The 72,089-nt window shown below is 40.0% G+C and overlaps 2 long non-coding RNA genes across 5 annotated transcripts; both read left to right on the top strand.

Annotated features, from left to right (window-relative positions):
* The first annotated feature begins 23,909 nt into the window (after positions 1 to 23,909).
* On the top strand, positions 23,910 to 24,293 carry LOC141626390 (uncharacterized). The gene is made up of 3 exons (XR_012535970.1): positions 23,910 to 23,936; positions 24,062 to 24,134; positions 24,241 to 24,293. It is a non-coding gene; the product is annotated as an uncharacterized LOC141626390 (long non-coding RNA).
* Positions 24,294 to 34,947: 10,654 nt separating this feature from the next.
* On the top strand, positions 34,948 to 47,092 carry LOC141626388 (uncharacterized). 4 transcript variants are annotated; one of them, XR_012535969.1, is made up of 5 exons: positions 34,948 to 35,193; positions 35,653 to 35,692; positions 46,386 to 46,420; positions 46,572 to 46,676; positions 46,835 to 47,092. It is a non-coding gene; the product is annotated as an uncharacterized LOC141626388 (long non-coding RNA). The 4 variants fall into 4 exon arrangements; XR_012535968.1 differs by having other exon boundaries at positions 46,386 to 46,676; XR_012535967.1 differs by lacking the exon at positions 34,948 to 35,193 and having other exon boundaries at positions 35,208 to 35,692; positions 46,618 to 46,676.
* Positions 47,093 to 72,089: the final 24,997 nt, after the last annotated feature.

The following is a 72,089-nucleotide window of genomic DNA, read 5'->3' as shown; positions in this document are numbered from 1 at the left end:
ACTAATTCCAGTCATATCAAAATGAGACCAAGCAAACCAAGATGATTTATTTTTAAGGAATTTTACCAGTTCTGGCCTGACACAGTCTGGGGCGTCAGATCCTACTAGAACATACCTGTCAGGGTACTCGGGGTCTAGGATTACCTGATCTGTTTCCATTCTGGGAGGTGCTACATAAGTACTCCTGACAGGGTACGGTAATTGCTATGCGAGGGACTTACTTGCCTTGAGAGGTTTCAAGGCTGTTGTATAGCATTCTTGGGCTGTCTTCTGCTCTCTTTTGATTGTGTCTATGCCCCAATCCGCTGGTACCTTGATACACTCGTGATAGGTTGATGGCACAGCCTTGACATTATGAATCCAGGGTCTGCCCAAAATTGCGTTGTAGGATGACAAGCAATCCAGGACTCCAATTTTTTCATAGGATGAGACTCCTTCAACGTAGGTTGGAAGGTGGATTTCTCCTAATGTGCTTATGCTTTCTCCACTGAACCCTATCAAAAAGCTGGATTTCTTGGTGATTTAATCTTCACCAATATTCATGGCTTTCAGTACGTCAAGCATGATTAGGTTCACCGAGCTGCCTCCATCTACTAGGATCCTTATTACTATAGCGGTTCCAATCTGCATAGTAATTACCAGGCCATCATGATGAACATCAGGAATCCCTACCAGGTCGCAGTCACTGAAACTGATTGCCGGGACAAGATCCGGTTTGCAAGGTGAGGTGGTCCTTGGTGTCCTGGCTATCTTCTTTGCTGCTGAACTGGTCAGGCCACAAATTTTTGATCCACCATATATGAATCTCACTTCAAAGATTGGTGGTGGTGGAGGAAGGTTGCGGTCCTGCTTTTGTTCACGTTTCTCCTTGCCCTGGTGTGCATTTCTACCTTTCGCCCTGATCAGATCCTTTAGATATACAGATTTCAACAGGTAGGCCACTTCTTTCCTCAGGGTGAAGCAATCATTCGTCGATGTCCAATGTCCATGTGGAATTCGCACCATTTAGAGTTGTCCCTCCTAGGGTTGGGATTTTCCACCTTCCTTGGCCATTTGACTACTGCTCCCATATTGTCAAGTCTCTAGATCAATCCTGCAATATTAACACTGGAGTTATGTTTAGAAATAGGTGGGAAAACTTTAGCCTTACCTTGATACTCATGTGCCAGGTTGACTTCTGAATGGTCTGGCCTGGAATATGGAGTAGGTCTGTAATTGTTTCCTTTGTTGCTTTTCCTATTACTCTTTTCATAGTCCGTTGGCCCGCTGGATGGTCCGACTATATAGCTCTTGTCTTCTTCCAGCATGATATATACGAGAGTCTTAGCCTGGACATCTTCGAAGGTATGGCAGGGATACTTAGTGAGTTCATTATACAGGTCACTATGAGGTAATAACCCCTGCCTGAATGCCTCCTCTGCTGTTCCAACATCACACCTGGAAATGGACACTTTCTCTTTGTTGAACCTGGCGAGGAACACCCTGAGAGTGTCCTCTAGCTTCTGAGTAATCCTATAAAGATCACTAGACCGCTTCTCCAACTCCCTGCTGCTTGCAAACTGTTGGTTTAAGTTGTTGATCAGGTTGGCAAATGAGTGGATGCTTCTGTTGGAATATGTGTCCTCCGACAATAATGCGATCACAACTGTCGATCATGATGATCACATGTTTAAATCTCGTTTTTAAGAATACATGTGGGATGTAATATTTTACAGTCAACTGGTCCACACATATCGGTAATGATTGGCTGACTAGAGTTTGACATTACTGTTGTGCGACGGTGGTGATCCGTTGATCCCCTTAGGTCATACCTAAAGGGTAACACTCTTAATTGAATATTTAATTGATCGTATGATGATACGAGTTAATTAAATTACTTAAAATTGACGGACGATTTTGGAAGTCATATTTACGTGTCTCATTGTAATTTGATTAAATAAGATACGGTCAAAGTAATCGAATTGTTTTATTACTTAGATGAAATTATTGTTTACGGAAACAATTGAAACTGAATGAATAATTTATTATAAATACAAGATGTTGTGATTTATAAATTAGTAAACCATTTTGGTACAAGTAATTGTGAATTACTATGTTAATTTTTATAAGTGACATATTTTATTAATATGTTGATTTTTAATTGTTAAAAATACATTTCATATATAAGATGTCATGTAATGTGTCACATGTGACATATGTACAAAATCACAAATAAAAGGGACTCATCCATTTTATGTGTGTGTACCGAAATGGAGGGTGTATTACGATAAAAATTGTGTTGATTATTTATAAGTGGAAAACATAATTATAAAACCTACACCTAGCCTTGCATGCCTATATTCTTGCTTAGAGAATCAAGCCCATGCATAGGGCACCCTTCCACACCCACCGGTTTTGCCCTCTAATGAGCATCAAATGGGTTTTTTCATTATTCATTCACACAATTCTTATTTCTAGTGTAAGAAATAGAACTCTCTAAATATCTTATAAAAATTAGAGAGATAAAACTCCAAAATTCCTTCATCTATATTTCGAAATAATAGAGAACAAAATAAATATTTTGGGTCAATTTTTAGTAAGATTATTATTATTCTAGATCAAGTAATATTAATCTATTAAGGGGTTATATTGGGTATTCATCTTTGGGAGGAATTCTATCTTTGAATCTTTGTTCATCCATTAAGGAAAGCTTAAGAACAAGTAAGAAGGAGATCTTACTTATGCCCTTTGATCCAAAATTTTATAGTAAGGAAAACGATTTCTTCTCTATTCTTATTCATGTTTGCATGCATAAGATCTATATTTAATTTTATGACTAAATTAATTGTAACATATATGAATATGTTGTATAATGAGTTTATTTATTTCAAACAAGCGGTATCAGAGCCTTAGGTTGTTTGCATGCAAATCCGTTATTCTTTTTCTGAGTTATATGATTAACAAACAAAACTTATAAATTTGTGTTTATTATGAGATATCACTAAATTTATTTGCATTTTAAAGTTTCTGGTCCTAAAATGTATTTAGGATTTTTTGGTTTATTTATGGATTTTATTGTTCATTTTATATAGTAATGGCATTAAAATGTGATTTTTATGATAAAAATGTCATTTTTGGACTAAAAATAGCTAAACTTCGATTTTTTCAGTGGTTTTTGGATATGTTTTCACATATATTATCTATTGATGACCTGTAAATTTTCATAATAAAATCAGTTGTTATACTCGAAATATAGATTTTTCAAGTTAAAATCGTATTTAATTGGTTAAATAGGTTAATATGAGTTATATTTCGAATCTAGTCATAGAAATTTAGTATGATGTCACATGAAATTTTACAACATGTGTGTAAAATATTTGGATATAATGAAGTCTTTATGCATGATTTATGAATTTTTGATGAAAAATCACATAAAAAGTGACTTTAATTAGTAAAAATGCTAAAACATACTTCATGACTAAGGAAAAACGTTAAATGTTTCATTTTATCATGTATTTCAGATCTAAAAGTGAAAAGTTGATAAAAATATTTTTTCTCATATTTTTATGGCAATAATTGATAAATCCGATAAACCGCAACATTGTTTTTCTCGATAAATTTCGAAATTTTTAACCTAAGTTTTTGAACATTATGAGTGTCATGGTATTTTTCCAGAATGTTCATGAGTTTAAATTTCAAAATTTGAAATTATTTGAAATTTTTATGATTTAATTTGAAGTTTATGACATATTTTTGTATTTTAAAGTCCATTTATGAACAATATTAAGAAATCTAGGTTAATTATTGTCAAATGTTAGTGGAGACTAATTTTGAATCCTAAGTTGGTTAGGGTAATTAACTAGTACATAAATATGATTTTAAGTAATTATTGTGATTATAAAAGGGTTAAATCACGCAAATCCGTAAAAACTGATTAATATACGATATTGGCTCCTTAAAGGTGATTTAGCATAAAATTGGGCATGTTCATACATAATATAATGCTGCATTTTATTTATGATTGTCATATTTTAATTTTATGTAATTTTTGAATTATGTAATTTTACTTAGTATGGCCTTAGTTTTAATTGATATTACCCGAAATGTATGAGAATATCGATTCGGTTGTAATTTATTGTGATCTCGTATCACTGTTTTACAATTTAATAGATTTATTTTTATTTTAATTACAAATGTATAATAGGAAATTATGTAATTTTATTATTCCGGAGTTCCTTGAAGACGGTGCAGCTCGAGAAGGCGATCCATTAAAGAAAGTGTTGCCTTGAAATGCGTGCCAAGACCGAAGTTCAAGGGACCAATGGAGTTGGTTTCCGAATTTGTAATAGTTTATTAGATTTACTATTCATACTAGGATTTTTTTTATGCTTTGCATTTTATTTATATGTTGCATGCATCGCTAAATCGCCATAACTAAACATGCATTTTAAATCGAGTTTATCGACCGTGTCAATTATAATTATCGTAGTTCACCGCTTTAGTTCACTTAAAACGTGATAGATAATAAATTGACATGACCTCTCGCTAAAAAAATAAACAATTGAGACATAGCCTTACCAAAAAGTAGAAACCATGAAAACCTATTTCGTGAGGGAGTGCACTCGGCTTTACCGGGGTACAAACCTTGTTACGTAGAGGAAGTGGGTGATAAATGTCCAAGTTGATGTAAATTTGGATCATGGACACATTTATTCGAAATTTGGGTTGAACTCAACGAAAGTATTCTCGACGGTTGCCGGATGTGTTTCGGGCTAAAGATAAATATTAATGTAATTTTATCGACCAAGAATTCTAAAAGTAGAATAGATTAAAGTGTTAATCCACCGAATTATATTGATAAGGGTTGTATTCGGCTTTACCGATGCCTAAGTTAATATGAATTCGGGTCTTGGAATCATTTATAATAGTTGGGTAGAGGTCACTATATAAATGTTCATATCTTGTTAAATTTCATTTACAAGTATGATTTAAAAAGACAAATGTTAATTTTTCCTTTTCCTCCATAGTTGTAGTTCATTACAATGAATCCATCAAATGCTACCACACCGATAACTATTGAGTCTTGCCACAATGTTTTTGACGACGTTTGCTTCAACAATGATTTCGACAGTACTAGAGAAATTTCTTTTGGGATAGGTTCGGATGGAAACATAAACTTCGTCACTTCTTCTAAACCTTCTACTACTACAAGATCTCTTGTGAGCCGGTCTCAGGAAGACCACCTCATAAAATCTATAGGATCTTTGTCTTTGGAAGAGAAAGATGCCAAAACTAGTGGGAGCTCAAGCAATCAAGTTCTTGCTTCCAAGGGCAAAAAGTTTAAGAAGAAGGGAAAGAAAGGGAAAAACTTCAAGCAAGTTGAAAATGAGTGCCATTATTGCTATGGCATGGGACATTGGCTTAGGAATTGTCCCGTATATTTGCGAAATATAAGGGAAGGAATCATCGTTCCAAAAGGTAAAATTCCTAAGGAAATTTATGTTATTGATGTAAAATATACTTCCACTACGACATGGGTACTGGATACCGGTTGTGGTTCTCACCTTTGTAATCATTTACAGGGGTTAAGAGACGTGAAGAGGCTTAGCAAAGGAGATGTGGATCTACGCCTTGGAAATAGAGCTCGAGTAGCGGCCGAATCCAAGGTAACTTATGTATTAGCTTTGCCTAATGGGTTTGAGTTGTATTTACATAATTGTTTTTATGTGCCTACACTTTCTAAAAACATTATTTCAATCGTTATGTTAGACATAGATGGTTTTTGTTTTGTCATTAAGAACAATTGTTGTACTATTTCAAGGAATGACTTGGTAATAGGCCAAGCTCCTTCCATTAATGGCATTTACATTTTAGAAACCTCGAATCCAACTAATGACATCTACAACATTCAATCAAAGAAACTCAAACCAGATGAATCGTTCATTTGACATTGTCGATTAGGTCACATAAACGAGAATCGCATCAAAAGATTAATTTTAACTAATGTGATTACACCATTTGATTATCAATCATATGGAACATGCGAATATTGCCTTCTTGGTAAGATGACTCAAAATCCTTTTAATGTTAAAGGGACACGAGCAAGTGAGCTTTTGGAACTCATACATACCGATGTGTGTGGACCAATGAGTATCACCGCTCGTGGAAATTATGACTACTTCATAACCTTCACCGATGACTTGAGTAGATATGGGTATATCTATTTAATGAAGCATAAAAGTGAAGCTTTTGAGAAATTCAAGGAATTTCAAAACGAAGTAGAAAACCAATTAAACAAAAAGATAAAAGCACTACGATCCGATCGTGGTGGAGAATATCTTTGCCTTGAATTCGATTCACACTTGAAAGGTTCTGGTATTATATCACAACTTTCTCCACCCGGAACTCCACAACTCAATGGTTGATACTGTCGTTTCGTACCAAAAATAAAATACCTAAGTACAACTAACAGAAGTCAGCGGTAAGTAGGGTCGATCTCCACAGGGAGGCGGTGTACTATCTACTTGTCTATTTATCTGTCTAATGTCACAATGGTGGGGGTTTGATTAATTTGGACTAACTAATAAAGCTAAGGCAAGAGAGAAATGAATAAGAGAATTTAACAGTAGGAGAAGGGAAATATGCTAGGAGTCGGTCTACCGTGGCAGCTATACTATCGGGTATACTGAGACGATTAAACTATTGATAAGAAGAGCTATGGTCGTCACCTTTCGGTCCTTAAACCGCCCTAGAGCGTAAATAGCTTAGCTTTCGCCCTCACTACAATACCCTATTGTAATTAAGCAAGCCTTCCCTTCCAATCTTTCGATCCAGGTCGGGGTTAACTACTTTTACAAATTGGTCTCCTGCATGCATACATTCAACCTAATAACAATTATATTCCCTAATACAATTCTTATCGTAAGGCTAATCTATTCAAGTCAATTATAACATGTTGCTACCACGGCTTCCCTCACCCTAACATACTAAGGGGATTTAGCTAGACATGGAAATACGGAAAACTTGAATAAAAGAAATAAGAACAATAAACATTAAATTAAAGAGAGAAGGAAAGAAAGAATTACTGATTTAAAAGATCCGAAAATGAAGAACAAAAGTAACAGTAGCCAAAGTAACGTAATAGAAGTGTCAGATGAAAAAGGATAGGAAAAGAGAGAAATCAGAGAGTTTACAATGACATACTGACTTCCTATTTATAAGAAAATAGGATTTGCTAAACCTAATTGACGGAATTAAAGCAAAAAGCCCAGCCCGTAGCAAAATCCACTCGATCGAGTGGAATAAAACCACTCGATCGAGCAACTCAGGCTCAAAACTGGTCGATCGACTAGAATAGTTACTCGATCGACTAAAACAATAAATGCAAATGGTCGATCGACTAGATAAACTACTCGACCGCCTGATTATTCATCCTAAAACCACTCAATCGAACGGATAATAGTTCATCCTAAAGCTAATAAGATAATAGTTCAATGCAAGGCTTAAGCAAAAAGACAAATATAGTGCAATTTCATCATTGAAATCTACCGTTCCGACTCAACCTATATGCTAAAATAAACAAGAAGTTTTTTGAATTTTATAAATTTTTCAATTTTTTTATGGAATTTTTGAATTTTTTTTTTAACAAAAATAAACAACAATGCAAAAATAAATTAAACGTGATAACTGAAATGCAATGAAAACAAAATGCAGACACAGATATGGATGCATAACCTCCCCAAACCTAACTGTACAATGCCCCCATTGTACCAAAACATGGAAAGGAAATGCAAACTGAAGGAGAAAGAGAGTAAATACGGAAAAACTCACAAAATGCGCGAAAAAAGGGGCCTCCCCAAACCGACCATGAACATGGGAGGTTGCTAAAGGCCCGGAAACCGTCTCAGGAAGCTAATTCACGTCAATAACACTCGATAGCAGAAGAAAATCAGTCGATCGAGTGAATGGGCATCCAAAAACTGCTCGTTCGAGAGGTAATTAGGTCGATCGAGTGGTTTCTCTTTGTGCAGGTACTCGATCGAGTAGAAAAACTACTCGATCGAGAGGATTTTTCAGCAAAAGTGCTCGATCGAGTAGAAAAACTACTCGATCGAGTGGTTCTCAGCGTGATTCCTGCAAAACGCAAATAAAACAGCCCGTAAACTAACTACACAAGCATACTGAGATAGTCTATGGTAATAAAACCATTTATTACAACTGAAATAAACTAGATAATTAAAAATAGATCTCTGGGTTGCCTCCCGGGCAGCGCTAGCTTCAGTCAGGTCCCAGCTCGACCTTCTTTTTCTTCGAGCCTCTATAGTCAGCTACAATCAAAACAGCTTGACTCAAAGCGCGCAGCATTAGATCGTACGTGCGCATGTGCTACACAAAAGCATAAGTAGCACCAAAGTGGAATAAAGAGATAGGAAATAAAATTAATCAACCGTTTAAGTCGAACAAATTTCCTATGCGAACTCCTAAATTTATCCACAAAATAAAGGAGAGCGGGAGTAATAGATGGTAAATTAAGGTCCCGATTCAGATTAGCAATTTTGACATAACAAGTATGGTGAAAATTCGTTAATTTATACGTCCACATGGGAGGGGGTATAGCATTATAAGAATTAGCACGAGTCAAACGAGGTAGCATACTTCGAATATTAACAATAATAAAATTACCGCTAATTACCTCAGGTAGGTTGCTCTCAACGTCGGAATCACTGACAAAGGAATTTATTACCTCATCCGTGCTAGGAGCAAATACCGACTCAGCTGTCCTTTCGTCGCCCTCAGTGGAATTCGTCCCGTAAATCTCAGCCTCAAGCGCATCCAACTCGGCCTTGAAAAGGGGAGACTCACCATATCCATTATCATCATCAAAATTGTCGTCTAAAACGACCCCAAGTAACGCATCTAAGCTCCCAATGGCCAATTCAGTCGATCGAGCTGAATAATCACTCGATCGGCCAATTTCCTCCTAAATTCCACTCGATCGAGTAGAAATTTCACTCGATCGAGCACTTTCTCCTGGAAAATCACTCGATCGACTAATATTAGTCACTCGATCGAGTGATTCCTCCTATACAGGGCTGAAATCTTCGCATAAACTCTAGAAATACGATAGAAATTCGTCATCCGAGACATAGAAATCATTCTCAGCATTGGGCAACACGGGTTCTTCATGGGAAAAACCGCTCTTGGTCAAGTACACCTCTTCTGGTTGCCTACCATCCGACTCAGCTGTTAACTGAGCTATTCCAGACTTGATCTCATCGACGTACGCGAGAAATCGTCTATCATATTCTTGCACTAAAGATTTCAGCTCCGCAATCCCTTCTTTCTGTATATCAGGAGGATCTTTTTGCAGTGGCCATTGATAGGGTGGATGTGGCGGCACAACTACAGTTGCCTGACTAGCTCGACTGCGCTGCTTGAACGCGTAAACTTCGCCAATCTCTGCCAAACAAGAAACTGCATCATGCCCAGCAGCACCACATCTCCCGCAGTAAATCACCTGCCGTTCCATATAATAGAACATTGGTGACGAGTCAAAGGTACTCAAGACTTCCCTTTGACGATCTTTCACCTAGAACTGTCTAGGTAGTACCTGTAAAGCCTATCAAAACAGCACTCAAGGAAAACGATTAGAACGGCCTCAAGGGAAAAAAAATCCCCTGAGGCTAAAAACAGATAAAATGAAACAAATAAATAAATAGCTGCCTCCCCGGCAACGGCGCCAAAATTTGATACTGTCGTTTCGTACCAAAAATAAAATACCTAAGTACAACTAACATAAGTCAGCGGTAAGTAGGGTCGATCTCCACAGGGAGGCGGTGTACTATCTACTTGTCTATTTATCTGTCTAATGTCACAATGCTGGGGGTTTGATTGATTTGGACTAACTAATAAAGCTAAGGCAAGAGAGAAATTAATAAGAGAATTTAACAGTAGTAGAAGGGAAATATGCTAGGAGTCGGTCTACCGTGGCAGCTATACTATCGGGTATACTGAGACAATTAAACTATTGATAAGAAGAGCTATGGTCGTCACCTTTCGGTCCTTAAACCGCTCTAGAGCGTAAATAGCTTAGCTTTCGCCCTCTCACTACAATACCCTATTGTAATTAAGCAAGCCTTCCCTTCCAATCTTATGATCCAGGTCGGGGTTAAATACTTTTATAAATTGGTCTCCTGCATGCATACATTCAACCTAATAACAATTATATTGCCTAATACAATTCTTATCGCAAGGCTAATCTATTCAAAACAATATAACATGTTGCTACCACGGCTTCCCTCATCCTAACATACTAAGGGGATTTAGCTAGACATGGAAATACAGAAAACTTGAATAAAAGAAATAAGAACAATAAACATTAAATTAAAGAGAGAAGGAAAGAAAGAATTACTAATTTAAAAGATCCGGAAATGAAGAACAAAAGTAACAGTAGCCAAAATAACGTAATAGAAGTGTCAGATGAAAAAGGATAGGAAAAGAGAGAAATAAGAGAGTTTACAATGACATACTGACTTCCTATTTATAAGAAAATAGGATTTGCTAAACCTAATTGACGGAATTAAAGCAAAAAGCCCAGCCCGTAGCAAAATCCACTCGATCGAGTGGAATAAAACCACTCGATCGAGCAACTCAGGCTCAAAACTGGTCGATCGACCAGAATAGTTACTCGATCGACTAAAACAATAAAAGCAAATGGTCGATCGACTAGATAAACTACTCGACCGCCTTATTATTCATCCTAAAACCACTCGATCGACTAAATAATTACTCGATCGAGCGGATCTTGACTTCAGCAGCTCATGATTCTCGATAGTTTGACTTTGACTTGTCCTTTTAGCTCTCGAAAAGGCTTCACGCATCCCAAGACAGCTATAATTCCCGCTCTAAATCCACTCTTCCTCCAAATGCATGTAAAATGGACGGTAAATGGCTTGATTTCACTACTTTATGGTCCATTCCTGCAATTAAGACAAAATACACAAAAGTAGCATATTCGGGGCATTTCGTAGCATAAAACCACGATAAAGGCATAGAAATACGTGCATAAAATAGGCTAAAAAGACTATATAAAATGCACGTATCAATGGTGTTGCCGAAAGGAGAAATCGAACCCTACTTGATATGGTTCGATCCATGATGAGTCAAACCGAGTTACCGAACTCGTTTTGGGGATTTGCGATTCAAACCACAATAAGATCTTTGAATAATTGTCCCACCAAAGCCACCGAGAAAACTCCATTTGAGATATGGAAAGGAAGAGTTCCTAATCTATCCTACATGAAAATTTGGGGTTGTAATGCTTATGTCAAAACCAAAAATGACAATAAGCTAGCCCCACGATCTGAAAAATGCACCTTTGTAGGCTATTCCAACACCCGAGGTTTACTTCTATGAACCTCAATAAAACAAAGTGTTTGTGTCTTGTGAGGCTGTCTTCTTAGAAAGAGACTTTATTTCTAAGAGACAGAGTGGGAGAAATTTTGAACTTGATGAAATTCAAGAGCCACAAACCGAGGTAGAGACGCAAGAAGATGTTCCTTCGTCGTCTAGCGCGGTTGTCCCTCCTCCTCTTAGAAGAACGGGCCGAGTTATTCGCCATCCCGATCGATATGTATGACTTATCGAAGAAGATGGAACACTCGATGTGTTGCTTTTAGAAAGTGACGAGCTCGCCACCTACAAAACCGCAATCTCTAGTCCAAATTCCTCCTTATGGCTTGAAGCCATGAAGTCCGAGATGGATTCTATGCATGAAAACCAATTTTGGAACTTGGTGGATTTGCCTAAAGGGGCAAGACCTCTTCAATGCAAATGGATTTTCAAGGTCAAAAATGGCATAGAAGGACATGATGATGTCTACAAACCTAGGATAGTGGCAAAAGGATTTACCCAAGTCCAAGGTCTTCATTATGATGAAACCTTCGCCCCCGTAGCCATGCTAAGATCCATACGGATTTTGTTAGCGATTGCCGCATTTCATGATTATGAAATATGGCAAATGGATGTCAAAACCGCTTTTCTAAATGGGCATTTAGAAGAGGAGGTGTACATGATACAACCCGAAGGTTTTGTCCATTCTAAAAATCCTAACAAAGTGTGCAAACTTAAAAGATCTATTCATGGACTTAAGCAAGCATCTAGAAGTTGGAATCATCGATTCGATCATGTGATAAGAGAGAATGGTTTCACTCGAAGTGTTGAGGAACCATGTTTATACATGAAATTTAGTGGGAGCAATGTTGTGTTCCTAATCTTGTATGTCGATGACATACTACGCATTGGAAATGATATTCCGATGTTGTCTTCCATTAAGAAGTGGTAAGGTAACCACTTCCAAATAAAGGATTTAGGAGAGGCACAACGCATATTAGGTATCCGGATCCATATAGATAGATCCAAGAGGATATTGGCACTAAGTCAAGAATCTTATGTCGATAAGATTCTTCGACGTTTCAGCATGGACAAATTAAAAAGGGGATTGGTACCTATGGTAACTGAGACTATATTGAGCAAGTCTCAATCTCCCTCCGAACCCCATGATGTTGAACGCATGAAGATGATCCCTTATGCTTCCACTGTTGGATCAATCATGTACGCCATGATATGTACACGTCCTGATGTCTCATATGCCTTGAGCATGACGAGTAGATATCAAGGAAATCCAAGTCAGAGTCACTGGATAGCCGTCAAGAACATCCTTAAGTACTTGAGAAGAACTAAGGATTCCGTCTTAGTATTTGGAGGAGACACCGAGCTCCGTGTTAATGGATACACAGACTCAAGTTTTCAAACAGACAGAGATGATATGAAATCACAAGCTGGTTTTGTTTTCATGCTCAATGGTGGTGCTGTTAGCTGGAGAAGTTTCAAGGAAGCTGTAACTACGGATTCAACCACGGAGGCTGAGTACATTGCAGCATCAGAAGCCAAGGAAGCTGTATGGATCAGGCAATTCACGGAAGGTCTAAGAGTAGTACCTACCGGCAATGATCCATCACTCTTTATTGTGATAATAATGGGACGATCTTCCAAGCTAAAGAGCCAAAGTCTAGTAATAGATCTAGACATGTACTTAGAAAATATCATGTCATTAGAGATTTCATTGAAAGAAAGGAAATTGCGATTTGTAAGGTTGGGACAGATGACAATATAGCCGATCCGCTCACCAAGCCTTTATCGCAGGCTAAGCATGATGGACATGTTGCGTCCATGGGACTTAAACGTGTACCAAGTTTGTATTAGATTTTGAAATGAATTAAAAGTGTTGTTTTTTTTCATGTTCATAATCACATCCGTCTTTTATCTTTTCCTTATACATTGTTACATCCAAACGGGTTGTAGTGACAATTGAACCCCGTTAAAGTGAACACGGATTAACATTGTATTCGCCCATAGCCACTTGTATGAGGTGACGTCTCGAAGTGACTAGAGTGTGATGCGATTGATGGCAAGTTCAAGTGCCATGAAGTCATGTGATATGACTAGTCGATCACCTAGACATACTGTTAGGAACACTTTGTCGGGCTAATGACCGCTTATAGAGTTCTGGCAAATTTATATAGCCTGGTCGTGGCGAGAGCTACTATAGTATTCTAATGAGTCGATTTTTTTGACTAAAGACTATTCCACTAAGGTGGTACAGTTACAGATTAACTTTGATTTATGTTACTACGACTTTCGTAAATGGGGTCAAATGAGCATATTTTGGGTTATGACGATAGGAATTATCCACCCCTTGTCAGGGTTATAACAATATCTCAGGGCCACTCGAGGAGTAATGAACTGGAAATGCGTGGCCACGCTCGGAAGGTATCTATGGTAGATAATTCCGGTCAATCAGTTATTCTCCAGATCGAGGAAACCACTCTCGATATGATCACTTGCAAGTACGACTTGAAAGACACCTTGCATTGAGTGGGAGATAGTAATAGGACAACAGAATTGGTGACGCACACTTGTCGAGGACAAAGGGGAGATTGTTGGAATATGTGTCCTCCGACAATAATGCGATCACAACTGTTGATCATGATGATCACATGTTTAAATCTCGTTTTTAAGAATACATGTGGGATGTAATATTTTACAGTCAATTGGCCCACACATATCGGTAATGATTGGCTGACTAGAGTTTGACATTATTGTCGTACGACGGTGGTGATCAGTTGATCCCCTTAGGTCATACCTAAAGGGTAACACTATTAATTGAATATTTAATTTATCGTATGACGATACGAGTTAATTAAATTACTTAAAATTGACGGATGATTTTGGAAGTAATATTTACGTGTTTCATTGTAATTTGATTAAATAAGATACGGTCGAAGTAATCGAATTGTTTTATTACTTAGATGAAATTATTGTTTACGGAAACAATTGAAACTGAATGAATAATTTATTATAAATACAAGATGTTGTGATTTATAAATTAGTAAACCATTTTGGTACAAGTAATTGTGAATTACTATGTTAATTTTTATAAGTGACATATTTTATTAATATGTTGATTTTTAATTGTTAAAAATACATTTCATATATAAGATGTCATGTAATGTGTCACATGTGACATATTGACAAAATCACAAATAAAATGGACTCATCCATTTTATGTGTGTGTACCGAAATGGAGGGTGTATTAGGATAAAAATTGTGTTGATTATTTATAAGTGAAAAACATAATTATAAAACCTACACCTAGCCTTGCATGCCTATATTCTTGGTTAAAGAATCAAGCCCGTGCATAGGCCAGGCCACCCTTCCACACCCACCGGTTTTGCCCTCTAAAGAGCATCAAATGGGTTCTTTCATTATTCATTCACACAATTCTTATTTCTAGTGTAAGAAATACAACTCTCTTAATATCTTATAAAAATTAGAGAGATAAAACTCCAAAATTCCTTCCTCTATATTTCGAAATAATAGAGAACAAAATAAATATTTTATGTCAATTTTTAGTAAGATTATTATTATTCTTGATCAAGTAATATTAATCTATTAAGGGGTTATCTTGGGTATTCATCTTTGGGAGGGATTCTATCTTTGAATCTTTGTTCATCCATATAAGGAAAGCTCAAGAACAAGTAAGAAGGAGATCTTACTTGTGCCCTTTGATCTGAAATTTTATAGTAAGGAAAACGATTTATTCTCTATTCTTATTCATGTTTGCATGCATAAGATCTATATTTAATTTTATGACTAAATTAATTGTAACTTATATGAGTATGTTGTGAGTTTATTTATTTCTAACAGCTCCCAGTTGGCAGGTTGATGTACCACTATAAAGGAGGTCCAGTCAGGGTCGTTCTAAATCCTTTACACATGCAAACTTGCCTGAACTCGCTGGGAATGGATGCAGCTAACATTTTCTGTTTATAGAGAGCCACATGATTCTGCGGATCCATAGATCAATCATAGATCTTCATAGACGGGATCACAAACTTTTTAGGCAAGTCCACTTTTGCTATTTCGTCTATAAAAGCCGAACCAACATAGATATCAGGGGCAGCTTCTTCTAAAATGGCAGGAACTCCAGGTATCTTCTCGAATTTTTCATTTAACTTCTTTATTTCCTAGACCACTGCCATCATGATGGCTGCTGCGGATTCATCAGTTTTTTCATTGTTATCGTTTGGCTCACCATCGCCATCTACATTGATGAATTTAGAGCCACTCGGGCTCCCAAAGCTGAAGAAATCAATATTTTTGATAATTGATGCATATGGCGTTCCTGGCTGGAATCTAGAGCCTGCTCGCTGGGTTTTTTCCAATTTTTGTTTCAGAGCTGACTCAGATTCTCTTAACTGAAGGATTTCAGCCTCAGTTTGGGCTACTTTTTCTTTCAAGCATTCCAACTCAGCTATTTGTTGGAGGGCTGCATTCAGTTGTTCTTTGATGGTAGGCTGGGCCATTTTTGTAGGTTATTTGGATTTTTTTGAAATAAGGAAAAAGGATTTTAAAGAGCTAGATGCCCCCACGATGGGCGCCATTTATTTTGTATGGATTTTGCGCAAGGCGAAATCAGGTCAGGGTAGGTCTAGGCAGGGTTAAATAGCTCGAATTAATCTGCGAATAAGTATGACAGGGTATAAAATTTGAAGAATATAGTACGGTAAATGAATAACAGTAAGACAAAGAATTTTGTACGTGGAAAACCCTTAAATGCGAAAAAACCACGGGCACCAAGCCGGGAGAGGATTTCACTATAATATTGAATAAATCGCACAAATATCTGAAATTCAGCTTGTATTTCAGTATTGCTAGTATGTTGCTGTGGACATTGGCCGACCTGCAAGCCCGGTTGATCTGCGGACGTGCAGCAGTCTTTTGAAAGCCACGCTCGGCGGAGTAAAAATGCTTTCGACCGGATCGTTTTAGATCGGTCGGTTTGGTCTCGGTAAGAGTCTCAAAACGATTAGAGATGTTCGGAGTCGCCACCAAGCATTTGTGGGAAGCTTGGAACCCGTTCGAATCCACTTTATACCTCGGTCAAACGAAGCACAAAGCAGAGTTTGACATAGGTACTAAAGATAAGGAATCATTCCTCTTTAGCATCCTGTCTCTAGAATGACTCTCGTACGCCCCAGATAAGGTCGTCCACTATCCAAAGTTTCTGAGTAAGAGTTGAAGGTACGTATTGAGAAACCCTTTAATCAGATACCCAATCCCGCCTGCGGTAGCGGCCTCTACTGATCGATCTTGGTTGGTTGAATGCAAAAGTTGAAAAAACGATTTAAATGCATGAAAGCGCATCCAATAATTTAAACCTAACATGTGAGAGCTTTCTAAGTGGGTTGATTTAACCCAAGTTTCAAGTATAAGATATCGAGTTGGATTTATGGTTTATTTGCATGCAAGACGGAAATTAAACATCCATTTACCGTATTAGGTTTATGGTGCATAACGCGATCCATTTGTCTTTGTCAGGCATTTTGCAAATGTGATTTTTGAATGAGCAAATAGTCATCTGATCCGTCCTATATCTGGGTTGGCCGGAGTCGGGATCGTCCTAGACTAATGCTGGAAAGGGAACAGACCCTGCACCAGGCGACCACATGAGGCGCGAGCCTATTGGCGGTGCAAGGGGGTCTCCCCTGGTTTTGAAAATAAGAAAGAAAAGGCTTTTTTAGGCGCGGGTCAGTCAACGGTTATATGCCATGCTCTGACCATTTGAAAAACAATTATGAAACATGTTGAAAAGTGGGTATTTAAACCCGTTTTGGTTTGAAAGGGTCGCTTAGACCGTATTTGTTGATTTGAGGAACGACACTCGAATAATCATCATTATTTTGATGATATTCGGTGTCGGGTTCGACTTGACATGGATAGTTTTGAGAATGATCATGAACTAATTGTTTTAAGTTCATTTGAATATAATTAGTCGATACTCATCATCGTACATGAGTTAAAATCCAGTATGGTATGTGGAACCAAGGATGACTTTGTGTTGGTGACTAATATGTTTATTTTGGAAATATAAAGAAATGATGAAAGGCTTTAAAATACCCCCCAAAATGTAAAGAAATGAAATAAAAGGCTTTAAAATACCTTTTAAATGCTATTAACCAAATATTATCACCAGAACACGGATTAAACCGTCATGGTATTAAGAACCAAGGGTGAAAAATGTTTTATAGTTAAAATTTGTAAAAATAAATAAAAGGGTTTGAAAACATTCAAAATGGTAAAACCCGATCACCAATATGAAAATAGATTAATGAGGAAGGACGAGAACAAACATGGTTGAGTTCTGACCTGGGCACTCCATTGAGGCGCGAGCCTGTGTGCAGAACAAAGGGCTTCTGCCTCAAGCCAAAACTCAGTTTTGGCTCGTCTATCCTATGTTTTGGATCGTATTATGCATGTTTTAGCATGTTATGGTCATAAAACAAGCAAAGACATGATAAAAGAAGGATTTTTACACCCTCATACTTACATGTCTGGTTATGGCGAGAAACCGACGTAAGTGTATCAACTCGTTTGGTCGGAAAAGACTCGGTTTAAAACCGTTTTGGTAAGTAAAAAGAGTGTTTTATTAAGATTAGTGACGGTGTAGTGGTCGATATGGTCGGTCAAGTGATTTAATGCACGATGACGGTACCAAAAAATGTGTAAGGCTTGTATTTACGATCGGTAGGTCGTAAATACGCGTCTGATTGTGACTTAAGAAGTCGAGTCGAGAATTTTAAGGGAGAAAGTAGGGGGCAAACACTCGCGTAAGTGCTCAAATGGGGGCATTTGAGGGGTATTTATAGGAAAATGAGTGGTTGTGTGAGTTTTGAATGACGTGGCCACCTGGGCTGCTCAAAGAGGCGTGAGCCACGTCGCGGGTCTTCGAGCTGTCCTGTCACTTTCACACAAGTGCAATCATGATTTGTTCTATCCTAGGATTTATAGTCACAAGTTTGGTACTTGACCATTCATGAATCCGGGAACTCTTAGTATAGAAGGTTTGAAATGGTTTGTTTTTTGTGGTTGACTCGGTTTGACTCGTTGTTGGAGTCGGGATTTGAATTTTTGAGTTGGTTTTGGGTCCAGTGTCGGTTTTGACTCTAGTTAGTGTCATTGCGACCCCATCGTCGTGCATTAAACAATCTAGGTACTTTTGAAAAGTTCTGAAATGTTTTATTTTCAAAATCTTTTTAAGTTTTCCGACGTAAAGTTGTACACAAACTGTCGATCAAACGCCGCGATTCCAAAACATGTTGTAGTCCGATAATCATCGGGTGTTTGTTGGAGTCTCAGTATATACTGGGTATCTACAGAGCCCCCACTTTTACTGAGGCTTGGACAGGGTGAAAGTCAAAGTAGAGCCCCCAGGTCAATCGAAGATTACAACATAGAGACCCAAATGACGTCGAGGCGACTCGAAAGGATTCGGGACAAGGACCTGCCATCGGGAAGGGCGACTCGAGGGTACAAGCCAAGGACTTGTCGTCGGGAACAGTTTAGAGTCTGTCGATTGTCCGTGCGGGTCGTTTAAAGTCCGTTAGACTACATACAAAGGCTCGCCAGCCATAAGAAGCAGTCATACCCCAGACATCTTCAGATACGTCCTTGCGTGTTTGCGGACAAAGGCTCACCAGCTGTGGTGCGTACATGAGGAGGGCTCGCTAGCCGCGATGCGTGGTAAGGCTCGCCAGCCATAGTGCGTATATGAGGAGGGCTCGCCAGCCGCGATGCGTAGTAAGGCTCGCCAGCCATTGTGTGTATATGAGGAGGGCTCGCCAGCCGCGATGCGTAGTAAGGCTCGCCAGCCATGGTGCGTATATGAGAAGGGCTCTCCAGCCGCGATGTGTAGTAAGGCTCGCCAGCCATGGTGCGGTCGGTTTATCGACCGTGAGAATAGTCGTGCCGGATGGGCTTGTTTTGAAATTAGCGGGCTCATGATGCCGCCGTGGAAATGGTGAATTTTGAATTTCACTATCAATGTTGTTGAAATGAGCGGGTCCCGCGAGAAAGCCCCCCTGTTGACATTATCAAGGAATAGTGAATTTTGAATCTTCACAACTCGTTTTTTGAATTTGAAGTGGCGGTTTTAATCGCCGTTTGTTTGAATTTTTTGAAGGAAATAGCGAATTTTAAATTTCGCTATTACGTCTGAAGTGACGGTTTATGTGCCGCCGTTGACATGTCAAAGAAATAGTGAATTTGGAATCTTCACTATTACGTTTGAAGTGACGGTTTATGTGCCGCCGTTGACATGTGTGGTGAAAATAGTGGAATTTAATTTCCAACTATTATTTTGAAAATGACGGTTTTAATTGCCGTTGTTTGAAATTTCACGAAATAGTGAATTTGAATTTTCACTATTATTTTGAAAATTGACGGTTTTAATTTCCGTCGTTAAAATTTGAAGGAAAATAGTGAATTTGAATTTTCACTATTATTTTGAAAATTGACGGTTTTAATTGACGTCGTTGAAATTTGATGAAATAGTGAATTTGAATTTTCACTATTATTTTGAAAATTGACGGTTTTAATTGCCGTCGTTGAAATTTGAAGGAAAATAGTGAATTTGAATTTTCACTATTATTTTGAAAATTGACGGTTTTAATTGCCGTCGTTGAAATTTGACGAAATAGTGAATTTGAATTTTCACTATTATTTTGAAAATTGACGGTTTTAATTGCCGTCGTTGAAATTTGAAGGAAAATAGTGAATTTTGATTTCACTATTTTTTGTTGTATTTGAAAAATGACGGTCCTTAATGTCGTCATTGAAAATTTGAAGTTTGTTATGGGAAATTGGGCCAAAGCCCAAAATTCCGCTGAAAGAGCAGGGAGCACCTCATTAAGGCGCGAGCAACCTGGCGAGTCAAGGGAGCTTCCCTATTTTTCTGTAAAAGACGCGAGGATGGTCCGCATATCATCCTCATTTCGTCTTCAACCTTCGACACAAACAATCCAAAAAACCACCATTGTTGGTCTTTAGCTTGCTTTCATTCGTGCCATTATCAACAATGTCATCTCAAGGTATGTATTTCCTCTTGAATCTGTTTAAATTTGTTGGTCTTTTAGCTAAATTAAATTAGGGCGAGAATTTTGCTCTAGAAAATCGATTTGGACGTTTTTGATTGAGCCCATTTTGAGTGAAATTGATGATTGTATTAGGTTAGAAACCTGTTTAAGAGTATATGGGTGCTTTTAGTTTGCATTTTGGTCCTCGTTCCCGCTCCCTATGCTCGAAAAACGTGAGTGAGGTGGAGAAACCGTCTCATCTCACAATGCCAAGTTTATTTGCTCGGGTAGTGGGTCCTACTAGGTTGCATTGTAGTCGGGAAAGACCGTATTTGCCATTGTGGACATTTGGTGGGTATTGCGGGCAAAATTGGAATTTTTGCCTTTTGTGACGGTCTTATGTCTGACGGAATAAGCGCCTGTTTGAGCTTGAATTGAGTCAGTTTGCCTTGAAATGGACCTTATTGGTAGTTTAGGTCGCTTTGAGGTGTGATAAAATCACGTTGTCTCATCGTGGTCGTATTTTGAATTTTTGACCGGTTTGCGCTCAAATTATCGTAGAAATTGCCTTTTGAGCCTGTAGAAAAATACCCCATTGTATCGGGAATGTATTTTGATTTGTTGGCGGACCTTGTATGGGTCTTGGGATGCCGATTTTTTTGTTGTGGTTGTTTTGACTCGTCTTTTGCTTGAAAAGAAGGGCGACTCATTTTTTTTTTCGTTTTTTTTTGTAAATTGTTTTTCTTTGGCTGGGCCTTGGCGGGATTGCCCTTGTTTTGCTTTGCAGGTTTTTTTTTTTTTTTTTTTTTTTTTTTTTTTAGATTTGTCCATTTTACGCCGTCGTAATGCCAAAATTTCGGCTGACGTTCTTTGCTTGCAGGAGAGTACTCGGGACAGGCTGGGTCCCTTGCTGCGACCTTTGAGGAGCTGTATAGGACGGGGCCGGTTAGCACTCTGGTTAGTGCACCCGCCGCGGTAGTGGAAGATGCTTCCGAGGAGGAGGGGCCCCCTGAGGAGACACTACTACAGAATTCATCAAGGACATCAGTGGATGGACATCGTATTTTTGAAAAAACAGATGTAATAAGTTTGCACATCGGATTTTTCTAAAAGTCTGATGTAATTATATTATATGGACATCGGTTGTTATTTTCAACCCATGTCCATTATAATGGACATCGGATTAAATTACAACCCATGTCCATATAATCCTCAATTTGGGCGCAAAATGAAAACAATTCCCCGCCCCAAATTATTTTCACTAGCATGAGTCAATCTATTATACTTACTCCATATCATTCTTTTTTTAGACAAACCCAAACCCAAACCCTTAGCTTACTCATCCCTTTCTTCTCTATCTCATCGTTCATCCCTTAGCTTCTTCACTTCAAAACCCGATCAAAAACCCAAAATCCTACTCTTTGCCGCTTCATCGTTCATCCCTTCTTCTCTCATCACCGGCGACATCATCCTTCTTCTCTTCACCGGCGATATTATCAGTCTTCGTTCTCATCACCTCGCGACATCAAACCCTAGCTAGCCTGCTTTGCTTCATTCTTCGCTCTTTATTATTAGGTAATTAATCTTCCCCTATCATTTATATATTTATTCTCGATCATTTTATGGTTTATTTGAATATTTTACTGAAATGGTTTTTGATTTGTTTGTAATTTTGACTGAAGAATGAATTATTGGGTTATAATTTAATTGATAATCTAATTGGAAGAGAGTGATAAAATTTTTGGGTGTTTTTTTGGCTACCGTGGATGTAACTGAATGTGGATTTTGATATTTGATGATTGTAGAGAACTCAGTGGATTAGTTTGCGGTTGTTTTCGGGTTTCGATTAATAAGGGTTGTTTAAGATTATGGGTTTTGATATTTGATGAAGGTAACTATTTAGGAGTCTTCCACGTTACTTGAAGCAACACCTAATCTTTGTTCGGGAATTGACATTAGCAAGTAACTTCTTCAATTTCTAGGCAGCATTCTCCCTCATTTTCAGTTTTGCCAATCAATTCACTTGCATTTAGTGGTAACGATTTGTCTTTATAATTACCAGGAGAAATATATGAGCATGCTGTTGTTTAGAGCGTGAAGATGGAGGATCAAGAAGCGTTTGAGAGAGACTTCTGCCAGCTCAAACCTTATTACACTGATGCAAGGTAAAAACCAAAATTTTTTTCAAACATCCTTTCAAAGATTTCTTTGATTTCTGTGTTATGCACATCTGCTAGTAGAGTGGCCTGCGTGCACCAAGGAAATTGGAATGTGGCAGTTATTTTATCTGTTGATCTCGCGACCGAATTCTCTGAAATTATCGATCTAAGTTGTGTAGTGTAGATTTGATTTCATATTTTGGAATCAACCAAAATCTCTAGCTTATTTAGAAATTGTCTTTGTTGGTTGTAGGCTACTGTACTATTATCTTCTTTATAGTCTTTTGTTGCCTACATTCATTATTATAGCTCGTAATTTTGCATTGTTAAACAGGGACCGAATTCCTCAATCTCCACAAGAATACCAAATATTGGGGCTGAACTTGTTGAGACTTCTAGTCCGAAACGCAGGATAGCGGAATTTCATACCGAGTTGGAGTTGCTTTCATCTACTGCCCTGGAGAGCCCTTGCATTAAGCATCTTTGTGGAGTGGAACAGTCCTTTATGGAAGGAGCGTACAATCGTGTTTTAAGTGCTAGACAATTGGTCCCTCATGAAACTTATGTGTATTTCATGGATGTCTTTGCCAAGACGTCAGGAAATATCCCGAGTAGCCACTCGGTGAATTTATCGATTGTCATTGCTTTAGCGTTTGTAGGCGTTTAAAATCTTTCGTTTCTTGAAATTGCGGGGATGAAATTGCTTGGATGCGGTGAAAAAGCGTATGACTCTCTTTCACTAAATGATGCAAAGCAAATGTTGCTGTTCTCATCTGACAAGGATTTACTGGAGTACATAAACGAGGTAATTATGCTTCTTAACACCCTTGAGATCATAGTGGCAGAGGTTGTTCGTTATGTTCGTTATAATAAGCGGGTCATTCATTATATAAAAGTTATTTTAACTGGTGGATGCAGCTATATTGCAATATGTAAGTATGTAACATAGTCTGCTTCTTTTTTTCTGAGATGGAATATAATTCCGTAAGCTTATATGGAACGATTTTTTAGAATAATGTTCAAGAATAAAATATTTATCGTTTTGGGTCGGTTTTGAAAATATTTGTTAAAATGGTGTCCACGTAGGCTCGGGTTTTCCAAACCTGAAATACGGAACAAACACGCCACTATCAATGGCGTGTTTCAAGTGAGTATAAACAAAACTGTCACCATTTATTATTGATTATCATGTAAATAAGTTACAAATTATTTACAGTGATCATTGGATGCTCGTTGTGGTGACGTTCTTGATCATAATCAAGTGCATTGGTTCGACTCACTAGGAAAGTCGGTCTTAGTCAAAGTTGAGATCTTTAATTAATGCGTAAGTTCATCTTAATAGTTCATTTATTGATATGCACATAAATAAATGTTCAATCGATTAGAACATTAAAAATGGCAACTATTATTGGCTGACAATCATTTATTTGAAACCATGTTTATATTTAGATCGGTAAGAGTATACGGCTACAATGGTGGGGAAAGAATGCGTTCTCAAGCACCGCAATGGCTGCAACATAATGTAAGTTGTTGCTTATTATGACGACAAATTCAATGTCTGATCATCAATCACTTTTAATTGGCAAAGTCATGTTATTGGTTTAATTCTTGTCGAGTTGTTGTTTTAGTGTGCTCGTCAACAAGGTGTTGTAGAATGCGGGTACTACGTCATGAGGTACATCTTTGGAAATTGTCACGCGTTCTAATCCAACAAAAGCTATCAATGAGGTCAGTTTCGACATTATAGCAAAACTCGGTATTTTTTCAAGTAATTATCCTACTTTGACCTGCTTCCTATACGCATTGTGGCGAACCTACGCCAATTCAATGAGCTAGCTGCTGCACCCTCTTCCCTTAATTATTAGCTTATATGAAGCTGCCGTTGTGAGGCCATGTCGATTGCCCCATTGTCATTAATATGCATTACAGTTTTTCAAGACACCACGCCATATTCACAAGAAGAATTAGATGAGGTTCGGGACTTGTGGGCGAACTATTTTCTCAATATCTAGCCGTAGATAGCTAGCTAGCGTAGTAATGTATTAGGTAGTTGCATTTTGAAAAACTGATTACATGATCTGCAAGACCATATGTTATGTGGGCTGGGATTTGTTATGCCCTTTGTTGTTATTCGTTAGTTGTTGAATTCGGATGACGGAGACGGTTGCGTTGTATGTTGATTGGGATCGGTTTTTATTAATTGAAATCGATCATTTTGGTTGAATGGCAGTTGGCATGTTTTGTATTAATGTTTTGGCATTCAAATTGGTGTAATGCAATATGAATTGGCCTGCTCTTTTCAAATTTTTTTAAAAAAATAAAATAATATAAAGGACAGCGGATTTATAAAAGTTCGATGTAATTCTAGCTTCAAAGGACATGGGCTTTCTATAAAAATCTGATGTACATTACACATATGGACATCGGATTATTGTTAAAATCTGATGTTCATTACTCATATGGACATCGGATATATTTAAAAATCCGATGTGCATATATTAATGGACATCGGTTTAAAGTCCCATGTCCATTACACCCCATATGGACGGGACTGAACTCTACATCGGCCTATAATCCGATGTCCATGTGTCTAGAAGTCCGATGTCCTTCATGATTTCTATAGTAGTGAAACTATTGGGGTCGAGAGGGCCGTTGAGGAGCGTGAGGAGCCCGTTGTTAGGGCTACTGGTGTTGAGAGAGCTCAGACTGGGTCTGAGGCTGGTACCTTTGGGAGGAGGGTTTGTACGAGGAGGCGGACTCCTCGGCCGACCAGACGGACGTTACGGAACATCGCTAGGGTCGTTGAGATGCCTTACATCCGTCACGTTGAGTCTTGTGGTCATAAGAGACGGAGGGTGGAGACGGTTGTGGATGATGCAGACGTCACGAGTTGGGAGGCTAGACGGGTTATAGCCCCGCGGGGGCAGAACCTGCGGGCGGCGCCTGCATGGGCCGAGGGTTTTGACGGTAGCCAGTTGCTGCTTCGACTGGACAGGCACATCTCCTACCGTGCTCACGAGGGCTTGGTGAGTCGTGTCACCTGATTGAACTTTCGTCACTTTTGAAGTATCAGACCTGGATAGGTGTTCTGACGTTGTTTGTAATTTATTTCAGGAGATCGGCACCATGAGGACTTTCTCGGGCTTCACTACCAGCCTGGGCTTTTACGACGTTCTCCGAGCCGGGATGAGGGCGTTGATAGAGAGGTCGGTTTTTGGGCCGTTGGTGGCCGCTTGGCGGGATATTCACAGGTCTTCGATTAAGTCGAACTTGTGTCTGATCCATGCCATGTTGGATCGATAATGGGACACGACGTCGGCGTGACCTTAGAGGATTTTGCCATGATATCTGGCCTCCCTTGTGGCGAGACACCTGTCGAGTTCACAGAGACACCGCAGAGGGTGTCTTCTCGTGCGGTTACTCATCTGATCGGTACTGTTTTGCCTGAGCCTTCCGACATTACTCCGTACCTGATCGCGAGTTCGTATGTGAGAGACCACTTCAGAGGGAGAGTGATGGGTGCTGCTCCGGCCCCATTGGTGAGTCCGGAGGCTGAGGCTAGAGCTGACGGGCAGAAGACGCAGTTGTGGTTGTGGTTGTGGTACTTCTTGGGTGCCACGTACTTTGGCGACAAGGATGAGCGCTTATCGACCAAGGTACTTCCTCTCCTTGCTGACCATGACACTTTGGGTCAGTTTTACTGGGTTACGCCGGCCTTGGCGAGTTTCACCCGGTACTTGCACGCGGCGGTGCGTCCGGAGTCAGTGGGGGACGGTAGTGCCCCTGCTTTGGTTGCTCCCGGCCTCATCTTTGAGGTACGAGCATTTTTTTTAGTTTTGAGTTTGATTTTGATTTTGATTTTGATTTTAGCAATTTTTTGGAAAGATTGGCTGATTTGTGTTTGCTGTGTTTGATTACAGGCTTTGTTGTATGCTTACTTCGTCCTTCTGCGTCGGGAGACTACATGTGGTGTCCCTTCGACCTACCTGGCCGTGAGTAGTTGGACGGTGGCTCGGAAGAAGTCGATTAAGTCGACTTACGAGGACTGCAGGCGTCGTGTGAACGCCTTTCGAGTTGCTAAAGTAAGTTGCTGTTCCTTACTCCTTCTTCTTTATAGAGATAGATAGAGATAGGATTAGTAGGTTGCTTAGGAAGCCTCCAGTCGATTGAGTAGCTTTGTCTTGAATGCAGTTTGTCAGGTGGCTTTGGGAGCACTACACGGAGGTGTCGGCTGCAGTCAGGGAGCGTCTGCGCCCTCGCAGCTCCGAGCGCTTGTACTTGGAGACGGCGATCAAGCCGGTTTGGTACTTGGGCGAGCACTTAGCCCGTGAATGCCATACTGAGATCTTCGTGGTACCGTTCGACCCGCCTAGGGTGTTGTTCCAAGAGTCGACCCCGACGAGGTTGAGGAGCACCTTCACGGTCAGGGTGGTGAGGAGCTGTTTCTACGAGTCGTTGACTACGACACCTTCCGGTTGTCGAGGCTTGCTGGGTACCCGATCGAGGTATGTTTTCCTCTGTTCTTTTGTTTTCATTGTCTCGTTTGATAGGAGGGTTTGTTACCTTTGATGCGGACCCGAATTGCAGGGGGTCGACGCGTTGATGTGGACTCCGCCCCCAGTTTTCCCGGCTGAGACCACCTTTTAGGGACCGGGCGGTGAGGAGCTACAGTTGCGCCTGCCAGAGCCTGCGGTTGCTAAGGTGACCGATGTTGGCATGGAGTGGAGGTTGGTCGTTCTGAGGGTGAGTTCCTGACTTGAACATTTTTGCTCATTCGTGTTTTGTCTTGCATTGTATTGAAGGACCTTTTTGGCTATAGGTGACGACCGTTAGTCATGAGGCTTTGTAGGGGATGGTTAACCGCTGGAGGGCGCTTGCTGGTGACCTGGGTGCGAGAGAGGCTCGGCTTTCTCAGGTCCTTTTGTGTGTTGTTTTTGTGTATTTTGTGTTGCATTTCGCGTTCTTAGATCTTGATGATCTGTATTGTGTTTTGCAGGGTACCGCGGATCCGGCGGAGCTTGCTCCGGTCCGTGCTGAGTTGGATACAGCCAGGTCGACGATCGAGGCCCAGGGGTTGGGGATCACCCGTCGAGACTAGGAGCTGAGGCGTCGTGAGGACAAGTTACGGAGCCGAGATGTGGATATTGCTTCTCTCAGGGCTCAGCTGGCTGCAGCGGAGGAGCTTCATGTCGAGATGGAGCGCGAGATGCTAGAGAGTTCTCCGGAGAGGGAGTCTGAGCAGGTGGTAGTGTCTGCGTTGGCGGCGACTCCTCGCAAGACCGGGACTAGTCCGACGGGAGGCGCTAAGTAGTTGTAGTAGCTTGTCCGTGTGTTGGACTCTTCTTGAATGAGGCGGTTTATATATATGTGTTTTTGGATTGTGGTTCATTTTGTGATTTTTTGGCTTTTTGTGTTGTGTTTCGGAGGATCGCTGTCGGCTGTCAATTCCCCTTTTGCTTTGCATCAGTTCCTGCATCGTTAGTGTAGAAACAGGCAACAGGTAGCACGTATGCGTAAACGTAAACATGTAAAAAGCATTTGATTGAAAACAAAGATTAACCACGATGCCACGAAGTTAAAATTTGAAATTTGAAATGAATTTTGAAAATTCCGCGACAAGTCATCACGTTTGGACTCCGAAAGGAATTGTTTTGAAAATTTGAGCAATTAACTCTTGTCGTGAATTAAATTGCATCAAAATTTTTGAAATTCATTTGTGACTCTAAAAATTCAAACTCAAACCGTCAGGGAAGAATTTTAGAAAACATTTTTACGAGTATATTTGATTTGGTTTTTGTGAGGTCAAGAATCGAATTTGTAAGCGCTTGAATTTTGACGAAAACTGATGTCGTGTTATCAATTCTCGATTTTATTTTTGCTGCGAAATTGCAAAATTCTAAAAAAAACTTCGGAATTTCGACTGACATGGAAACGATCCGTCGCGGATCGGGGCGACTAGCCCTTCCCCCCTTAAAAAAAGAAAGAAAAATCCGTATGTTTAAAGCTGCATCATAGAAACCGTATCGAATTTCGTAAAACGCGAAAACAAGGAAATGTGAGTATGAGGAAACACAAAAATGTCCTGGATCATCCTGAAGAGGCGCGAGCATTCTGGCAGGAGGTTTGAGGTGTCAGGAGAAAACACAACTTGAAAGAGACAAGTCAAAGCGGGAATCCTGGGAGAAGGCCTAAAGAGGAGCGAGCGGCTTGGCGATGAGAGCCAGCTCTCCCCTTTTTCTGAAAAGCGCGCTGATTGTTTTTGTATAAATAGTGATGTTTGAGCTTCATTGTTTCATCATCCGAAACACAAAAATATCTCTATAAAACCTCTTCTTCTTCTTCCACAAAAATATTTCATGGATGCCTTTGAGAATGCGTTGCGACAATGGTGCCGGGATTTGTCGCCTTCCAAAAAGTATCAACTTATTTGCATGGGAGTTGGTCAATTGTTTGTGCTCTGTCAAGTCAAGGTGCAATCCTCATTTCTCGAAGCATGTTCTCGGTTTTGGGATTCGAAACACCATGTTTTCGTTTTCCCGAAAGGTGAAATTTTTCCTCTTGCCGAAGAAGTTGGAGCCATTGGTGGGTGGTCGGGTTGTGTTCCGGTGCTTCCTCCGACCCGGTTGTGCTACAAGGTGAAATTCCGTTCAATGTTGGGCTTGTCGACAAGTCAAGTCAACTTCCTTCTTGCTCCTCATGGTGTGGACATGTTGGCTCTTATCAACATCTTTTCAAACCGATTAGACGCCAATGTTTCGGAGGTGGCTAGATGAAGGGCTCTTGCCTTTTGCCTTATCCATGTGTACCTCTTTGTTAATGCTTTGAAGAAGGAGGGTCCGAAATGCTATGGTACCATGACACTTGTTCATGTGGTTGAGCAAATAGAGCATGGTAGTGATCCATCATGGTTGGTGCTTGCCGAGATCATCCAAGCTTTGGACAAGCAAGGCTCTTATGGAGAGGCTCCTTCATTAGGGTCCCCAAGGATCCTCCAAGTGTGGCTATTGGAGAGGCTAAGGTATGTAGAGCTTCCGGTTGATTCTTCTTCTTATTCCTTCCGTCACCTTACTATGAGGAAGAAGTTGTACCCGAATAGCTTTGCTTCCACCGAGGCTTATTGGGTCGCAAGATTGGCGGAGGAGGGTGGTTCTCACATCCGTTGGGTGGTGCCATAGTGGCACTTGAGGTCCTTCACGGGGTTGCCCGCTCCGGGTTCTAGTCCTCGTTCTTTGATGGTGGTAGGTTTGAAGATTGCTTCCTTTATCTATCCCGAAAGGCTCATGAGGCAAATGGGGCGTCAACAAAAGGTGCCCGCTCAAGATACCCTTGTCCAAGAGAATATTTTCCGGAACTCCGAGCTTATGGAGGTCTTTGAAAGATGGTGGGCCACTCTGCCACTTTGGGTGGTACCAGACCCCGTTGCCACGACATGGTTGACTCCCGCTTATGTCAAGTGGTCAAGAGCTTCGTCCTTGGAAGAGAGGTCCAAATTCCGTAAGGACGAGGCTGTCGACTTGAAGTATCGAGAGGTTGGCAAGGCCAACCGTGCCTTCTTTGATGATTATGTTGATGGAGCTAGCCCCGATGTGATGAGACCACCAAAGAGGAGAGGCTCCGGTCCAAAAAATGTGGTGGGCCGTGCATGGAAATACGTGCAATATAAGACAAAAAATGCTATATAAAATGCACGTATGAAATCTCCCCAAACCGAACCTTTACTCGTCCTCGAGTAAACTAAGTGCAAACTAATGGAACGGAAATGAAAAATCAGAGCTAGCTATAACTTGTCTACTTGAACCAATTTAATGCAAACAAAAATCAACAGTCATAGCTACAGCAGTCAATACGCAAACGAGTTATAAGATATCCGTAAATAAAGCTAACCTATCGACCTTGCAAGACCAACAAAATCGGACTCTCACGTGGTCACTCTTCTCTCATGAAGCAAAGGGTGAATTATATATGTATAAGAGAGAAAGAGAAACAGTCACTCACCTAAGCTGCGACCTACATAACATGCATGCAACAAAAATGATAGACGATTCAAGTACTATGCATACACTCCAACCAACAATGTCCGTCACAGCCGAGGGCTTACAAATAGTACAGGAAAGTGAGGTTCAGGTAAGAAAGGGCAAAAAAAAATTATGGGAATGTGAAGGTAAGCGTCAAGTTAGCTCCTAAACAAGACCATATAAGACCTTTTTGAATCTCAACTGACTACAAAACAAAGCTCAAGTGCCCTTCATGGCACAAAACTCACTAACCAAATACACTATCTCCTGAAAAATATATGAATAAGAATAGAGGAGTAGACCGTCACAAACTTCCCTTTTTTTTTAATACGGTCTCATATTTTCAAACAACTAACTTTTTCCATTTTGTTTTCTTTCTTTTTTTTTCTTCTTTTTTTCTCTCTTTCTACCCGTGTGATTTCACACATTTTTTCGTCATTTTTTCTCTTTTCTTTTTTTTAATCACATGTTTCCTTCATTTTTCTTTTATCAGGTCCTATGTAAACTGGTCATGAATGTCACCAGTTATACGGCACTAAATCTCAGAAATTATAGAGTAGGTTGCCAATTTATCAGATCAAGTCTACACAGTCAGCTAAATTTGAACAAAAACTCGTAGATATGCGCAGGACTCAGCTAATAACAGTCAATAGAGTGCAAGGCTCAAGTAAAAATGACAAGTTACAGTGCATTATCATCACGGAAATCAACCGTTCTGACTCAACCTATATGCAAAATGAAGCGTGAATATTTTATTATTATTTTTGAATTTTCTAATTTTTTTGGATTTTATGATTTTTTGAAATAAATAAATACAATGCAAGCAGAAAATAGAAATGTGAATGCAAAAAAAATGCAAATGCAGACTCAAAGGATGCATTACCCTCCCCAAACCAAAACGGACAACGCCCTGATTGTCCTCCAGCATACACCAGCAGATAAATACAGGGAAACGGGAAAATACAATCAATAAATGCATGAAAAACAATAAATAAAAAGGAGACAAAAGAAATAAGAGAGCAAGAATGTACATACAAAACACGAACTTCCCCAAACCAGCCTGAAAACTAGGGAAGTGAGTAGACCAGTAGCTACTCGTCAGCCTCGTCCTCCACATCCTCCACCATGAAGTCTGCATCCACCTTCTGCTCCCTCGTCCTCGCCTCTTCAGCCTGAGTACGCGCCTCCTCCTCAGCTGTGCCCTCCTCCTCGTCACTGGCTGGCTATGGGTACCCCTCAGCTGGATACCGGTAGAAAGACGGGTGTGGCCAACCCTCAGGAACGGGACGTCGTCGCATCATGTGAAACCCGTATAGAGGGAAAAATGTAAGAGCTATGTCCCACTCCATACGAGCCTGCCTGCTAAGAAGCTTAAGCAACAAACTGTCACAGCATCGTTGGTCAAGGACTGCGGACGCCTCAAAAGGTCGAGGACGAACAAAATTAGCGGGGTAAACCGGTCGTGTCTAGTCGGGCACAAGAGTAGGAGTAGGAGTAGGGATCGGGGTAGGAATGGCCGTGGAAGTCTGGCCACCCGTAGAAGGTGTGGATCCCTCTCCGGTCTCAGGCCTCTTCCGCTTCTTAGAAGCGGACATAGTAGGAGGTGGAGCTAGTGGGAGGTGGTACATGGGTAGTGGTGGAGGTATCCTGCCCTTAACAGTGGGCAGGGGAACGAGACGGGGCAGAGTGGTGCAAGGTAAGGGTACAGACAAGGAACCGCAAATGTTCCATGTCTGATGGTCAGAAGTAAGCCAAGTCATAGACAACATACCTGCCAGGTCAAGGTACCTATCAGTGTCTAGGTGCTGTAAGTCACGAGGAAAGGCAGGGAAGATAGAACGGGCAAGAAAAGTGGCTATGCCACCGCAAACAATGGTGCCCGTAGTTTTCTGCCCCACCGTGTGGAAGTACTGAGCAATCAAGTAAGCAATGTTAAGCACAAAGGGTCCCTCACTGTCAATGTTCAGGTACCCACCGAGAATAGACAGCTTAATGTTGTTCACATTTTTAGGTTCTTTATGGTCAAAGATGGTTCCACCAATGAGACGCAAGAAGTAGCGGGCCGGGGGAAGGTGGACATGCGCGAGCTTGCGATCCTCGTAACTAGTCTGTGCCAAGGTCCTCCACAACTGGCGGATGACCATCCTAGGAGAGGCAGTGTCACCCATAAAAGAAAGACCTAACCTAGTACCAAACTCCTCTAAGGTCCAAGAAAAAGTCCGGTTATTAACCTGAAAGAAACAGAAGCAGAGGATGGGTCAGTGGCGTAGGCACCAGAAGAGAAGGTAAAGGAGCTGAAAAACTCGAGGGTCAGCTCCTTGAAGGTCAAGGCACTCATGGTAATCAGTCCCGTCATCCCCGCACCTCTCAAAATCTCAAGTACGGGCTCGTAAATACCTAACTTATCAAGTGACTTACGACACAAAAATTTAGTAGACAGAAAATCACAGCTCGATAACGTAAATAAACGTTGGCAATGTAAAGCATTAACGAAAATTACCTCGGGGTAGTTGGGGTGCGGGTCAAGTGAGTCGTCAACTCGGATAGTGACGGGGCCATTAGTAGGTGTGGCTCGTCTACGACCCCGGCTTCTAGTACTTGAAGAAAAAGCCCGTCCTCTGACGGAACGAGGTATTAAGGCCGCCCGGTAAGCAGCTGTGACAGCTGGTGACCACGCAGCAGGGGTGGTCACCGTACCAGAAGTAATAGCAGTGGCTGCACTAGTAGAAGCAGCAGAGGTAGAGCTAGCAGTAGTGCTAGCTGAGATAGAGGCATACACAGGGGCGCAAACAGAGCTAGCTGCAACAGAGGCGGAAATAGCAACAGCAGTAGTGGTAGTACCAGTGACAACAACAGCTAAAACAGGGGAAGCAACAGTTGTACTAACAGTCAGAACGACCGTCTCACTCAAGGATGGAATAAAGGTTGAACTAGTCGAAGACAATGAACTACTTTCCATCCTAATCAAGTAAGCAAGGGGGAATAACAATCAATTAAACAAATAAACCATAAAATCCCCAATTTCAGTCGGGTTTTTCAAATTGAATGACAAACCCTAAACCCCAAATGATCTAACAATACGAAATTAACAAATAATCGACAAGAGAGCAAAGGAAATACTTACTTGATGAATAATCCCACAAAAGAAGAAATAAAATCGACAAAAAAATGATGCAAATAGGCGGAATTTTAATCGAAACCCGCAAACCTTAATTCCCTCAATTAACCGCAAAGAAGAACAAATTTGAAGGGGAAAGTAGAGGGCTTTGGTCGATTTATTAGCAATGTAAATAATGTGGGTGTTGGATTTGATATTGGGGAAAGATTAAGAGAGGAAATGGGGAAAATCGCAGGTGTTTATCGCAAATAGGGAAGAATAAAATGACGAATAAAAGTAGAATGAAAAAATAGAAGTTAAAGAGGTAACTTCCTGCGTATAATTAGCAATTTCACTCGATCGAGTGATTTTAAATTACTCGATCGAGAACTTTGGCTTCCATTCTGCTCGATCGAATGAAATTCCTCTCAATCGAGTATTTTTCATATTTGCCATTTTGATCGAGTAACTGAAAAAACTCGATTGACCTGTTCTCTTGGTCATTCCTCTCGATCGAGTACAAAAAGTACTCGATCGAGTTATTTTCTCTTGTAACTCATCCCAATGCAATATAAATTCCCCAAACCTGCATAAAAACACGCAAAAATACATCTCGACAATACCAAATCACACGATGTGCAGTCTATAGTCTTCTCTAGCTAGGCTAAGTAGTCTAATGTCTAGCAGTTCAAGAAATGCAATAAAGAAGTTCGACGGAAATTTAAAGTTTTACAATTTGTTACAACGAGGTATTCCCCGCTTAAATCCCAAAACATTTCAGTAGCCCAAAGGAGGGCTTCTAACTGGAGGAGGTCCCCTCAGCATCTCGGACCGTCCTCGTCGATCTCCATGAGCTTGAGTTTGAACTGGTAGAGGGAGAGTAATTGACGTCCACGTATGCACAAACTTTCTTCTTCCCTCTGTCTATCCCATCAGCTTTGACATTAACGTCTCCATTTTGATTGACTTTAATTGCACTTTGACCGTTGACAACTCCGACATCCATTCCACACTACTAGAAAATATAGATAAGGAATCATTAATAAGTAACCATAGTAAGTAGTTCAATGGTGTCTTAGATTATAATAATCATCTTGTAGAGAAAAATGATTTCTTATGTATGGTATGGCCCACTAACATGAAATAACAAAGAAACCATCTTAGTGAAAAAGTGGCGCCATTGATATACTTTCATTTTTTTTTAAATAAAGGGTAAGAAATAAACAAGATACACAAAACCCAATCAGCCAAATATAAATTAATAAAAGTATATTTTTTATTTCACCAACTCAGTATTTACCCTCTCATCTCTCTAGCACCTTCTACAGTTCAACCCTAAAATCCCAATTCGTCTACTTGCTCCTTCACCTGCAACCCGCCAACCCACCAATTGTCGCCGCCAAACTACCACCGGCTCTCCTTTTGCTGTTCGTTCGATCTACTCGTTAATTATTGCGTTTTCCAATCAGGTGAGTTCCTTTTTTTTTTCGATTTTGCTCTTGTTATCCCTTAATTGATTGAATGCAGTATGATTTTACATAAAGTGATAATATCACTTGTGTTAGGGTTTATATTTGATTGAGAATTTTTGGTAGATGAATTAGGGTTATTTATGGGGTAATTGGTTTAATAGGCTAATGCATTATTCATATAAATAGCTTATTATACTAGTAAATATGCATAGGAGATAATAAATTGTCAATTGAAAACTCATTGGTTGTTGTAACCCCAATTAGCTTTTATCGTGAAATCTGGACAAATGAGAGAGTTATTATTTCCTTGATTTCCAATTACAGTAGCTTTTATCGTCAACAATTTCAGTCAAATTAGCTTTAATTATGTAAAGTCTAAGTAAATCTAATATATTCTTTGAAATCTTCTAGACTATACTAAGAATAGTAGGATACTAATGTAGTTCTCAAATCCAGAAGCAACAAGGGGGCCTTTGATCCAAATATGAGCAGAATGGTAATCGTTTAATTGTTGATTATTGTATTTTTTTTGTTTGTTTGGTTAATGATGTTTCTTTAACAAATTGGTGAAATGTTTTTGTGTTTTTTTAGATAGTTTTTAGTTATAGTTTGGTGGTTGTTGATTTGTTTTATATATTTATGCTTCAGCTTAATATATGTTATGTAGGTGTCATTTGTAATTCAAGAATTGTAAAGCTTTGCGGACAATCTTTATACCTAACAAAACTTGTTCTACTAGACAATGCTGAGGTGATGGTTATTGGTATTGTATTTTACAAAGGACCTCTTTATGACTAGAAAAGGAGCTCTTAGAAGAAAATTCAACAAAGTTGTGACAAGTGTATAACATCTCATTTTTTTGCTCGTCGTTATTGTTCTTTGTTCTGGTCTTTGATGCAACTTCTCATACACTAGAAGAGTTGGGAAGCACTCTTACTATGGTTGTCACTTGTCACTTTGCGTTATTGGATTCATGGATTAGAAGTGATCAAGAATTGTTGGATGGCTAAAGAAGTCTTAATATAAAGTACGATAATTGAAGCATATGTTGTTTGAGTATGTTGGGTGGTGCTTGGTAGCTGGCTTTGTGTGAAGATGTCCTCGCCTCACCCTAATCACTGTTCTCCAACAACTAGGTGTATTATAATTTTTAATGTATTCCTTGTTCTCCAACAGTTCCCATTCTTACTGCTCTATGTTCTTAACATGTCTCCTACTAGGCAGTATTTACAATAGCATCGTATATAGTTGTGAATGACAGCAATTTTTTTAGGGCATCATTTTCTGTTAATGTAACACCCCGTATTTTATTAAGTTGGATAAAATTCTTTTAATTGCTATTTTGAATTTAATTACATCATTTAACGATTTATATATATATATGCTTAGCTAATTAATTTATTTCATCATAATTCGATACGTTAATTTTAATAATCATTAATAAGTTTATTTAAAGTTAGTTCGAGTTTATTGAAATTAGTTCGAGTTTATTTATTTAATAATTTCCGTTTCTTTACGAGTCCTTATGAAAGTTGTTTTAAGTGAACCCGAGATGGATTTTGGGAACAAAACCGTCCAATTAGCTATTTTGAGCTTATTTCACTAAATTAGCAATTTTTATTAATATCCGTTAGTTTCGTAAAAATCGCTAATAATTCCGATTCAAGCTGATATTGTATTATTTACGTTAACTAGCTGAGTTTATTTTATTTTCACTCATTAAATTTATTTATTATTGATTCCGTTTTATTACTGAAACTTTTACTTAAATCGGTTAAATTTAACTCGAAACGGTTTTAATAACTATCGAAGTTTCTTAACGACGAAGAAACGTACGTATAATAAATAGCAGGTTGGCAGGCTGCTGCCTCATTTTCATTTTCTCACGTCTACTTCCTTTCTTCTACTTCCTTCTTTGTTCTTCTTTTTCCCGTTTCATTTTTTTTTCTTTCGTAAAATCGATTTTCGGTCGTCCGTTTCTCATCCGTTTTCGACGATTTTCGTTCCATAGCATTCCTCTCGTCGTTTCCGTCAATCCGTTGTAAGTAAAATTCATTTTCGTTACGTATTTTTACAAACCCAATTTATATTTTCAGTTTTATTTATTATAAGACGGTTGTAGGTGCTGAGATAGACGGTCTGGTAGAAGATTTGTTAGTTATAAATGATTAGTTCAATCGGAAAAAGGTAACAATGATAGGTTACTCGATATTACTTATAAAATATGTTTATTTCGAATGCTGGTTAGTCTGTTTTATAGTTGAGACGGTGTATAATTATATATAGGGATCATTATGGATGTTAATTAGTCTGTTGTATAGTTGAGACGGTGTATACTGATATGTGGAGATGATTGAGACGGTGTATACTGACCTCTAGGGATCATTTGGGATGCTAGCTAGTAAGTGGTATATTTAAGACGGTGTATGCTGACATGTATGGATTGTTTTGGACTAATTTGGACTCTGTGTTGGGGCGATTTTTGTAGTCTTTAGGGACTGTTTTTGAGTTGCTTTATACTTGTGGATTTCCGCTCTAAAACCGTTTTAAATGCTGACTTAGTTGGCTCATCTAGGACTGTTTTTAGGCGCGAGAATGGAGTCTTAAGGGGACGATTGGTACTCTGTTTTGGGCAGGGACGAGAGCTGTCATCGTGGGTTTTCACTTTGCATTTCAGGACTGGAGTGGGGTCGAACTTAGGCATCTTTTGGGGTTCTGTTTTGGACTGATTTTTGGGTCAGGTTATGAAGTAGGGTGAAGGGTGGCTATGGGTAGTCGGGTGGTGGTCGTGTCGGACTCCTTATGGCTTGCTTTTAGGCGAGTTTGATGGCGTGGTGGCCAGAGCGTGGCCTAGCTAAGTCACGAGTTTGAGGCCATGTGTAGTTGGTGGTTAGGCCGAATTTGAGGTTGTCATAATAACTTTTGAGCCGTGTCTATAAATTGTTTTGACGCTAGTTTGGTTTATTTAAAATATAATTAAATTAATTTCCGTCTCATATTTTATATAAAGATAATTCGTTAATATCGTCCTTTCACATATTTTTTTAGGTGCCTCATAAGTGGTTGAAGATGAAGAGTAATTTTGGGTTTTAGAAGCTTTCTCAAGTTATTACTTGTCTCTTTGCTAGCGTAAGGTAACTATTCCGAGTTACTCGACGAATTAATGTCACATTAGTAGTTAATGTTGTGCCTGTTGTTTGTTAAGTGTTTAGGTGATTGATAATGTGTTACTTTCGTTTTTTCACATGATAGAAATTAGAAATAGCATGAGAATTATATTGTGATAAATTTTATGATTTGGGCCAAAGTAGGCAAAGACTCGAAGTGGGCGGATTGACCGAACGAGTTTGGTCAAACTAGGTTTAAACCGGTCAGCCTCGATTTGACCGATGACCCGTCGCGGGACTCGGGTCGAGGGTTTGTCTTTGAGGTAAGATTGGTTGTTATTGGAGGTTTTATGTTATGCCTTGATATTTGTAATTATCATTTCACATGTTGGTTGTTGGATGCTTTGGATGCCTTATGCTTGAGTCTTGTTTGCCTTTAGCCATTGTAGTTTATTCTCATGGACTATGATATTGATGGTTAGCTATAATTTGGTTATTGATGACATTGAGGATATGGTTGGATTGTCTGATGAATAGACATTTATATAGCCTTTCACATGATAGAATGTTAGCATTTATGTTGGTAAGTTGGACTCTTTGCCCCTCTTATGGTTAATTGGGTATCCTACTTGTCTTATGTGGTGTGGGCTAAAGTATTCAAGCTGGGACTAGCTGGGACTAGGTCCTAGGTGAGTATTTCGGCCTTCATCATAGATAGGTCATTATAGTCTTTGACGAGTGTATGTTCACTGCTTAATAGCCTCTGTGTTCCTGACTTGGTGGGTTTATATCCAAGTTGGGGCATGACCTCGTTACTTATTTTGAGAGTAAGTGGTCAGCTTAAGTACTAGCCAACCCTTTGGTGGACTCCTTAGGGTACTCATGTGGTTTTATCATGGGTCTTGGGTGCGGTGGTGTGTATCCGCATGTCTAGGTCTGCGAAGATTTTAGGCTAGGGTTGTGTTGTGTCTTGGCCATGTTTTGATAGAACCTCTGAGCCAAGATACCGGTTCGATTACCTTCCCTACCTCGTGGTATAGACTCGAGTTACAGAGTGACTATTGACCGTACTAAGAACTTATGCCTGTCTTTGATATATTGCCCTTTCTTGTTTGATGATTCTATGAATCATAGAAGGTGAGATGGAAGCCGGCTATGGTTGATAGAGTTTGGATTCCTGGATGTTATGTGATTCACATGATAGTGTAGTATGAGTCGGTCTAGTATTCACATGCTAGGACTATGTGTTGTTATATTGTTGTTCACATGATAAGCACGACTGTCTAGCATCTATATGCTAAGGCATTGTGTGATTCGTATTCATATTCTTATGTTTACATGTTATATTAATTATGACATTTCGTGGCTGGGAGAACTCGGAGTTACTCCCCACTGACTGTGGCTTTCGTATTTGTATAAAATGCGAATGACAGGTAGGTGATGCATATATGGGGTACATGGACGAGCTAGCGAGCAAAGTAACCTTGGGACCTAGATTGACTTTATTTTATTGTGACCCTTAAACATTTTTTTTGTCACATAGATTTTAGGGACATATGTCTCCCTCTTTACATTTGGTTGTATAATTTGCTATTCGCGACTTTAGTGTTGGTTATGTTGTGAAACTTCTAGTTAGACCTTGTATGTTTGACACCTTCCAATTTGGATATCTTTAAAACAGGTTCAGGTTTTAAAAATTACAGGTTTTTACCCAAATGAACCTATTACAAACATATCCATGCAGTTTTATTCTAGAATTACGTGTTTATTTTTCCGCAATAAATGAGGGTGTCACAGTTGGTATCAGAGCATATTTGCTCCCGACGCACGTTTGTGCACCCCAATATAAATAACTTGACCTTTAGATAACAAACTTGAGAGATGGGTAGGATGGGTAGACTTAGGACCTTATGTTGTAGTCTCTTTGTGTTTGCTCTTTGTTAGGTACTGACCTGTTTGTTGATTGTCATTTAATAATTGTTGTGTTCTTGGACCAATGACCGTGAGCTTATCTATAGCTAATGGAGTTATTACCCTTATTATAAAAAAAAAATTTGAACTAAAGGTTTTGAAAATATTTTAATGTTTTTCACTGGTTTTAACATCAATTAGTGTTAAAACTTGTTATTGGAGACGTCTGATAATTAGTTTTATCATTTGTTGCTGTAAAAATGTATTTTTATGTCTTTGAATTTGAATATTGATGTTCTTGAGTGATCGCCAAGAGTATCTCCGTTCCATTGAAAGGACACTTATATTTTAAGAAGATCAAGATTTAGTGCCTATTCTTTGAGGATTGAAGATTTGTTCAACCTTTGAAGAATGCTTCTACTTCCTTGAAGATGTTTCTCGTTCTTTTTGTATCTCGCCTTATTCTTAATCTCTTGGTGCTTATCCTCCTTCTAAACTCCCTTCTGTTTTACTTTAAAATCTACGCTTGTACTCCTAACTTGTCCTTTGTTCTTTGCTTATCCTCCCTTAACGCCATTGGATAGTACTCTTTCTTGTGAGGAATGTTGACCTTGGTTGGAAAATTCGACTTTTGAGGAGATTGTTTGTGTCTGACCCTTAACCCTGGTTTTGAGAGGATGTGATGTTAGAAAGACTTAGGTAATGTGATGAGACATACTTAGTGATTCTTATACCTAGTTCCTTGACAAAGTAAGTATAATCGATTGGTGGATTCTTTGTGTTAGGAATGAGTTGCCTATGTGATTAAAGTTATAGAACTTGGCTTTGTTGTTTATGTTTGGGATTTGAAAGCTTAGTAGGTTGAGCGTCGTCACCTTAGGAGTAAACAAGAGATAAGTTTAGAATATGAATTTGGAAGAAAACCCATTTTTAGATGTTAACAATCCCGTATAGATTGGGAATGTGATTTGGTGTTAGTTAATCCTTGAGAACTTTGTTGAGAAGTCTTTGTCAATTCATTCTTTGGTGTTTTTTTTTAAAAAAAAATTGAGGTTGTGTCGAGTGCTTGAGATAAAGAAATGCTTTTATACTTGAATGGTAGATTTGCTTTAGGGAAATCCTAATATGTGATAAGATAGGTGGAAGAAGTATCTAACCGATTTATTACCCCTTAAGCGAGCGTTTATTTTACCTTGACCCTTGTTTGGGATTTGGTCGTTTTGCCATGAAGGTACAATACCCTAATAGGCGTGACCTTGTTAGAGAGAACCTTAAGTTTTAGGAAGCGTATGGTTTAAGCCTTAAAATCCTCTTTCATACCTTTAATCGTTTTCCTCCCTTTCGTTCATACCTTGGTTTGATTCTTAAGTATAAAAGTTTACTCGTTATTTCCTTGTCTTGAATACCTCCCTAATTCTAATATCTCTTACTGGTTGTTAACTAGTTATCTTTATGATTCGACTCTTTTAGTCTCACATCTTGACATGTTGCTTAAGTTTCCTTGTTGTCTAATTTTCCTTTCTCCTTGATCATAAGCGTTACCGTTCATACCTCCTTTCCTCGCTTCATCTTGCTCCTCCTTTAAGTTTGACACTCGTATCTTGTGAAACTCTATCTTTGACATCCTTGTAATTTTGACTTCAATTTCTACCCTATGAAATTCATTATAGCTCTGTTAACATACTTTGTTTCTATGCTATCTAAGTTACTTTCCTTTTTGTACAACTTCTAAACTTTCAAGCTACCAGTTTCGATTCATTCTTGAAAGTTTATGTCACTTCTGCAAACCTAACCTATTTTTAAAGATTTGAAAATGAAAATTTGATTTAATTCCATATTTGTTCCTTGAGTATAGACTTCTTTATCATGATTTTAATCGCTAAACCCGAGATTTCTTTAAATTTTATCCAATTTCTGTTAACTTTGATCTATTTATGACTTCTTGTCAAAGTTTAATATTATATTTCCGGAATTTAACTCCCCTTTTAGTTTAAAGGTGAAACCTTTATTTCTATTTTGGCTTTTTGCAAAAGAAAATTTGAGTAGATTACCTTTTCTTTTGATTTTAACGTTGATCGGATGTTAGAACTCGTTATTAGAAACGTTTAATAACTTGTTCTACTCTTGTCGACGAGTGATTTTCGGTTTTAAATTTGTCTTTGACTTGGAAGGTTAGCGTTCTTGTGTGCACGACAAGAGCAATTTCGTTCCATGAATGAGACTTATACTTTTGAAAACTTTTCATTAATGTTTCTGAAAGTATTTTGATTTTCGATTTATACAAATAATTTGGTTTTTGACCTTATCTTTGATTTGGAATGTGATGTTCTTGAATGCACAACGAGAGCACTTCCGTTCCTTTGATGAGAATCAGTTTTTCGGAAAATTTTATTTGAAACTTTTGAAAGAATTTTGATTCTTACGATAAGTGACCTTTTAAATGTTTTGTTACTAGATTCCAATTTCAGTTTTATTTTTATAACCTTTCATTTATACTTTCAAGTTTCGAGGACGAAACTTTTTAAAAGATGGGGTGATTGTAACACCCCGTATTTTATTAAGTTGGATAAAATTCTTTTAATTGCTATTTTGAATTTAATTACATCATTTAACGATTTATATATATATATATGCTTAGCTAATTAATTAATTTCATCATAATTCGATACGTTAATTTTAATAATCATTAATAAGTTTATTTAAAGTTAGTTCGAGTTTATTGAAATTAGTTCGAGTTTATTTATTTAATAATTTCCGTTTCTTTACGAGTCCTTATGAAAGTTGTTTTAAGTGAACCCGAGATGGATTTTGGGAACAAAACCGTCTAATTAGCTATTTTGAGCTTATTTCACTAAATTAGCAATTTTTATTAATATCCGTTAGTTTTGTAAAAATCGCTAATAATTCCGATTCAAGCTGATATTGTATTATTTACGTTAACTAGCTGAGTTTATTTTATTTTCAGTCATTAAATTTATTTATTATTGATTCCGTTTTATTACTGAAACTTTTACTTAAATCGGTTAAATTTAACTCGAAACGGTTTTAATAACTATCGAAGTTTCTTAACGACGAAGAAACGTACGTATAATAAATAGCAGGCTGGCAGGCTGCTGCCTCATTTTCATTTTCTCACGTCTACTTCCTTTCTTCTACTTCCTTCTTTGTTCTTCTTTTTCACGTTTCATTTTTTTTTCTTTCGTAAAATCGACTTTCGGTCATCCGTTTCTCATCCGTTTTCGACGATTTTCGTTCCATAGCATTCCTCTCGTCGTTTCCGTCAATCCGTTGTAAGTAAAATTCATTTTCGTTACGTATTTTTACAAACCCAATTTATATTTTCAGCTTTATTTATTATAAGACGGTTGTAGGTGCTGAGATAGACGGTCTGGTAGAAGATTTGTTAGTCATAAATGATTAGTTCAATCGGAAAAAGGTAACAATGATAGGTTACTCGATATTACTTATAAAATATGTTTATTTCGAATCTTTGGTTAGTCTGTTTTTATAGTTGAGACGGTATAATTATATATAGGGATCATTATGGATGTTAATTAGTCCGTTGTATAGTTGAGACGGTGTATACTGATATGTGGAGATGATTGAGACGGTGTATACTGACCTCTAGGGATCATTTGGGATGCTAGCTAGTAAGTGGTATATTTAAGACGGTGTATGCTGACATGTATGGATTGTTTTGGACTGATTTGGACTCTGTGTTGGGGCGATTTTTGTAGTCTTTAGGGACTGTTTTTGAGTTGCTTTATACTTGTGGATTTCCGCTCTAAAACCGTTTTAAATGCTGACTTAGTTGGCTCAGCTAGGACTGTTTTTAGGCGCGAGAATGGAGTCTTAAGGGGACGATTGGTATTCTGTTTTGGGCAGGGACGAGAGCTGTCATCGTGGGTTTTCACTTTGCATTTGAGGACTGGAGTGGGGTCGAACTTAGGCATCTTTTGGGGTTCTGTTTTGGACTGATTTTTGGGTCAGGTTATGAAGTAGGGTGAAGGGTGGCTATGGGTAGTCGGGTGGTGGTCGTGTCGGACTCCTTATGGCTTGCTTTTAGGCGAGTTTGATGGCCGTGGCCTAGGCAGTGGCCTAGCTAAGTCACGAGTTTGAGGCCATGTGTAGTTGGTGGTTAGGCCGAATTTGAGGTTGTCATAATAACTTTTGAGCCGTGTCTATAAATTGTTTTGACGCTAGTTTGGTTTATTTAAAATATAATTAAATTAATTTCCGTCTCATATTTTATATAAAGATAATTCGTTAATATCGTCCTTTCACATATTTTTTTAGGTGCCTCATAAGTGGTTGAAGATGAAGAGTAATTTTGGGTTTTAGAAGCTTTCTCAAGTTATTACTTGTATCTTTGCTAGCGTTAGGTAACTATTCCGAGTTACTCGACGAATTAATGTCACATTAGTAGTTAATGTTGTGCCTGTTGATTGTTAAGTTTTTAGGTGATTGATAATGTGTTACTTTCGTTTTTTCACATGATAGAAATTAGAAATAGCATGAGAATTATATTGTGATAAATTTTATGATTTGGGCCAAAGTAGGCAAAGACTCTGAGCTGGGCCAGATTGACCGAACGAGTTTGGTCAAACTAGGTTTAAACCGGTCAGCCTCGATTTGACTGATGACCCGTCGCGGGACTCGGGTCGAGGGTTTGTCTTTGAGGTAAGATTGGTTGTTATTTGAGGTTTTATGTTATGCCTTGATATTTGTAATTATCATTTCACATGTTGGTTGTTGGATGCTTTGGATGCCTTATGCTTGAGTCTTGTTTGCCTTTAGCCATTGTAGTTTATTCTCATGGACTATGATATTGATGGTTAGCTATAATTTGGTTATTGATGACATTGAGGATATGGTTGGATTGTCTCTTTGAATAGACATTTATATAGCCTTTCACATGATAGAATGTTAGCATTTATGTTGGTAAGTTGGACTCTTTGCCCCTCTTATGGTTAATTGGGTATCCTACTTGTCTTGTGTGGTGTGGGCTAAAGTATTCAAGCTGGGACTAGCTGGGACTAGGTCCTAGGTGAGTATTTCGGCCTTCATCATAGATAGGTCATTATAGTCTTTGACGAGTGTATGTTCCCGGCTTAATAGCCTCGTGTTCGACTTGGTGGGTTTATATCCAAGTTGGAGCATGACCTCGTTACTTATTTTGAGAGTAAGTGGTCAGCTTAAGTACTAGCCAACCCTTTGGTGGACTCCTTAGGGTACTCATGTGGTTTTATCATGGGTCTTGGGTGCGGTGGTGTGTATCCGCATGTCCAGTGTCTCTTGTGATTTTAGGCTAGGGTTGTGTTGTGTCTTGGCCATGTTTTGATAGAACCTCTAAGCCAAGATACCGGTTCGATTACCTTCCCTACCTCGTGGTATAGACTCGAGTTACAGAGTGACTATTGACCGTACTAAGAACTTATGCCTGTCTTTGATATATTGCCCTTTCTTGTTTGATGATTCTATGAATCATAGAAGGTGAGATGCAAGCCGGCTATGGTTGATAGAGTTTGGATTCCTGGATGTTATGTGATTCACATGATAGTGTAGTATGAGTCGGTCTAGTATTCACATGCTAGGACTATGTGTTGTTATATTGTTGTTCACATGATAAGCACGACTGTCTAGCATCTATATGCTAAGGCATTGTGTGATTCGTATTCATATTCTTATGTTTACATGTTATATTAATTATGACATTTCGTGGCTGGGAGAACTCGGAGTTACTCCCCACTGACTGTGGCTTTCGTATTTGTATAAAAAATGCGAATGACAGGTAGGTGATGCATATATGGGGTACATGGACGAGCTAGCGATCAAAGTAACCTTGGGACCTAGATTGGCTTTATTTTATTGTGACCCTTAAACATTTTTTTTGTCACATACATTTTAGGGACATATGTCTCCCTCTTTACATTTGGTTGTATAATTTGCTATTCGCGACTTTAGCGATGGTTATGTTGTGAAACTTCTAGTTAGACCTTGTATGTTTGACACCTTCCAATTTGGATATCTTTAAAACAGTTCAGGTTTTAAAAATTACAGGTTTTTACCCAAATGAACCTATTACAAACATATCCATGCAGTTTTATTCTAGAATTACGTGTTTATTTTTCCGCAATAAATGAGGGTGTCACAGTTAATTTTTTTTTGCAGGACGATTGATCAATCAATTTTCTCATTCAGCTAAGGTAATTGTATGATTTTGATACACTCGCACCCCTTTGTCACTTTGAAACGTGTTTCATGTATCTTCAATGTTCTGGACCTAAGTCATATAGAATGTTCCACCCTTATAAGAAACTTTTGGTGGAATTTGAAATGCATATTTGTTTCTTGCAGTTCCTTGGTTGGTGGTTTACCTGATTCTCTTTTTGCTAACTTGCAGTTGCTCTCCAACTTGCTCTTGTTGTGTCACAATAATGTCTGCTCGAACATGCTGTTAAGGTAATGTGAATATCTTTAAATGAGAGTATATTTGCAATGTTTGAGTGATTAGTGTTGATTTTATGTAGCTGCGTTTGATGAGTTTGATTATTTAAAGCAACTTTAAATGATTTTTGATTTCTAGTTATTTGTGTGATTGGATTTTATTTTCCGTGCAGGTATTGATGTATTGGAGCCAAGACTAGTTAATAAGGTTCGGACAATGTGGATTAGATTTGTTTGTACTATTTAGAATTAGATGAGGAGGTATATAGTGTGGAAGAATGAGTTGAGATTTTCTTATCAATTTTGTAAGCTCTTGAAGAGTGAGTACCTTTAATTTTTTGGATACTCTATGCAAATAGTGTGTATTTCAAGAGATATTGTAACTCTGAGTATACTGTTAAAGTGATAATTTATAAATTTTGTACTGTTAATGGGTATTTTTGATGAGTATATATTTTGTAATTATTTATACCATTAATACAGGAAACTATGAATGCTATGCTAGTGCTAGAAAAAAAAAGGAAAAAAAAAATCAAAGAGAGCGTACCTCTTTGTTAGTCGGTTTCCTTGAAAGAAGCAAAGAAACCATCTGGTTGTCAGAAATGGTGTCTTATCCTTAGCTAAGAAACCATTTTTCCCACTTTAATGGTTTCTTTTCAAAATACTTAAGAAACCATCTAACAATCATCATTGATTTCTAACTTTTCACAAAGAAACCATTTGTATTTAGATGGTTTCTTACCCTAAGAGACCTTTGACCTTGAAACCATCTCAATGTTGGTTTCTTAGGCCAATTTCCAATGGTCTCTTAGCTTATTTTTCTAGTAGTGCCATTTGTACCTGCAGTAAGGAAAACAGAAGAATGTTCCTCCTTTTCGCTCTCAGTCTGAGGCGGAGGGGTTACAATAGCAGCAAAAAATTCAACATTCTCAGCTGGAGTGTCTATATCTGAGTTAGTAGAGGATAGAGCATTGCAAGGTTGAGCTTGCATGGGAGCCCGACGAGATTTAGACTGATGAAAAATTAATTCTTCATCTCCTACCTGAAACGTAAGTGTCTTACCCCCGAAATCGATCACTGCACGAGCAGTGAATAAAAACGGACTCCCTAAAATAATAGGGGTGTGAGTGTCCTCGGGGATGTCAAGCACAACGAAGTCTACGGGAATATAGAATCTCCAGATCTTGACAGTTATGTCCTCTATAACTCCTAACGGCCGTGATATACTACGGTCGGCCATCTGAACGGTCATGTCAGTGCAATTAAATTTGGTCAAACCAAGTCTCTCAGCGAGAGACAAAGGTAAGACGCTCACGGTAGCACCAAGATCCCATAGCGCATTGTCAATCAAATGGGTTCCTATATGACATGGAATCGAGAAACTACCCGGGTCTGACTGTTTAGGTGGCAACTTATTTTGAACTAGGGCAGTCCCTATCTCAGTTAAAGCTACCGTCTCATGATCGTGTATATGCCTCTTACGCGACAAAATTTCTTTCATAAATTTTAAGTAAGAGGGTACCTGAGTCAGCAACTCGGCGAATGGAACAGTAACATGTAAGCTTTTCAGGAGCTCAGCAAATTTCCCGAACTGTTTATTAGCTTTGGTGCTCTGTAATCGCCTTGGAATGGGCACCGTAATAGGAATCTCGAGCCCTTTGTTCCTCTCTTCCAACGTCTCAGTAGGTTCATGCTCTTTTTTGATTGATCGAGTCTTTTTACCTCTCGATCGAGTCCTTCCAGGTGATATTTCACTCAATTGAGCAATAACAGCCTCTCGATCGAGTTCCTCTATTTCCATAGTGTTCGATCGAGGTAAAATTCCACTCGATCGAACAGTTTCTTCAGCAATTTCACTCGATTGAGTGGTTTCAATCTCTTGATTATCCAAATTACTCGATCGAGCATCATAACCTTTCGATCGAGCATTTTCTTCAACATTTCTACTCGATCGACCACCAGAAATCAGTCGATCGAGTATTTTCTTCGTGCTAGGCAATTCTTCAGCAATAGGCGACTGTTCATCCGCCATAATAGCTTCCCTCGGGTCTGAAATGTCCTTATCAGCTGACAACTTTGGTCCTTCATAAGAGAGACCACTTCGCAGGTTAATCAAGTTAATCGTCTTATGTAGATTCTTCTCAGATTGAGAAGGAATATTACCCGGTTTCCTTGTGGATTGGCTTGCGGCCATCTGAGCAACGTGAGTTTCAAGTGACTTGATTGAAGCTTCCTTCTATTGGTCACTCATTCGCAATTGCTTCGTCAATGATTGAATTACTGTCTTTAACTCGGTTAACTCACTTACCCCACTAGAAGATGAAGCTCCTTGATTCGATGGAGGAAAAGAAGGAGGCTTTTGAAAGCCTAGTTGAGCTTTATGAGGAGGGACATAGGCTTATTGCTGCTGCGGTGGAGGAGTAGGATTAAGAACATTCTGACTTATCCACCTCAAATTGGGATGGACTGCCCCTTGATTATTGTAATAAGAACCCCCCCTTGCCTATATTGCTGAAAGGTAACGACTTGTTCATTCTCTGTCAGACAGTCAATAGCAATGTGACCGTCATTGCTCCCACATCTCTTACAAGTGACAGTTTCCTATCTAGCCAACAGATGAACCGTCGGTTGATCGCCAGCTTGCTGCAATTCCAACCTATAAAAACGAGCATTCATGGCTTCCAGTTGAGCCAAAACAGCATTGTCGACCGAATGCACCGTCCGAATACCGTTACCTGGGTTCCCATATTTAGCACAATGGGTCGCCATCTTCTCAATAATACCCCATCCCTTATCATCATCAATGTTTTTTTGGAATCTCCCGTTGGATGAGGCATCTAGTATAGCTCGGTGGTCATCATACACCCATTATAGAACTTGTTGCACAAAAACCACTGATCAAATCCATGGTGAGGAAGAGACCTCACTAGCTTCTTGAATCAACACAAAGCCTCACAAAAAATCTCATCAGGGGCCTGTTTGAAACTCGTAATCTTTCCCCTCAGCTGATTAGTGAGGTGTTGAGGAAAGTACCTTTTGTAAAAGGTAAGAGCAAGGGTCTCCCAGTTGGTGATACCGGCTGCAGTGCAATCAAGGCCAGTGAGCCACTCCCTGGCTCCATTAGTGAATGAAAAAGGTAATATAACTTCCTTTATCTTGTCTTGAGTTACTCCCTTAGTAGCGGGAATAGTAGAGCAGTAGTCAGTAAAGACTTCCATATGCTTTCGCGGATCTTCACCCGCCACACCTCGATAAAGATTTGTTTCTACCAAATTTATGTAAGACGGACGGATATCAAATGTGTTACCGTCCTCAGTTGAGAGCTTGAAACCTTTGGGAATCGAGGCAGCTGTGGGCTCTGAGTGACTCGTTATGTTAGGCATCTTTACTGATGCGATAGCAGAAATGAGATTGTCTTCTTCAAAAGACGGGTCTTCTGCGAATAAAAAGTGTTGTAACTCGGGCTCGAAAGTACTTAATTCTTCTTTTCGAATCTTTCTTTGCAGACGGAGTCTATCCCGAAAAGATCTCTCTGGCTCAGGATCAGCTGGGACTAAGTCCGACCTGTTTGACCTTAGCATAGACAACACTGAAAGAAATAAGTGAGAACTGTCTCAAGGAATGAAAATTCCCTGAGACGAATAAAAATAAACAAAACAAAAAACAGATAGGGCTATTGCCTCCCCGGCAACGACGCCAAATTTTGACAGGTTAATCGTATACCTATCAAAAATAACCAACTGGTCTCTAACTAATATAGCTAGGGAAGTTGGGATCGTATCCACATGGAGGCAAGATATCTGCTAAAGGTTCGTCTATTGGGTCACAATATGGGGGTTTGATTATTGATTTCTAAACTAATAAAAGATTAAGGGAAAGAGGAATTAAACAAGAGCAATAAAGATAGACGATACGATAAAGATAATCAAATAAGAGAAAGCATGCCAGGATTTTGGCTCATCATGGTAGTCTATCGACTCAGTTGCTAATAGCCTAGACAATCTACTATGAGAAGGATACAGGAAAGGTCCTTCCGGTCCACTTTCTATCCTAGAATTCCACTAATTTAACTTCCGTCCTCATTACGGTAGTCTACTGTTCATAGCAGGTCTATTTAATCCAATCTTCCGATCCAGGAGTAAAATTAACCACATTAAAGATAACTTAGAAGCGTGCACTCAACTAAGTTGATATTACTGTTAAATTGCTATGGGACAGGTTGTCACAAATAAATCGTCTAGTCTATTTGCTACATCGTCACAATCCTACCAAGGATTCCTTAATCCCGACATTAAAGGAATTAGCTACTCATAATATTAATGGTGTCAACAATAACAATGACGAGTGTACTAATCAAAGGCATGATGAAATAATGATTATTAAGCATAAACTAAATTAGGGCAGAAATAATAGAGGAAAATAAAGATTAAATTAAATAAAGTAAATAAGATTAAGATCAAGGAAGAAAGAGTGATTACAATTAAAAGCAATCCGGCGTAAAGATCAATCCACAAGCAAAGTACGAGATTAAGAGATTAAGCAGTAGGTTTAGAAGCAAAAGTAGAGAAAGAGTATATGAAAAATATATCTAATGACCTAATTAACGTATGCTTAAATAGGAAAAACAAAGCTTAAACAAAACAATAGTAACACGGGTCACTAAAGCCCGCGTAAAACTAAAATCCTCTCGATCGAGTGAATTCAGACCACTCGATCGAGGTCTTCTCCAGCTTGTCCTTTCGATCGAGCAAATAAAGCTCTCGATCGAGGAACTCCAGTATTCAACATTTCGATCGAGTACACAAAAGTACTCGATCGACCTCTCGTGTCCTCCAAACCACTCGATCGAACACTAGAACCCTTCGATCGAGTGCTTTTCTTCAGATCAGCCTCTTAAGTTGTCTTTGACCGCTTCCTTGACCATTCTTCACGCACTCCAAGGCATATCACTTGCTCTAACATTCCTGTCTCCTCATTATGCATGCTAAATAGGACGAATAAAGTTCGGTTCCACCACTTTCAGGTTCATTTCTGCAAATCAGACAAAACAAACCAAAGTAGCCAATTCGGGGCATTTTACAATACATAACAGTACAGAAATGCATAGAAATACGTGTAATATAATACTAAAAAGGCTATATAAAATGCACGTATCAGCTAACATTCCCAGGGTCAAGGAATACCTAGGTCTTGGCGATGGGGTTGAAATCCACATCTCTACCTCTGGTCAGAAGGCTGACAGTTACATGAGGGGCTGGGTGTGCATGTACCTGTACCCGTTTAAATACGGTCTTCGCTTCCGTTTTTCTGAGATAGTCTAGGAATTCCTTTTCTTGAATCACCAGCCTGTGGCTCAAGTATCTCCCAATGCATGGAGAATACTTCTTTCCTCTTTGGCCATAAATCGGTTGATAGGGGTTGACATTTGCCTAGGGGACCTTGCTTATAAGTTTGAAGTCAGGTCCCTGGGTAAGGGTCAGTATCCCTTCAGGGCTCGGCTGGGCTCTGACGAGTTCCTGAAGCCCCTGTCCAAGTCGAAGGATGATAAGTGGTTTGAGGAGTTCTTCTTCATCAAAGTAGACTCACTCAATGTCCCTGCCGGCTACATCTACGAGATCTGAACTCAGGAGAAGAGTAAGCCATTCCCCTGATACTTCCATTCCCCTTGCTTTTCTCACCCTCTTACCTCTTGCTTGTGCGCAGGTCCCAAGAATCCAGAGCTATTTGAGGACGAAGCTATCTCCCTCAGCAAATTACAATTTGTCCCTACCAACCAACGGAAGTTCGCTGACCCGCTACCTGGTTTCTCATCCACCACCTCCTCGCACACTTTCTCTTCTGGTAAGTCACTGCCCTTATATCCCCTTAACCCGGTAACGCCTGATTTCTTATGGCTGGCAACGACTACCACATTTTCTGATATAAGCCATATTGGGTATTGCAGGAAGTGCAAAGGATGATCCCTTTGAAGCCATTTTGGCAAAGAAGAGGGCTTCTGGTAGTTCTTCTGTCTCCATACCTGCTAAGAGGAGGGCTCTCCCCATACTCCCCAATTTTCTCCTGGTGCCTCCAGCTCTTGTGCCACTCGCTCCCCTATTGAGCCTATCGAGGTTACTCCCCTGTCACGCCATCTGCCCACTCCCCCCATCTAGCTCTATTGCTGGTGATGGGGGCCTTGACTTTCACTTCCCCAAAGAATTTGGCAATCCTGAGCTTGCGCCCTATTGGCCTGCTATAAACCAACTACTGTTCCATTCATTTCTTCAAGAATTTGATGAGCTTGACCCTGAGCAGATGGCTGAATTTGACGTGGTGAATGCTTTCAACGTAAGCTTCTCTTCCTAACACTTGTACATGCATATTTTTTTTTTCTCACGTACCTCCAGCACCTGCTTTATTTATCTGATCCCTTGTTATTTTTGGTTTCCAGACCCTACAATCTTCTCTCTACTCCAGGAAGGTGATGAAGAGGAGCCGGACTAAGAGCTTGGCCGCCAGCTACAAGAATTAAGAGTTGACTACCACTTGCGCAGATTTGCAACGATATCGGAATGATCTCAGGGAGAAGGTGGTTAATCTGAAGGTACAGATGGCCAGCACTAAGAAGCAGCAAAGGGAGGATGTAGATCAGTTGGCTCGTACCCAGGAGGTGTGCATGGAGCTTACTAATGGTCTAACTCGTGCTGAGGCAAAGATCAGGGACCTGGTGGAGCTTGATACCAATATTGCTACCCATGCTACCTACAGGGGAAGGTTAATGGAATGAGGGCGGCAATAGAGGGACCACTCACCATCCAGAACATGGAGGAGGAAGAGAGGCAGTTGAAGACCCTTTTCCCTGTTGCCCCTAACCTTAGTCTCCTGATGCTTGAGGTTGGTGAGGTCAAATCTCTTGTGGCGGCTGAAGCCATTGTAATGGAGAAGGCTGCCACAGTATAGGAGGCTGCTGAAATCGTTGCTGAGGAAACTGTCGGGTCAGGCGCCATTCCTGAAAAAGAGAGTCAGCGGGAGGTAGCTAGGGAGGAGGTGATTGCAACTGAGAGGATAAAATTGGTCTAAGCCTCTGTTTATTTTCTTTTATTATTGTTTTTTTAGGGACCTGGCCCTATGTGGCACAGGTTTTGTAAAAATTTTAAAACACTTGGTTGGGTGTATTCTGCCCCAGGGGAAGTTTAATCTTTTTAAATATTGTCGTACCTGCCTGGATGACAGGTTTTAGGTTTTATGAATGTCAGGTAGCCTACTCAAGGAGCAGTATTTTAACTGTTGTGTTTATTTACTGAGGTTCAAAGGTATGTCGTGTCTACCCAGGGGCAGATTTAGACTCAGGCATCTATCGTGTCTGCCTAGGTGGCAGATTTAGACTCAGGCATATGTCGTGTCTACCAAGGGGGCAGATTTAGACTTAGGCATCTGTCGTGTCTACCCAGGGGGCAGATTTGGACTCGTATGCCATTTGTATTTTGCTCAGGAAGCAGACTACTTAACCTTGTTCATGATGCAAGATGTGTTCATCATAGTTTTAAGCCAACGAGGGCGTACCTTAGGTAAGTTAATTGTCGTTCTAGGACCATTGGAGTGTTGTAGGACGCTGGTTGTTGGGCAATGCCTGCACTCCTTTTCTGTTTACATGCATGTTGTGGCCCTGGCTATGTCGAGTACTCGGTGTCGGTAGCTACCTTGGGGGTGTTATCCGGGGTAGCTGCGTGAGCTTTGAGCTACGACAAAGCTCCATTTCGTGTCCACTAGCCGCCGTGTGAGCGTGTCTGATCTAGGAATTAGGTTGGGCATGTTGGAGTGCCATGTGCCTTGTCACCATGCATTTAGGAGTAAATCCTATTTGTACCACCCCTAACGTGCCATGGAGGTCAGAGGTCAGAGTTATATTCGAAAACCAAAATCAAGTACCAAAAATAAAAAGCCAGAAGAACGACGTAGGATACCTGGTGCTATCTCATGGGGTTCCAGAGCAACCTTGGACCCAGGAAGCCACATAACTCGTAGCTCAAATAACAAATTTTAAAAGCAAGGAGTTTTTTCAAAGAAACAAAAATGCAAATGCAAAAATACTAGGAACGCAGAATTAGTAGTATGCCTACTATCGTTCCATGGTTTGCTTATTAATTGACCTTGAATGGTCATTAACTTGTACGCACCTCGGCCAACAACTCCTCCCACCTAGTATGGACCTTTCCATTTATGGGCGAATTTACCAGCTTTGTGTTTCTTGTGTTTTGGAACACCTTTTGGAGAACCAGGTCTCCTACCTCCAGGAACCTAATTTTTACGTTCTTGTTATAACTCCGGACGACTGGCTGCTTGTAGGAGGCTAAGCGTATCTGAGCACTTGTTCTCAATTCATCTATTATATCCAGGCTCCTGATCATCTCTGTCTGGTTCAATTCCTTTGCCATGCATCCATACCTGTAAGTGGGGACTAGAACCTCCGACGGTATTACTGCTTCTGCCACAAACACCAGGCTGAAGGGTGTTTGGCCTGTCGCCATCTTTTGCAGTCGTCCTGTCTAACCACTATACCAGGGGTAGCTCATATGCCCACTTTTCTCCTAATTCCTCCAATCTTTTCCTCAAATTCTCAACAATGATTTTTATAATACCTCAGATATTTGAGCTGTTCGGTACTCTATTGAGTAGGACTTACTCTGTTGAGTAGATCTTTTACGCATTCTGGCGTGCATTCTGCTTTATAGTTACTCGATCGAGTAGGCGGTACTTTATCGAGTACGTTAGTTACTCGATCGAGTAAGTCGTGTTTTACGGTTTTTCAGCCGGGTTTGATAGTAAAACGAGAGGAGGTATTTAAAGTTCTACCGACAGTTCCTTTTACTTTTACTTTTACTTTCTAAACCTTTTACAAAAGAAAACAAAGCGACGTTCAATCCTCTTCTCTCTTTCCTATCAAATCAGGGTTAGGGTTGTCGGATTTCTGAGATCGTCATACCTTTGTGATCGTCATCATGTGGGTAAAATTTCTATATTGTTTTTATGTCAAATAGTTACTGATGGTTAAACCCTAATTGAGTGCTCTGGGGGTTTTGGGAGTAATTATGTGGTAGATTTGTAATTATGTGACTAGGTGATTTCGTACAGGAAGCTTTTTGATCCCCCTGCATTTGATTTATTGTTGGTGATTCCGTCTCAGGTAGGGTTTCCCCACTCAGTTGACTGCGTAAATAAGTATAATATGGCATGATTATTTTGTCGGCATGATTACTGCTATCGTTTATTGAAATAGGTATGTTGATATTGGTATTGTAGTTCTGGTTGTAATTGTCCGTGGTTCGCGAGGTGCGCCCTCCGCTGAAGGGAGTCACTTGCGGGAGTGGATTCATGCCCTTGATTCTCCCCTTGTAGTTCCCATCACAAGGGGGATGTGGACATTAATGGACATGGGTTATTCGCTCTATGGTGTTGAGCGGGGCTTAGGTGGTACGGCTGCGGTCCCTACTAGTGGCGAGGCATATCTGTTACGATGGGTATTCTGGCAGAGCTACACACTTTAGTTTGTATTCAGGTGATTGGTAATGAGATGGAGTTGGGGAAATGTGTTTGTATAATTGGATGTTATTGTTTACTTATCTTGTTTATTCAGTAACTGACCCCGTTTAAATGTTTTAAAAACTGTGGTGATCCATTCGGAGGTGGTGAGCAATTGATTAGCAGGTATTTCCTTGGAGTACACGCGGGATCTAGCTGGGGATGGAGTCATCACTTGTCAGAGTCTTTAGTCTTCCGTTGTGTTGTCATGACAGTTTTATTTTAGTTGGATTTCAGTTTGAGACAGTTGTATTTTATATTTCAGTTTTGGCTTATGATGTACGCACATTAAACTTTACAACTTCAAGTATGTTTCTTTATGGTCTTCTTTAATTACTATACCTTGGGTAACCGACATGGTAGCATATCTATGTGCTAGGGTGGTCTTGGTAAGGCACCTTGGTGTATTGGGGTGTTACAAAGTGGTATCAGAGCGACAATTTTGGAACATGTAACCAATGAACCTAACGAATGTAAGGAGTCAAATTAAAATGAACCCAGGTAGGAGTAGTTAGGAGCTAAAGCAAAGGCTTGGGAGACGTCTTAAAGTCGAGAACTTTCCCTTGCAACTTTGAAGCGGTCACTATGGGGTGTCATGAGATCGCCACTTGTTTATTGTTGTTTCATATGCATATGGATGATGAATGAGTATTGAAATGGATGAATTGGTTGGAAAAGATGAAGTAAGTAATTGCATGAGAATATGAAATTCACGTTGAGAACATGTTTATATGATCGAAGTGGATTTTATAATATTGTTATGTTAGTAACATGTGAATAGAGGACTTGATGTTTTATATTTATGTTATTGTGTTTACGTAAAGTAATAGAATAAAAGCATGCGGGTAATATGATTCGTGAGCATGACTTGACCGAGTAGGGGAAACTCGATCGAGTAGGGTGGACTCGATCGAGTAGGCGTGGCTCGATCGAGTGGGTATGTTTTCGTGTTGGGCAGTAGCTACTGGAGTCGAGTTACTCGATCGAGTAAGGGAAGTAATCGATCGAGTGTCTTGTACTCGACCGAGTATGTAAGTGACTCGGTCGAGTATGTTTTATGTCAATTCTGGATAGCGTTTGTGGTTGGGGTACTCGATCGAGTGTGTAAGTTACTCGATCGAGTGACTCCTACTCGATCGAGTATGTGTGGGTACTCGATCGAGTTTGTCTTTGTGCGGGTCAAATTTGATTTAAGCCGTAGGCTATGTGCTTACGCTTATCTCGCTTTTATAGCTCAAAGATATGCCGCCAAAGAGATCAGCCGCATGTTCTAAGGCTCAAGAGATGAACATTAAGGATATTGCCAAAATGCTTGTTCATCAAGACGTGCTCACTGAGACCCTCAAGAAGATGGGGAAAGATAAGGAGGCCGGGGTAGATTTTACCAAGATGAGCACTAGTATATCTCACTTAAACCCCACTAACTATGTGGGTACATGTGCGCCGATTCTGCTCAACAACTGGCATCGTGAGATGGAGAATACCAATCAGGTGTCATCTGCAAAGCCTACTATATCAGCTAGTATAGTGCAAGGGGGAGGCCAGAAGAGTAGTGATAAACTTTTCATGATGGATGAGAAAGCTGCAGAGGATGATGCTCACGTGATCAACGATACTTTTCTTGATAACAACGTTCCTACTTTTGTTTTGTTTGATTCAGGGGTGTCACACTCTTGTGTATCGTCAAGTCATGCTAAGTCTGCTAAGTCTATTGGTTTGGGGAATTTTGTGTCTGTAAAAGATGAAGTTTTTATACTGTTGTTAGGCCCAGTTTAGCCTGGTCTGACTCTAACCTGGCCTGACCTTACTAGGCTGATTGAGGCAACCAGAGACCGGACAAGTCTAACTACTATTTGGCAGATAAAGATTATTAAAGGATAAGCAGGCTACTAAATCCTGGAAGAAAAGCCTGAAGGTAAGTGCAAATTATCCTGGTAAAGCCTCCAAACAGGCTGGATTAAGAAGATAAACAAGAAATGCAGTTGTATGAACTAATAATCACGTCCTATTCACAAAGAAGACCAAGTCTAACTACAAGACCTTATCACTCCCATGAATCAAGACGCATAAGGCGGAAGAGCTGAAGATTGGTTAAAGAAAAGAACGAGTCAACCGGATTAATAGGAAGTGTGCCCTATTAATCTGGTAACAACTCCGACAATGGAGGGGAACGTTAAGATTAATGCAACGTTAACATTTGTACAACTATAAATAGCAATTGTAAACAGATGATGGGGGATCAATTACTCCTTAGTTATTTCACAATTTACCTCTGATTATTTCTCGAATACTCGATTATATTCACAAAACTGTACTCAGCTTATTCAGATAATACAAAACGATATTCTTTATACTTAGTCTTTCCTTATTATTTATTTATAATATTTTTCCAAGCTTATAGAACTAGATACCCAAATTACTCTTTAATCAAGCCGGATCCATTCAGGGAAAATCCTGCTAAAACAATTGGCGCCCACCGTGGGGCATCTAGTTCTTTAATCAAAAAATCCCTTTTACCATTCTCCATTTAATATTCACATACAAAAATGGTGGAACTCACCTCAGAAAAACAATTAGCGGCTGCCCTGGCCAAAATCAAAGAATTGGAGACAATTCAAGAGAAGGCAGCCCAGGCAGAAGGTGAAATCAGTAGGCTTAAGGAATCTGAGTCTAACCTGAAAAAGAAATTGGAAAATCAGGCTTCAAGCTCCAGGACCATATTCGAGCCAGGAACCCCATTCTCATCCATTATCAAAAACATTGACTTTTCCAATTTCGGAACTCCGGAGAAGGATACCTTATCCGATACCCGGACCATTCCCAATAATGAAACAAACAAAACTGAAGCAGCAATAATGATGGCTATGCTTCAGGAAATTCAAAAACTCCACAACAAAATAGAAAATATACCTGGAGTGCCAGACCATCTGGCTGAAGTAGAAATTGACAGCTTTGCAGATTCACCCTTTGCAGATGAAATTGCAAAGATTGATCTCCCCAAGAAATTTACCGTCCCATCCATGAGAACTTATGATAGGACCTCTGATCCACAAAATCACGTTGCCATATTCAAACAAAAGATGCTGGCCGCCTCAATACCGGTGAACTCGGGCAGTCCGCATGTGTAAAGGCTTTGGTACAACCCTGACCGGGCAAAGATTGCGGTGGTTCATCAATCTCCCAAATGGAAGTATCAAGAATTTTGCAGAATTGATCAATGCCTTCAATCAACAATTCGCGCAAAGCAGAGACATGGCCAAGAGACCAAGTAACCTATTCGTAGTAAAGCAACTCCTGAAGAATCTCTCAAAGAATTCCGGCAAGATTTGTCAAAAGAGAAGGTGGCCATTCCCAGTGTGTGACGAAGAAATAGCAAAGAGAAGCCTTGAGCAAGGAGTCCCGCTGACGGTGACATCTATGCGGACTTAACCAAAAAGCCTCGCCCAACCTTTGCCACTGTTCAATCCATCGCCTTAGAACATGTCGATTGGAGGAGGATCTCAACTTCAGAACAAACTCGTCCGGAGGAAAGCAAGGCTATGGACACACTAATGAGAAAAAGCTCATACGTAGAAAAGGAAGCAACCCCGGATCAAGCACCCTATTCCAGGCCTGAACGATCTGAAGTCAACATGGCACAAGAACACAAAGGTAACCTTTCTAGCCTACCAACTATTCCTAAATATAACTTCTCTATAAATACTGCAGGATTAATTAAAAGCCTGGAAAGCTTGGGAGTTACGGTCAGATAGCCCAAAAAATCCGACAACCCCAGGAAAGATCCAACGAGATGGTGTGACTTTCATCAGGACATCGGGCAAACCACAGAAGAATGCATCCAACTCAGGAAACAAGTGGCATACCTCCTAAAGAAAGGCTATCTGAAGGACTTAATCCAGCAGCCAAAGAACAAAGATGAAGGACAAAACAAGAGAGATTCAGGGAATGGCAGAGATCCTCCTCCTCCTCCCCCCATCTATGAAGTCAAGTTCATAAATGGAGGATCAGAAATCTGTGGTCTGACCAGCTCGGCTGCCAAAAGAATTGTAATACTACGGTTTTATGAGTCTCTGGGTACTCTATCGAGTAACCTTGATACTCGATCGAGTAAGGGGGCACTCGATCGAGTACCTCAGCTACTCGATCGAGTAGCTCAGTTAGCGGGTGATAATTCGACGGGTTTTGTTAATAACACGGATTAATATATAAATATTTCCGTCACTTTCATAATACACCTTTACAAACCCAATAACGTTAAAAGGGAGATTCAAGTTACGTTCTTCGCATTCATCCGTGTTGTTGACAAATCCCGGAGCGCGAGAGGTCGGATTCCATCGTTCTTTATACCTTTGTAATCCTTGCGTCGAGGGTAAGATCTACATACCAATTTTATAGTATTTCGTTAAGTTTCGTTAAACCCTAATTTTGGGACTGGGGGTTTTTGTTATGTTTCTTGATTGGTAGCAATTGCATGATTATATGTTAGGAGGAGGATTCGTAGGAGAGGAATTTTGATACAGCTGTTGAGACCGTCTGATTGTGTTGTTGTTCCAAGTAGGGTTTCCCTACTCAGTATTACTTACATAATGTGTGGTGATTGTGCTGTGATTAGTGTAATTGGTTGATTCAGACGGTTGTTGATGTTGTGATTGTGATTGTTTGTCTGTGGTTCTCGAGATGCGTTCACCGAGTGGAGTCACTTGCGGGAGTGGCTTCACGCCCTAGTTTCGCCCTTCGTGGAACCCGCCACGGAAGGGGATGTGCACATTAATAGGACAGGGTTATCGTTCGGTATGATGAGCGGGGCTTAGGTGGGAACGGTTGCGGTCCCCCACGCGTGGTCGGGTCCAAAGTGGGTCGGTGACGGAGATGGAGTGGAGTGCCCGATTGTGTATGATTGCTTGAAATGTGTTGGTTCTTTGATCTTGTTGATATATAACTTGTGTAAATAATCGACCCCGTTTAAATGTTTTAAAATCGTTGTGATCCATTCGGGGTGGTGGCGTTATTGAGCGGTATGATATGATGCGTACGGGATAGCCGGGATGAGTCATCACGTTGCAGTTAGAAGTCTTCCGCTGTGTCAGACGATGTCTAGTAGCTTGATAGTTTTATCAGTAGACGGATTGAGTACTTTGTAATTCCCTTTGACAGTTTTGGTTTGAGATATGTAATAACTTAAATTATAGTTACTATTTAAATATGTTTCTTTATTGTCTTATGATTATCATTGCCTCGGGTAACCGAGATGGTAACATCCTTATACCTGGGTGGTCCTGGTAAGGCACTTGGAGTATGGGGGTGTTACAAATTCAGCTACTCGATCGAGTGCCCCCTTACTCGATCGAGTATCAAGGTTACTCGATCGAGTACCCAACAGGTCAGAAACTAATTTAAAACGCAACACACCCTTACTCGACAGAGTAAGGCCTACTCGATAGAGTACCCAGAGACTCATAAAACCGTAGTATTACAAGAATATCCAGGGAGTCTAGATTTCAGCCCCCTCTTAGATCCAAGTCATTGCCTGATATTACTTTTGATGACTCAGACTTGCAAGGAATATCATATCTACACCATGACAGCCTGGTAATTACCATCCAAATTGGCACAGCGAAGGTATAAAGAATCCTGATAGACGGAGGCAGTTCAATCAATTTGGTGATGCTTGACGTCCTCAAAGTTATGAAGATAGATGAAGGAAAGATCATCAAGAAATCCAGCGTCCTGGTTGGGTTCAGCGGAGAACCAAAGAACACCCTGGGAGAAATTAGCCTACCAACCTATGTGGAAGGCGTGGCTTCATACGAAAGATTCGGGGTAATGGATTGCCTATCCTCATATAACGTAATCCTGGGCAGACCATGAATCCACAACGTCAAAGCAATCCCATCAACATACCATCAGTGTGTGAAAATACCAACTGAATGGGAGATAACCACCATCAGGGGAGAACAAAGGACGGCTCAGGAATGCTACACCCAGGCTTTGAAACCCTCAAAGTCGTAAGTCCTTGCATAGCAATTAAAGTGACTGTCAGGAAGAATATATTGCATAATCACGATGGAAACAGGAGAGGTCATTTTGGACCCACAATTCCCCGACAGAAGGTACTTGTAGGGTCGATGCACTGCACTCGGTCGACCCAATCGGTCGACTTTCTCAAAACTAAAATGTCCTGTTTTGCTTGGTCACATTTTGATATGACTGGTATAGATGCTGATATTATAACCCATAAGTTAAGTTTTGACAAATCATTTAAGCTTGTACAGCAAAAGAGAAGAAAATTTGCTGCAGAAAGGCATGAAATCATCAACCAAGAAGTTGACAAGCTATTGGACATGGGAATGAACAGGGAAGTAATGTACCCTGACTGGCTTGCAAATGTAGTAGTCGTCCAAAAGAAAAACGGCAAATGGAGAGTCTGTGTAGACTACACCGACCTAAACAAGGCCTGCTCCAAAGATCCATTTGCCCTGCCACACATCGATGCAATGGTGGATGCTACTGCAGGCCACGAGATGTTAACATTCATGGATGCCTCCAGTGGATTCAACCAAATAAAGATGCACCCTGCAGATCGGGAAAGTACAAACTTTCATCACCGAAAGAGGAATATATTGTTATACTGCTATGCCTTTTGGATTAAAAAATGCAGGTGCAACCTATCAAAGATTAGTCAACATGATGTTCAAAGATCAAATAGGTGACACCATGGAAGTTTACATAGATGACATGGTAGTCAAGTCAAAAAAAGCAGAGGATCACATTAAAGAACTCGAGACAGCCTTCAAGATACTGGAGAAATTCAATATGAAGCTCAATCCACAAAAATGCCATTTTGGAGTCTCAGCAGGAAAATTCTTGGGCTATATGGTGACAAAAAGAGGAATAGAAGCCAGCCCTTAACAGATCAAAGCCATCCTGGAGCTAGAACCACCAAAGTCAGTCAAAGACATACAAAAGCTGACGGGAAGAATAGCAGCCCTGAACAAGTTCATTTCAAGATCGTCAGAAAAGTGCAAATCATTCTATAACCTGCTAAGGAAAAACAAGGACTTTCAATGGACCCCCGATCATCAGTCGCTTTGAAGATCTCGAAAACATATCTATCCTCTCCTCCCTTATGGCGAAACCAGTCAAAAACGAACCCCGACAAGATATTGCATCGATCCACAGAATCTTTGTCGGTGCGGTCCTAGTCAAAGAAGAGGACAGACAACAACACCCTGTCTATTACGTAAGTAAAAGTCTATTGGATGCAGAGATCAGGTATGGCCTACTTGAAAAATATGTTTTAGCTTTAATTATGAGTTTCACAAAATTAAGACCATACTTTGAAAGCCACCCTATAATAGTCAGAACCAATCTTCCTATCAAGTCTGTACTTAGGAAGCCAGAATTGTCCGGACGAATGTGCAAATGGTCAGTCCAGCTATGCACGTACAACATAACATTTGAACCAAGGACAACAATTAAGTCACAAGCACTAGCAGACTTTGTGGCTGATTTTTGTCCGACCCTAGAACCCGACCTAATAAAAGAAGTAAATAAACTGACCAGCGACCAAATAGACCTAGAATGGACGCTATTTGTCGATGGTGCAACCAACATGAGGGGCACATGCCTGGGGGTAGTACTAAAATCGCCACAGGGGGATAAGATAGTACAAGCTATAAGTTGTGCATTTGAAGCTACCAACAATGAGGCGGAATATGAAGCCTTAATAGCTGGATTAAAGGTATGTATTGACCTTGGTGTGCAAAACCTAAAGGTACGTACTGATTCCCTTCTTATTTCAAACCAAGTAAATGGAATATACACTGCAAAAGACTCAAAAATGATGCTTCATTTAGAAGCCGACCAGAAGTTAAAAGAGAAATTCCGCAATTTTAATATTGACCAAATTCCAAGGGACTTGAATACCCAGGCCGATGCCTTAGCCGGCCTAGGATCCAACTTCAGTCCCCTCGATTTTGACAAAATACCCATCGTACATTTATTAGAACCTGCAATAAATAAGCAAGATGAAAGTTTCCCAATATATGTTGCCAACTCTTGGACAAAACCTTACTACGATTGGCTACAACAGGGAATCCTTCCCCTAAATATGCAAGATGCCAGGGCACTAAAAATAAAAGCTGCTTCATATACTATCATTAACAACGTGCTTTTTAAGAAATCGCAGGCAGGGCCATACCTAAGATGCCTGGAACCACAAGAAGCTGAACAGATATTATCAGAAATACATGAAGGATACTGTGGGAATCATAAAGGCGGAAGGAGCCTGGCAAGCAAGGTACTCAGAACAGGCTATTATTGGCCCACCTTGAGGGCCGATTGCCTGGATTTCAGCTCTAAATGCGAAGCTTGCCAGACTCGTGGACCATATATCCATCAGCCATCTGAGAAACTACATTCCATATCCGCACCCTGGCCATTTATGAAGTGGGGCATGGATATAGTAGGGAAACTACCTCAAGCACCCGGACAAAAAGTTTTCATGGTAGCAATGATTGACTACTTCTCCAAGTGGATAGAAGCTGATTCATACAGGCAAGTCAAAAAAAAAGGATGTCATAGCTTTCATCAAACACAACATCATATGTAGATATGGCATCCCCTCTGAAATAGTATGCGACAATGGCACGCAATTCGTGGGAAAAAGAATAGCAGCCTTCTGTGCTCAATGGAACATCAACCTAGTAACCTCCACGCCAGGATATCCAAAAGCTAACGGCCAGGCAGAATCCAGTAACAAAGTAATAATCAACTGCATAAAGAAGAAGATAGAAAGAAGGAATGGTAGATGGGCTGAAGAGCTCCCCTTGGTCCTCTGGGCCGACAGAACCACACCTAAAACATCCACAAGCCAAACACCCTACTGCTTGGTCTATGGATGTGAAGCAGTAATCCCGGCTGAGGTCGACATTCCATCAGCCAGGTGCAGCCTGAACACAATAACGAGCAATATACCTCTAATGGAGGACAACCTGGACTTAACGGAAGAGTTAAGAGATGCAGCCAGCATTAGATTGGCAGCATATCAGCAAATAGTTGCAAAAAGCTACAACAAGACCGTCAAAGATAGAGTATTCAGGGTAGGAGATCTTGTCCTCAGGAAAGTGTTTCAAAACACAAAAGAGAAGAATGCTGGCAAATTGGCCCCAACCTGGGAAGGACCCTACCTGATTGACTCAATAGTCGGCCAAGGAGCTTATAGATTACAAACCTTGGACGGTGAAATGATACCAAGAGCTTGGAATATTGCACACTTAAAACTATTTCACATATAAAATATATCTCTCGGTCCATGTATAATTTTCATCTTCACATTTCTTGTCTGACCTGATGTGAAACTAAATGTATGATACTTGCCATTATATGAATAAATGCCTTATATAATTTCTTCTATTATGTGCCCAAGTACTTGTCAATATTCTCATATTTCCATTTACCGAATAGAATCTTCAATATCTGTTTTACATACTGCACTTTACTTAAAACAAATCTTAAAGATTGGGGGCCACCCCACTGACATCCAACTGATACCCAACTTTCAGTTGCAAAAACAGGCCTTAAAAAATCGAGCACAACTTAATATACAAACCTGGAAAACCTTTTCCTGGCTTGTATAACATAGATGTGTCATAAGCCCTCCAGACAGGCAGAGGTCATAAGCCCTCCAGACAGGCAATAACCCCACCCACAACACAATGAACTGGCCAGATTCAGCACAAATAACTGGCCCGATCTAGTCGAATAACTGGCCAGATCCAGTACACAACCAACACTACAAATATACCTTATCAAAACACAAAAAGAAACAAAGACCAAATATTTATTCAAAACCAAAAGAAAATATCCATCCAAAAAAGCTAGCCTTACCACATACCTAATAAATATTCATTCCAGGGACATCCCCCCTGGATGGACCAAAACAAAAAGGAAAAACAAAAATCTAAGCAGGCTTCGAGCTAGTAACCGACTCACAACCATCCACCATTTCCTGATCACCAGATTTCTCCTTGGAAGCAGGAGAATCCACTTCTTCTTCTTCTTGACCCATATTGGGCAAATCAGGATACTAGGTGTCCAGAGCTGTCTCATCCCGGTCCGGATCCCAATTAGCCCGGTCAGATTCCGGATCCCTCATAGCGTCAACCCGGCCTTTCCCAAAGAAGTACTGAGCGGCATCAGCAAGTCGCGCCTCCACTAGTTCCTTTTCAGCACCAAGCTCTTCATTTTTTCTTAGCTGATCCTGCATTGCCTGCTTCTGGGCAACCAGCTCTTCCTTGACAGTCCTCAGTTCTTCCCTTACAGCCTCCAACTCTTGCCTGACAACCTTCTCAGCATTTTTTGCAGCCACCTCACAAACTATAGCAGCCCTGGTTGCCTCTCTAGTCTGTGTCCCACCGAGATTGAAGTACTACCTCATTACCCCTGGATGTGTGCAGCTCACGGTTGATTTTATCCACTTTCTCTTCCAAGCTAGAAACCCTAGCCTGGGCGTCCCTGAGCTGACAAGCAGTAGCCAGCCCGGCATCCAATTCCTACAAAAAACAAAAGAAAGTCAATCAGCCAAACATAAAGCAACACAAAGAACACATAACAAATAAAAATCCCTTTACAACCAACCTCCTTAGCTTGAGAAGCGAGTTCAGCAGCCTTTGTCACAAGAGAGAACAGGATAGAAACCACTTTAGTAGAAGACTCAAGGGTATTAGCAGATAAAAGCTGATCGCTCATACAAGCAGAAAATTTATTTATCCGTGCCCGGGCAGCATCCATATCGTCCATCCTAGCAGACACTTGCCTGATACTCCTGATTGGTTGAGCTTGAATAGGCTCTTTCTCTCCCTCTTCCTCTTCAGGAATAACATCTTCCCTTATCCTTTTAGAAGCCTGAACGACCTCTGGTGATACTAGCCTGGGCGGTTCTTGGGGAGGCTGGACATCAGAAACCAAAATATCAAGCGTCTTGTCACTCCCACTAGCCTCCTGGCTCTTGGACTGTTCAACAATTCTAGCAACCCCAGCCTTTAAATCCTTCGCAGTAAAACTGGCCAACCTAGCAGAAGACCTAAATACTGAATGTATAGAGAATATACATAAATATCAGAAGAAAAGCAATAAGAAGACAACAATTGACACAAAGACATATAGAAGACATACAGGAAAGAGCAATGGAGCCAGGCTTGCCTTTGGGTACTTTGACCACACTCATCTTGGTCTTCATATACCGGGGCAATAAATCCCTGCCCAGACTAGCAGGCCAGGCCCTCTCTTCCTCAGGAATAGCAAGGAAAGCCTCTATCCTGGAAATAGCTTCCTCGTCAAGAGGATCAGAGTTCCAATCAGGAGCTGCAAAAATCATCAAAAATATATAGGTGAAACTCAAAACATCCTAATTTCGTATAATATATATTGCAAACTAAGAGTACAGGAAACCTACCACTCTCCAAGGGAGGATATCTCAGATAATCAAAGCCTGATCCCAGACTCTCAATCCGGATGAACAGGAAAGTCTTTGCCCAACTTTTATCATCTCCAGAGTCCAGGTTAGTAATTAATGGAGACATTTTCGACTTGATTCTAAAATTAAAACGACCAGTAGAAGGATTTTTCATATGATATATTGCCTTGATATCATTAATAGTAATTACAAGTTTGTGCTTAGCACATAAATTTTCAATAGAATGGACAAGTTTCCAAACCATTGGCATAATTTGAAAAGGTGATACTTCTATAGCACGAATAGTATCAATCATTAAAGGAGTAAAATGTAACTTACAACCCGCTTTGAACGCCTATTCAAAAATACAGAACCAACCAGGAGACACCCAATTGGCTCTGACTGGACAAGACTCAGGAATCCATACCACAATCGAATCAGGAATTAATTTTTTCTCCCTTAAAACCCTATCATAGTTTGTTTTTAATAAGTTTTCTTCAGGAAAATAGGGATCCAGAGATTGAAGAGCAGAAAAAATAGAATCTTGATATTTAAAAGCTATAGCACGAGCAGGAGGATCAACTTCAACCACCTCCTCCTCCTGGACGTCTTTGGGTTCAGGCTCAGCAACAGCTTTCTGGGGTGCAGGACGCTTTTTGGCTCCCATATCCTTTATTATTTTGTTTATTGTGATGAATTTTATTTTATAAGTTAGCATAATGGAACTCCTAGGAAATAGGGGAGAATTTTAGAGAAAATTTAGCAAAGAAAGTGGAAGAAATTTGGTGGAAAACAAACTCATCGCAAATACCATATTTATAGAAGGGGAGTAACGGTGCAAAAACCCTAGAAAATCCAAAACTGTCAGCATGACATCATACAATTAGCCGTTATAGTGTTTAATGGTAACTAGGAGTCTAAGAGTCATTGAGCAAATATAATTCTTTTTATTGTTTAACCCGGTAAAATTGACATCTCACCCCTGGCCTGATCCACCACGGGCAAAATGTCAAGGGGCAATTGTTAGGCCCAGTTTAGCCTGGTCTGACTCTAACCTGGCCTGACCTTACTAGGTTGATTGAGGCAACCAGAGACCGGACAAGTCTAACTACTATTTGGCAGATAAAGAGTATTACCGGATAAGCAGGCTACTAAATCCTGGAAGAAAAGCCTGAAGGTAAGTGGAAATTAGCCCGGTAAAGCCTCCAAACAGCCGGATTAAGAAGATAAACAAGAAATGCAGTTGTATGAACTAATAATCACGTCCTATTCACAAAGAAGACCAAGTCTAACTACAAGACCTTATCACTCCCATGAATCAAGACGCATAAGGAGGAAGAGCTGAAGATTGGTTAAAGAAAAGAACAAGTCAACCGGATTAATAGGAAGTGTGCCCTATTAATCTGGTAACAACTCCGACAATAGAGGGGAACGTTAAGATTAATGCAACGTTAACATTTGTACAACTATAAATAGCATTTGTAAACAGATGATGGGGGATCAATTACTCCTTAGTTATTTCACAATTTACCTCTGATTATTTCTCGAATACTCGATTATATTCAAAAAATTGTACTCAGCTTATTCAGATAATACAAAGCGATATTCTTTATACTTAGTCTTTCCTTATTATTTATTTATAATATTTTTCCAAGCTTATAGAACTAGATACCCAAATTACTATTTAATCAAGCCGGATCCATTCAGGGAAAATCCTGCTAAAACAACTGTCTAGGGGGGTCAGTGTCATGTGGGAAACTATATAAAGGGGTGTCCATGGTTAATGGGAAAGTTCATCTTCCACTTGACTTGTTAAGTTTCCTATGGATGGTTTTGAGATGACAATCGGGATGGACTGGTTGGGTAAGTATAAAGCTATGATAGACTGTCACCAAAAGAAAGTATGTTTATGAGGTCCTAAGGGGGCTAGTGTGTCTTATCGTGGGTTTGTTGTCAAACCCAAAGTCAAAGTAATTGCAGCGGTGACATTGAAGTCTTACTTAAGGAAAGGGTGTCCTATGATACTTTGCCATGTAAAAGATACCAGTATGGTAGAACCGACAGCAGCTGAGATACCAGTGGTGGGTGATTTTCCAGATGTTTTTCGGATGAGATATCGGGATTACCAACGAAGAGAGATATAGATTTCACTGTGGAGTTGAAACCAGGGACGGGACCGATCTCTAAGGCCCCGTACCGTATGGGTCCTAAGGAGTTGGAGGAGTTAAAGAAACAGTTGAATGATTTGGTGGACAAGGGATACATTAGACCTAGTGTATCGCCTTGGGGTGCACCAGTGTTGTTTGTGATGAAGAAGGATGGGAGTTTGATGCTATGTATCGACTAGAGAGAGTTGAATCGTGTTACAGTGAAGAATAGGTATCTTTTACCGAGGATAGATGATCTTTTTTACCAGTAGAGTGGAGCTGGTGTCTTTTCGAAAATCGATCTAAGGTCGGGGTACCATCCGATGAGCTTTTAGGATAAAGACATACCAAAGACAACTTTTAGATCGCGGTATGGTCACTATGAGTATGTGGTAATGTCGTTTGGGTTGACTAATACGCCAACAATGTTTATGGATCTGATGAACCGGGTTTTCAGCCAGTACTTGGATCAGTTTATGTTGGTATTTATAGACGACATCTTGGTCTATTCCAAGACTAAGGAAGAGCACGAGGAGCACTTTTGATTGGTCTTGCAAACTCTATGTGACAACCAATTGTATGCAAAGTTGTCTAACTGTGAGTTCTGGTTAGAGAAAGTGGCCTTTCTAGGCCATGTGATTTCTAAAGAGGGTGTAGCTGTTGATCCTAGCAAGATTGAGGCGGTGTCTAACTGGGAGGCGCCGAAGAATGTGGCCGAGATCAGAAGTTTCTTAGGTTTGGCGGGATACTATCGACGGTTCATGAAAGACTTTTCAAAGATTGCCAGACCTATGACAGCTTTGATGAGAAAAGAGAATAGGTTTTGTTGGGATGAAAATTGTGAGATGGAGTTCCAAACATTAAAGGAGCGTTTGACCACAGCTCCAGTCTTGGCTTTACCTGAAGGGAGTAAGAATTTCGAGGTGTATACAGATGCTTCGATGAATGGGTTGGGTTGTGTGTTGATGTAGAACGGGAAAGTCATTGCCTATGCTACTAAGCAGTTGAAGTCTTACGAGGAGAACTATCCGACGTTTGATCTTGAGTTGGGTGCAGTTGTTTTTCCTCTAAAGATTTGGAGACACTATCTATCTGGGGCGACCTTTAAGGTGTTTTCTGATCAGAAGAGTTTAAAGTAAATCTTTACTCAGAAGGAGTTGAACACGAGACAAAGGAGGTGGATGTAGCTCATTGGAGACTATGACATGGATATTATATACCATGAAGAGAAAGTAAATGTTATGGCCGATGTATTGAGTAGGACGAGTGTGCATTCTCTATGCACAGATATGTCACTGATGAGGTTGAAAGATGAAATGACCAAGATGGGGATACATGTGATCCAGAAGGGGGATGTTAGGGGAGATTTGAAAGTCGAACCACATGTTTATGATGATATTCACAGGAAACAGGATCTTGATCCTAAGATTCAAGAGTGGAGGGCTGGAGTAAAGAAGGGGACAGTGTCTCGGTTATCTATTCATTCTAATGGGAGTGTTCGGTTTGATTGGAGATGGTGTGTACCTATGGATGAGGAGTTGAAAAAGATGATCATGATAGAGGCTCATTGTACTCCGTACTCAGTGCATCCAAGTTATGACAAGCTTCATAAGGATCTTAAACAAACGTTTTGGTGGCCTGGGATGAAGGGGGAGACAGCTGAGTTTGTGGCTCGATCTTTGACTTGCCAGAGAGTCAAAGGGGAGCAGCGAAGACCGCAAGGTAAGATTCGGTCTTTAGAGGTACATGAGTGGAAATGGGAATCTATATCCATGGATTTCGTTGTGGAATTACCGAGGACTCAGCAAGGTAATAACATGATTTGGGTGATTGTTGATCGATTGACCATGTCAGCTCATTTTATTCCCATGAAAGATATGTGGAGTAAGGTGTAGTTGACGAATGGCTACAAGAAGAATGTAGTTAGGTTACATGGGGCGCCAAAGGACATTGTGTCAAATCGGGATGCAAGACTCATTTCTCGGTTTGGCAAGAGTTGCAGGAGTTGATGGGAACTACATTGAAGATGAGTACTGCATTTTATCCCGCGACGGATGGATAGACGGAGAGAACTATAAAGACTTTGGAGGACATGTTAAAGGCTTGTGTGATGGAATTTGGTGGTAGCTGGGAACATAGATTGGATCTGATTGAGTTTTCTTACAACAACAGTAACCATATTAGTATTGGGATGGCTCCATTTAAGGCGTTCTATGGGAGGAGGTGTAGGAGTCTGATTTGCTGGGATGATAGCGCAAAGGCAGTGGA

This window comes from Silene latifolia, chromosome Y (assembly GCF_048544455.1).
Source record: "Silene latifolia isolate original U9 population chromosome Y, ASM4854445v1, whole genome shotgun sequence".
Taxonomy (NCBI): domain Eukaryota; kingdom Viridiplantae; phylum Streptophyta; class Magnoliopsida; order Caryophyllales; family Caryophyllaceae; genus Silene; species Silene latifolia.
The sequence above is the reverse complement of the archived record's forward strand: the minus strand, read 5'-3'. Positions and strand labels throughout refer to the sequence as shown.